A 72,089-nucleotide genomic window follows, 5' to 3' on the forward strand; every position below is an offset into this window, starting at 1 on the left:
TAACCTCGCACCTAAAGGAACTGGAGAAAGAAGAGCAAATAAAACCTACACCAAGCAGAAGAAGAGAGATAATAAGATTTGAGCAGAACTCAATGAAATAGAGACCAGAAGAACCTGTAGAACTGTAGAACAGACCAACAAAATCAGGAGTTGGTTCTTTGAAAGAATTTCGATAAACCATTAACCAGCCTTATTAAAAAGAAAAAAAGACTCAAATTAATAAAATCATGAATGAAAGAGGAGAGATCACAGCCAATACCAAGTAAATACAATTATTTTAAAAACATATGATAAGTGGGGATCACTGGGTGGCTCAGAGGTTTGGCGCCTGCCTTTGGCCCAGGGCGTAGTCCTGGAGTCCCGGGATTGAGTCCCACATCGGGTTTCTTGCATGGAGCCTGACTCTCCCTCTACCTGTGTCTCTGCCTCTCTCTCTCTCTCTTTCTCTCTCCTTCTCTCTGTCTGTCTCTCATGAATACATGAGTAAAATCTTTAAAAAAAGATTGACCAACTATATGCCAATAGATTAGGCAATTTAGAAGAAATGTATGCATTTCTGGAAAACCACAAACTACTAAAACTGGAACAGGAAGAAATAGAAAACCTGAACAGGCCAATAACCAGGGAGGAAATTGAAGCAGTCATCAAAACCTCCCAAGATACAAAAGTTCAGGACCAACAGCTTCCCAGGGGAGTTCAATCAAATGTTTAAAGAAGAAACAATACCTATTCTACTAAAGCTATTCCGAAAGAAAGGAATGGAATACTTCCAAACTCATTCTATGAGGACAGCATCACCTTCATTCCAAAACCAGACAAAGACCCCACCAAAAAGGAGAATTATAGACCAATATCCCTGATGAACACAGATCCAAAAATTCTCAACAAGATACTAGCCAATAGGATCCAACAGTACATTAGGAAGATTATTCACCATGACCAAGTGGGATTTATCCTCAGGATGCAAGGCTGGTTCAACACTCGTAAAGCAATCAATGTGATAGATCATATCTACAAGAAAAAAAACAAGAACTACATGATCCTCTCAATAGATGCAGAGAAAAGCATTTGACAAGAGAAAAAGAGAAAGCATTTGACAAAATACAGCATCCATTCCTGATCAAAACTCTTCAGAGTGTAGGCATAGAAGGAACATTCCTCAAATCTTAAAAGCCATCTATCAAAAGCCCACAGCAATATCATTCTCTGTGTGGAAAAACTGAAAGCCTTTCCCCTAAGATCAGGAACACGACAGGGAGGTCCACTCTCACCACTGCTATTCAACATAGTACTAAAACCCCTAGCTTCAACAATTAGGCAACAACAACAACAACAACAAAAGGCATTCAAATTGGCAAAGAAGTCAAATTCTCCCTCTTTGCAGATGACATGATACTGTACCTAGAAAATCCAAAATACTCCACCCCAAGATTGCTAGAACTCATACAGCAATTCGGCAGTGTGGCAGGATATAAAATCAATGCCCAGAAATCAGTGGCATTTCTATACACTAACCATGAAACTGAAGAAAGAGAAATTAAGGAATCAATCCCATTTACAATTGCACCCAAAAGCATAAGATACCTAGTAATAAACCTAACCAAAGAGGGAAAGGATCTATACCCTAAAAAGTACAGAACACTTCTGAAAGAAATTGAGGAAGACACAAAGAGATGGAAAAATATTCCATGCTCATGGATTGGAAAAATTAACATTGTGAAAATGTCAGTGCTACCCAGGGCAATTTACACATTTAATGCAATCCCTATCAAAATAGCATGGACTTTCTTCAGAGAGTTGGAACAAATAATCCTAAAATTTGTGTGGAATTAGAAAAGACCCTGAATAGCCAGGGGAATATTAAAAAAGAAAACCAGGGCAGTGCTGGGGGCATCACAATGCCAGATTTCAAGTTGTACTACAAAGCTGTGATCATCAAGACAGTGTGGTACTGGCACAAAAACAGATACCCAGATCAATAGAACAGAATAGAGAACCCAGAAATGGGCTCTCAACTCTATGGTCAACTCATCTTCGACAAAGCAGGAAGGACTATCCAATGGAAAAAGGTCAGTCTCTTCAATAAATGGTGCTGGGAAAATTGGACATCCACATGCAGAAGAATGAAACTAGACCATTCTCTTACACCATAAACAAAGATAAACTCAAAATGGATGAAAGATCTAAATGTGAGACAGGAATCCATCAAAATCCTAGAGGAGAACACAGGCAACACCCTTTTTGAACTTGGCCACAGCAACTTCTTGTAAGATACATCTATGAAGGCAAGGGAAACGAAAGCAAAAATGAACTATTAGGACTTAATCAAGATAAAAGCTTCTGCACAGCAAAAGTAACAGTCAACAACCTAAAAGACAACCTACCAAATGGGAGAAGATATTTGCAAATGACCGTATCAGATAAAGGGCTAGTATCCAAGATCTCTAAAGAACTTATTAAACTCAATACCCAAGAAACAAGCAATCCAATCATGAAATAGGCAAAAGACGTGAACAGAAATCTCACAGAGGAAGACATAGACATGGCCAACAAGCACATGAGAAAATGCTCCCCATCACTGGCCATCAGGGAAATACACATCAAAACCACAATGAGATACCACCTCACACAGTGAGAATGGGGAAAATTAACAAGACAGGAAACAGCAAATGTTGGAGAGGACGTGGAGAAAGGGGAACCCTCTTGACTGTTGATGGGAATGTGAACTGGTGCAGCCACTCTGGAAAACTGTGTGGAGATTCCTCAGAGTGTAAATTGGGGCTACCCTAATCCAGCAATTGCGCTACTAGGGATTTACCCCAAAGATACAGATGCAGTGAAATGCCGCGACACCTGCATTCCGATGTTTCTAGCAGCAATGTCCACAATAGCCAAACTGTGGAAGGAGCCTCGGTGTCCATCGAAAGATGAATGGATAAAGAAGATGTGGTCTATGTATACAATGGAATATTCCTCAGCCATTAGAAAGGACAAATACCCACCATTTGCTTCAACATGGATGGAACTGGAGGGTATTATGCTGAGTGAAGTCAATCAGAGAAGGGCAATCATTATATGGTTTCACTCATATGGGGAATATAAAAAGTAGTGAAAGGAATTATAGGGGAAAGGATAGAAAATGAGTGGGAAAAATTAGAGAGGGTGACAAAACATGAGAGACTCCTAACTTGGGAAATGAACAAGGAGTAGTTGAAGGGGAGGTGGGTGGGGGGATGGGATGACTGGGTGATGGGCACTGAGGGGGGCCCCTGATGGGAAGAGCACTGGGTGTTATACTATATGTTGGCAAATTGAGCTCCAATAAAAAAATATGGAAAATATAAAAAAAAAAGAATACCAGATTCCATGGATTTTTTATTGAAGTGAATTTAATATATAATGTCATATTATTTTCAGTTATGTTATATTGATTAAACAGTGTTGTATATTACTCAGTACTCACTAGGGAAGTGTAGTCACCATATGCACAATGGAATATTACTCAACCATAAAAAAGAATGACATCTTGCCATTTGTGACAACTTGGACAACCTAAAAGGTATTATGCTAAATGAAATAAGTCAGATAGGAAAGATAAATAACATATGATTTCACTTATATGTGGAGTCCTCCAAAAAACTAGATGTTTAAAGGTGATGGATAAAGTTCTAAATGTTCCAGTATACAGGTTATGGATATTGAAACTCTTTATAAAATCCTACCTGACACTTAGATTCTTTTTTAAACTTTCTCCTTTAAAATGTGAGTGAGGGTAGCTTTTGTAGTGACACGGCCCTGCTGTTAGATCATTTTTCATGAGCTTCAAGCTATAATGCTTCCTCCATGGTTAAACATGGACATCCTCCCCTCTGAGGAAGACACCCCACCTTCTGGCCCTGATTCCACTTTATTGCAAAAGTCCTCTTTCCTTGGTTTGAGATTTGTCTCAAACAGGGATTGAGCCCAAAAGGAAACTGAAATGGGCCAATATTTAGTGACTTTGGTTAAGGTAGAAAGCAAGGCAAAGCAGGTAACTCAAGACAAACAATCCACTCCAGGATTGGTCAGTCCATCAGGCCTGTCCAACTAGAATCAAGCTCAGGGCTGCCCCTAGTCATAGAGCCCACGTGTGAAAGGACCACGCGGCATCTTTTAGCACAGCCCTGGACGGCTGGCACTTGGTTCACTGCCATGTAGCCACATGTCCTTCAGGTTGAGGTAGAGGATTGCTCATCTAATGCTAGAATTGACCACTTTAGAGTAATCAGGAGCACGCAGCATCTGCTTTTCTATCGGATATGATGGCTGACTATGGTTAAGTCCTCTCCTATCATTACTTTTGATTCTGTGTGAAATCACATTGAGAAATGAAACCAGATTCTGCTTTTGCTGCAAGATTCCCAAGAACTAGCAGTATCTGGGGAATACAGGAGTTTCAACTAATCATATCCTGACGTGTTTTTTTTCTGTACAAACAAGTCACAAAATAAATAGCAAAAATGTGTTTTAATGTTGCTACCTGATAATAGGGAAAGGACTTTGAGGGATTTTAATAGAAGCAGTGATTTCACTCATATGCAAACTGTTCTAAGAAAATGTATTTGAAGCAGGCCACAGCACATATGTCCTGAAAGGGCTGCTTTATTCAGATACCGCATGTCATTTCTCAAGATGGAAAGGTATTCATCTCTGATACTGGGTAAATACAAAAACTAAATGTGTTTTAGGTTTTTCTCTCAAGTGTAGGCACTTGTTATACCTTTTCTAATAGGTCATTATATTTGTATCTCTAGTGAAGAGATACAGAGGAAACATCTTTAAGATGTTAAACATCTTAAAGACATCTTAAAACATCTTAAAGACCTTAAACATCTTTAAGACAACTGTCCAGAGGAAGATGTTAAACATCTTAAAGACATCTTAAAAACATCTTAAAGACCTTAAACATCTTTAAGACAACTGTCCAGAGGAAGTAGGTGCTCAAATATGTGTGTTCAATGGTAAAGTAAGATTATCACTAACATTTATCAAGATCTTACAGTGCCAATTGATATGTCACATGGAGAATCTCTTCTATTCTCTATAAAGTAGGTGTTTTTGCTGCATACATTGTGCCAACTGAGGAAGACACTGGAGTTTGGAATGGTTACTGTACCACGTCATGTACTGCATAAAGCAGGACAAGTACACTCACACAAGTGGGCTGACATGGGAGCCCGCACCTAATGCTATTCTGCAATATCTTGTACTTACATGAAAGAAAGAAAATGCTTTGTCCACAAGTTATTTATTTCTAGGGTTACTTATTGCTATAATAACATTTCAGCCCTCAGAAATCCTTCGGGCAACATGAGCAGGTAGTTCTGAGTTGGAATTCCAGCTTGGTCATTCACAAGTTATAAAATATAGCTTCTCTGAACCTCAGTTTATTTTTAAAAAGGACAATAAGTACTATGCAAAATTATTGAGAGGATTAACATTAACATATGACAATCTTGTCACAAAACATGTGTTCATTAAATGCCGCTTTTACTTTTTTTTAGATAAACTGAGTCTGTAATGACAGCACTTTATATTTTATTTTATTATATTTATTTTATTCTAGAAGTGGAAACATTTCTAAAAGAATTCCATATGCTTTTGTCTTTTTAAATAGGCTGTGGTGTAGATAAATTTTTTTTTTCTTCATGGACTGAGAATCAATATTCCTAGCAGCTTCAATTCAATGATGTCTTCAGGCCCTAATTGTTTCAGTTTTTTGTTCTTATACTAAATAACCTGAAATTGTTCTACTTTGAAGTTTCACGGTTTTGCTTTTTCCCACCAGTTCTATTTAAGTCTTATTTTAGTCGTCCAGCTCACTGTTTTTGTAGGCTATCTGCTGGAGAAGTCCATGTACCCAATTTAAATTTGTTACATGCTTTATTTAATACAGGGTAATAATGATTTTTTTGACTTGTATATAGAATCTGAGATCATAGACCTGAAGCTCTCCTAAAAACAAAATATCTGTTTTACTATGTGAAATTTTAAGTAACCATTTGGACTTCCACCAGGCTACCTCACCTCCCCTGGCCCCCCCCTTCCCTGTGTTCCTGACGCATTGTAAATACTTGCCTTTGTCAGATGCAGTGACAGCTTGTCTCCTCCTTCTCAAAGTTGATACACAGTGTGTCAGTCATTTGCATGCGTTGTGCATTCCTTCCACCCTCCACATTCCACATTTTCAGACTGCTATCCCCCCTATTTCTGTATTTCAAAATCTAAATTTGGCAATCCTAGTTATCATTCAATGGACCATTTTATTATTACTTTCTTATCAGCTGTCAAAACAGCTGAATGCTAAACAATTGGTCAGTTGCCAAAAACAGCATTAGGAGACAGGGTAGGAGAGGTGATTAGACCAGCTCTGAGTTATTCACTCTGAGAAATCATCTTGGGACAAGAAAATGATTGCATTCCAAATAGTGCCTATAAAAACAATTCATTGATCTTAATTTCCACTTCTTCCTCATATAAATGATGAGGGAGCAGTTAACACACCATTGCATTTATCAGGGAGATAAGAAGCCAGATTCATCACCTGATGACAGGAACAGCTTTAGCAGTTCCTTAAGCTTCTGTTTATGGAACAGGCCAGATGGGAATGTCAACGAAAGTGCAAACTGGAGTCTTTAGAGGCTTTGCCATGAAAGCAGGCGCCAAGCAGTGGGTCATACAACTAACACTCGTGCACAGCAAGGCTCAAGTCTCCAGTCTGACCTTGAGGTCGGTGAAGAATTTATGTTATCTTGGCCTTTTCCAGTTAGCTACATCTCCCTTTTCTCAGTGTCCAGGAGCACCTAGCAGAATCCATAGTCCTAAATCAGTCTCTCAATATTCAAGCACATGAAGCTAGGTAAAAATGCAAAAGGAACATTTTTTATAGACTTTAGTTTTTAGGAAAGCTTTAGGTCCACAGCAAAACTGAGCTGAAGGTACAGGTATTACTCCTTGACTCCTCACATAGATATCTTCCTCTGCTACCAACCACCTCCACCAGAGTGATACGTTTGTTACAGCTATGAACCTACATGGACACTCATTCTTACCCAAAGTCAATAGTTTACTGTTGTAAATAGGCCTTGGTAATGTGGTGGTAAAATGTAGGTGATGGGAGGCATTCTAGAGTCCTATGATTAGGATTAGTCTCCTAGGGAGACTTTGGCTCTGGACTGAACTTCACACAAGCTTCTGAGTACCCCTCATCCCCATAGGTGGCACATGATGGCTAATGTGGGTGAGGTTGGGTATCTCCCTTAGGTTAGTCAGGCTTGGTTAATCTCAACAAATTAGGCTTGGTTAAATATTTTTTCCCTTAAGGATATACTTTGTAAAGAATGACAGAATGCTTTGGAATATTTCAAAATGGTTCCTTCCTCCCTCACCATCCTACTTCGAGAAGCTTCCAGAAATTCATTATTTACTGTTTAGGTTTCCCTACTTTGTTACTGGTCCCTATGGAAGTTTCTGATATAGTAAATTGTGATTCTATGATTTTGGAGGCAGTGATTTGCTCTAGAACCTCTCTTCCCTTACAGATCTAAGAAAAGTTGTGGATTTTCCAGTTTGTTCAGCTTTTTAATAGTTGTTAGGCTGGAGTAGTAATTTCCAAGCTTCTTACATACTGGACTGGAAACTAGCAGTCCCTTTTAAAAAAAAAATCATCCTTTTATTTTTGACAACTAAATATGCCAGTTATAAACATACTCTATGCATCAATGAATATATATTCAACTATTACTAAGCAGTACATAATAAAGGGTAAATTTTTTCCCACACTCATGCCTCTTCTCTTTGGAGGCAACTTCTGTTAGTGGTTTCTTGTGTCTCTTTCCAAAAATATCTTCATCCTGCATAAGGGTGTATATTTTTAATAATTTTAATTATACAAATAATACACTAATTCTCTGGGGGTACTGGTGTCATAAAATTAATTGGGAAGTATTATTTCTCTATATTCTGGAAGAGTTTGGGCAAGATTGTGCTCTTTCTTCCGTAAATATTTAGTAGAGTCTACCAGTAAAGTCATCTGGGCTTGAGGTTTGTTAGATTTTCACAAATTCTTTGACTAATTCTTTAAATTTTCTTCAAGTATATAGGACTATTCAATATGCTGTTTCCTCCTGTCTCCATTTTATCCACAATTTCAAATATAGTATCACATAGTGTCTGAGTGTCCTCTCACTGTTATCATTCCTGAATTGGATATATGTTTTTTCTTTGTTGTCAAACTTTCCAGAAGTTTATCAATTTTACTAGTATTTTATTTCTGACCATTTATATTTCATAGATGTTGAAACCATGCCATTAAATGCAAAAAGATTAAAATTGTTCTATCTTCTTGATATATTATGAAATACCGATTTTTATCACTAATATTACTTGTCACTTTACTTACTTATGTAAACTTGAAAAGTAATCCCTACATCCAATGTGAGGCTAGAACTCACAAGAGTCACACACTCTTCTGACTGAGCCAGTCAGGTGCCCCCATTTATCACTTTAAATTAGTCAAATCAGTCTAGGCATAGTCACTTTTCTGGCTAATTTTTACAAATTTTTCAGTTACGTTTAACCTTTGAGTATTCATATGTTGAAATTAGATCTCTTGAAGAAGCATATATTTCCTTTTATCTCATTTGACAATTGTTATTTTTAAAATGGAACATTTATTCCATATTTGTTGTATTAGAGTTTACATTTATCATCTTAAGATTTATTTTCTATTTCTCTCTCCTTTATGATCCCTTTTCTTCTTTATGGCTTTTTTATTTTTGTGTGTTTCTATTATGCTACTTTTCTTAGTTTACTGATTATATATTCTTTTAGTGGTTATGGTGGAGATTAGGACATATGCCCTTGATTTATCCAAGTTTTGTAAAAATTAGCAATATACCACCTTTCAGAAATAGTTTAATTCATTTCACTTAGCTACTCACCAGATTTTGTGCTATTACAGCATGCAATTTAATTTATATATTAAGTCTCACAAGATTTTTTATTATTATTGTAATATAAAGTCTACATACATCTTGTTTTTTACCTCCCTCTCTGTTCTTTATTCCCTTTTGCAGAACTCTGCATTCCCTGGGGATAAGTTGTCTTGTGTTTAAAGCACACATCTAATATTTTCTTTAGTATGAGTCTGATTATAAAAACTGAGTACCTTGAGGTACCTGGGGAGCTCGGTCAGTCAAACATCCAATTCTAAATCTTGGCTCAGATCTTGATCTCAGGGTCATGAGTTCAAGCCCCACTTTAGGCTCCATGCTGGGTGTGGAGCCTGATTAAACAAACAAACAAACAAACAAACAAACAAACAAACTCTGGATTTCTTCTTGTCTGAACATTTCTTTATATCTCTTTCACTTTTAAAGGCTATACTTGCTGAATTCTAGGTTGAAGATAGAGATATTTGATATTCCATTGATATTTTTGGGTGGATATCTTTGATATTGCATTGTTTTCTGGCTCCCATTATTTCTATTGAGAAATTATTGTTTATCTTATTGTTGCTCTTGTTCAGATGATATGTTTTGCTTCCTGGAAGCTTTTAAAAGACTTCATAGATCTTTAACTTTTAGCAGTTTTCCTATGATGCAGTTATGTATGCATTTTTTTGGTTATTGTCCTACTTAGAGACCTACTTAGAGACCTACTTGAGGTTACTAGCACTTACTGAGTCTGCAAATTGGTATCTTTTGTCAATTTTGAAAAGTTATTAGTCACTATCTCTTCAAATATTTATTATGCCTTATTCCTTTTCTGTTATCTTTCTCGAGTACCAACTGACTCACTATGACAACTTTCCTCTGTGTATCCTATGCCTCTTAGACTCATTTCAATATTTTCCAGTCTTTGTCTCTCTGTACCCAAGACTAGATTTTCATCAGTCCTATCTTCCAACTTATCATTTTTGCAAGTACAATATGCTATTAAACTCATTTGATGAGTTAGTTTCAGTTTTTGTATTTTTCTTAGTTATATGTTCTTTTAAATTTTTGTTTTATTTTTAAATTCTCCACTTGTAATTTGATTCCTCAAACATATTAACACACTTTTTGTGTTTTTATTAAGTATGTGCCATATAATTTCATTATCTGTATTTCCACTAGGTCCAGTTCTAACATTTACTGTTCCTTGGCTTTTGATCAATTTTGGGTACTTGTAAGTCTCTCACTAGTTTTGGTTAAGGGCTGAACATTGCATGTCAAAAATTGTAGAGATCATTTGAAGTCCTGTATGATGTTATTTTCCTCCAGAAATAATTTATTTTGCTTCTTGTAGGGAGTTAAGCTAGAGCAAGTCATCTGAACTAAACTTCATTTAGATGATTTAAAGATGGGCATCAGTCCTTCTGAGAGCTATTCTATTTGCTATTCATTATAAATTGCAGGGTGTACCCCATCCTGAAACTCATTTTGAAATATTGAATATTAACCAGTGACTTTTTCCCTCATTTCTGATTTTCTTTTATTCCTTCTAGTTCCACAGACTAATGAAAACTATACTCTGCTTTCACCTTTTATTCATTATCTTTTCTTTAATAACCTGTAATCATCTAGTAGATAAGTGATACTTTAAGTGCCTACTTTTCTTAACTTCCCTGTTTTTTTTTACAGACTATGACCTGAATATTCTTACTTCCTTAATAGTTTTCCAATAACTTAGGTCAGATGTTTTATACATTTTGAACAGATTCTATGGAAAAGTTGATCCTAATCAACCCAGTTATCCACTGCTGGCAGCAGAACATATATAAAATCTGAAGTAAAATAAAAAAGTAAAAACCTATGAATCCACACCTTATCTAAAATATTACAGATATAATTAAACCTACCTCTATCCTATGTTGGCCTGCCAATCACCCAGAAGTAACCACCACCCTGAACTCCCTTATTTAAAAATTACTTTACTGCATATACTTATACTCTAAGCAATGCATTGTTTGGTTTTGCTTGCTTTTAAAATTTATAAAAATATATACTTTGCATAGTCTTACAAGATTTGTCTTTTTCCTTCAATATGGTGGTTCTAAGATTTATCTATGTTATTGTGAGTAGCTGTAATTATTTTATTCTTCCTACCACATATATATATTTGTTGTTTTTCCCAGTGGACATTTGTAGTTTGTATCATTGCCATTCAAAAAGAAAAAAAAAACAGAAACAAGTTTTTACAAATATTATTATACATATCTCATATTGTCAATAGTCGATAGATTCTGTAAGGTGTACAACTAAGAGCAGAAAGTTTGTGTAAGAGTGTATGCACATTTTCAACTTTTTAAAATAGTATCTAGCTGTTTTATATAGTTGGTGTATCATTTTACTTACAATTGCTTACGGGTTCCCTTTGATTAACATATTCACTAACATTTGGTAAATATACTTCCAAATTTTTGCTAATATATTTGCCAATATATTGTGTGCAAAAGTGTAATTACTAGATGGTCTCAATTTACACTTGTCTGGTTAATAATGAGGTTCAGCAGCTATTTAGGTACTGGTTTACCATTCATGTTTCCTTCTATATGAAGTGGCTGCTCTTCATGGATCTTTTTGCCCATTTTACCTAAAGAAATTGATTCCTAAGAATTATATGTATTTGGGAAACTAATCCTTTATTAGTTACATGTGATATAAATATCTTTTTACATACTATGACTTTCCCCCCTCTTTTAGTGTATTATAAGAAAGGAAAATTAATAGTTGAAATCAGTTACCAGTCGGGCAAAATTAAACTTCAGTAGTTGTTGCAGTAGGAAACAAATGCTTTCTTTACCAAAGTGTATTTAAAGTAATATTTAAAATGAAGGTTAATTTTAAATTCATATTAATCATCAAAAAATAAAAATAATTTCATGTGTTTTTGCATAGTCTTACCCACTTTGCAGCGCCCCACAGGTGCCAGCCCGGGGACTTCCCTTCCCCACGACGGACACTCGCCCACCTGCCGCCCTGGCATCTGCTCCGAAGGGCGTCTGTTTCCTCTCATGGGAGGTGAGCCTTTCGGAGGAGTGGGGAGTGGATTTTCATGTTTGTGGCCACGACCCATGGTGGCTGCTTTGATCCAAGTTTGGTTCAAGAGGTTATATGTGGGCTTTTTATTTGTTTGGTTCGGGTTTTGGTGGGGGGGGGGGGGCACCCTCTCTGGCCCGCCCGGCTGTAGGAGGCGTCAGGTTACTTCCATATTTTGAAATCGCCAACAAAGTATGTGTATAATTTCAAAAACTTACTAATTACAGTTATACCCAGAATTTGGACATTAAACCAGCTTGTAATTGAAACAGAAAAATAATGTACAGAATGAAATCTTATAGTTACCTGAAACAATCCTGACATTATATTGTTCAAAAGTTTATCAATACGAGCCCACTTCCTATGGCTTAAAAATTCTACTTTCTGACACATTTTTTCTATTGAGGATATCAGTCCAGAAGTATTTTGTCAATTTCCTTGCAAAATGAAATTTTATCCAGTTGCAAATAAGAAACACCAAAAGATTTGTTTCTCTGCAATATGATGAAATTTTAATACATTTTATGGCACTGTGAACAATATGAAACCAAACTTTTCAAACTATAAAACTCAAATCACTATTAGCTGAAATTCATATTTCTGTTGTGAAAGGCTAATAAGATTTAAAAATAAATCACATTAATTTTTTATGTTTCTATTCACGTGAAATTGTTCAAAAAGTTATTGTCTTCTTCTCTTCCCTTGTAAGTTGAAACTTGCCATCCTTGGATTGATTAGAGCAATTTCAGCCCCCCTCAGTACTAGGAGAGCCTTCCTTTCCACGGAGAAGTCAGTAGTATATATGTGGATCTCAAGGATCCTTTTCATGGGAGAGAGTCAGCCTTAAATTGGATGAATCCTTCACACACTCATTCAAAAAATATTTATTGAGAGCTTAGTGCTAAGCTTCCTTTAGGCCCTGATGATTCAGGAGTGGGAAGACAGACAAGATCCCTGCTCTCAACAGGACTTAAAGTCCAGAAGAGGAAGTGAGATAAAAACAAAGACAAAAGAAAAATAGATAATTAAATACCAGGTAGTTCTAATATACAGTGGGTGATTTGATGGAAAATAACTAGGTGGCCTCTGGAGGACATATGCAAAGATCAAGAATAAGAGTACTCCTGATAGAGAAAGCAGGTAGTGCATGGTCCCTGAAGGACAGGCATCCAAGAAATGGAAGAGTATTAATGCTGAAGAGGGAGAAAGAAATGTATAAGTGAAATCAGAGAAGTAGGCAGAAGCAATTTAGGTAGATATTTCAAGGAAAAATAATTTGGGGAACATTCCAACTGTAATGGGGAAACACTGGAGGATATATTGACAGATGGGCATCATATGATGAGTTTTTCTGGGATCACACCGACTGCAGTGTAGTGAATGTATTCTAAGAAGTAAAATTGTAATGGGGTAAATAATTTGAAGTATATTTCATGGACTCACACCCATCAAACATGCAAATATATAATGACAATAAAAGCAAAATCAAACAGTTCCAAAATTTTCTTCTTGTCTTAAATTTCCAAAACACTGGTTCATTATTCTGAAAATTGGTAAACAAAGAGCAAAGATCAAACATTCATCCTGTCTTTCCTATATAAAGTGGGTTTCAGGATAAGATAGTTGCTGAGGGAAAGTCCTTTATAGAGGAGTTTCAGCCGATACATGCAGATGGAAGGACAAAAAAATTTTTTTTAAATCACCTTTGGTAGCCAATATTGAAATAATAGACCTAGGCAGTGAGCATTGTTGGTTCCTAGAACATTTAAGCACAAGGTTATTTGATAGGGGGAAAAAAGAATATTGCTTTATAGGTTGTTTCTTCTCAAATAAAAATTAAATCAAATTATAGTCATTTCAAGCTAAAAGGAGAAAAAAGAAAAAGTGGGTGACTTCTAAAAAAAGCAAAATAAACTTATTTGGGAATTGCATAATATGTGGAACAATCTGACATCATTGGAACCCCACAGACTAATCTCATTATCAATTAAAGTAGGACAATCAGACATTAAATAATCCTGATAAGATGCAACAGAAAGTTCAAAGCACATCATCTATAGTTATTTTTGCCAAAATAAAACTGGACCTGAATATCAACAAGTCTCTACAACTAACTAACAAGGTAAGGAAAAATGTGGAGAGATAAATATGTATAAAGAACTATGAATATACAATCAGCCAATCCAGCATGTGGGTAACATTATGGGACAAGTTAACTGATTTCTTTAACAAATTGATGATATAAAATAAAAAAGGCTACTGTTGATTAAAGTGTCTCAAGAAGCATATGCAATGTGTGGACCTTATCTTCAGGTTTATTCAAACAGAAAAACCATAGGCGACATTTTGGATACAATCTGGGAAATTTAAAGAGGGTGGAATATCGAAGGATGTAACAAAGTATTAGTGTTTTTGTTAGTTGTATAGTGCTGTTATTGTTATGCCAAAAACATAAGTCATTTTATGCTAATACATATTTGAATATTATAATGAAAGTAAAAATGTCTGTGCTTTGTTTTATTAACACTTTATTGATTGGAGAGGAGAAAACGAAGGTGACAGATGAAACAAGATGAAACTAGATGAAGTTTTCATATGGATTCTACAATTTTCTTTTTTTTAAGATTTTATTTATTTATTCATGAGAGACACACAGAGAGAGATGCAGAGACATAGGCAGAGGGAGAAGCAGGCTCCATACAGGAAGCCTGATGTGGGGACTCAATCCCAGGACTCCAGGATCGCGCCCTGAACCGAGGCTCAACTGCTGACCCACCCAGGCATCCCTCATTATAATTTTATTAGTTTTATGTATGTTTAAACATTTCTCTAGTGATAAGACACAAACAACAAAAAAATAATACCTAATCATGGAATGGGGTCAATGAAGTAGTAGCTGAGGCAAGGGATAAGAGTAGACTGGATCTGGTAGACTCTGAAATGGAAAGAGTGAATGGATTCAGAAAACATGGTGGAGATATAGTAAGTAAAGTTTGTAATTGGATTAAGATGGGAAAAAATAAAGAATGGTACTTGGATTTTTTGTTTGAGTAAACTAGGAGAATGGTGATGCTATTCTTAATTGGGAGAGCAAAAAGGAAAAGGTTGGAGTCAAAGTCTTTTTTTTTCATGTCTGAAAATGTATTTTTTCTCTCTCATTTTTAAAAAAAATTTTATTGGAGTTCAACTTGCCAACATATAGCATAACACCCAATCGTCACCCCACCAAGTGCCCCCCTCAGTGTCCATCACTCAGTCACCTCAACCCCCCGCCCACCTCCCCTTCCACTACCCCTTGTTCATTTCCCAGAGTTAGGTGTCTCTCATGTTTTGTCACCCTCACTGTTATTTTCACTCATTTTCTCTCCTTTCCCTTTATTCCCATTCACTAATTTTTATATTCTCCAAATGAATGAGACCATATAATGTTTATACTTTTCTGATTGACTTATTTCACTCAGCATAATACCCTTCAGGCCCATGCACATTGAAGCAAACGGTGGGTATTTGTTGTCGATCTTTTTAAAATTAAATTTAATTTCATTGGAGTTCAATTTGCCAACATATGGCATAATACCCAGTGCTCATCCCATCAAGTGCTCCCCTCAGTGCCCATCACCCAGTCACCCCGTCCTCCCACCCATCTCCCTTTCCACCACCCCTTGTTCCTTTCCCAGAGTTAGGAGTCTCATGTTCTGTCACCCTCACTGATACTTACCACTCATTTTTTCTCCTTTCTCCTTTATTCTCTTTCACTATTTTATATTCCCCAAATGAATGAGACCATATAATGTTTGTCCTTCTCCGATTGACTTACTTCACTCAGCATAATACCCTCCAATTCCATCCACGTCAAAGCAAATGGTGGGTATTTGTCATTTCTAATGGCTGAGTAATATTCCATTGTATACATACACCACATCCTCTTTATCCATTCATCTTTCGATGGACACCGAGGCTCCTTCCACAGTTTGGCTATTGTGGACATTGCTGCTATAAACATTGGAGTGCAGGGGTCCCAAGATTTCACTGCATCTGTACCTTTGGGGTAAATCCCCAGCAGTGCAATTGCTGGGTCATAGGGCAGGTCTATTTTTAACTCTTTGAGGAACACCCCCCCCCCCACAGTTTTCCAGAGTAGCTGTACCAGTTCACATTCTCATCAACAGTCAAGAGTGTTCCCTTTTCTCCACATCTTCTCCAACATTCGTTGTTTCCTGTCTTGTTCATTTTCCCCATTCTCACTGGTGCGAGGTGGGATCTCATTGTGGTTTTGATGTGTATTTCCCTGATGGCAAGGGATGCGGAGCATTTTCTCTGTGCATGTTGGCCATGTCTATGGCTGCCTCTATGAAATTTCTGTTCATGTTCTTTGCCCATTTCATGATTGGATTGTTTGTTTCCTGGGTGTTGAGTTTAATAAGTTCTTTATAGATCTTGGATACTAGCCCTTTATCTGATAGGTCATTTGCAAATATCTTCTCCCATTCTGTAGGTGTCTTTTAGTTTTGTTGACTGTTTCGTTTGCTGTGCAGAAGATTCTTACCTTGATTAAGTCCTAATAATTCATTTTTGCTTTTGTTTCCTTTGCCTTCATAGGTGTATCTTGCAAGAAGTTGCTGTGGCCAAGTTCAAAAAGGGTGTTGCCTGTGTTCTCCTCTAGGATTTTGATGGAATCTTGTCTCACATTTAGATCATTCATCCATTTTGAGTTTATCTTTGTGTATCGTGCAAGAGAGTGGTCTAGTTTCATTCTTCTGCACGTGGCTGTCCAATTTTCCCAGCACCATTTATTGAAGAGACTGACCTTTTTCCAGTGGATAGTCTTTCCTACTTTGTCGAATATTAGTTGACCATAGAGTTGAGTGTACCCTTCTGGGTTCTCTATTCTGTTCAATGATCTATGTGTCTGTTTTTGTGCCAGTACCACACTGTCTTGACAGCTTTGTAGTACAACCTGAAATCTGGCATTGTGATGCCCTCAGCTCTGGTTTTCTTTTTCAATATTCTCCTGGCTATTCAGGGTCTTTTCTGATTCCACACAAATTTTAGGATTATTTGTTCCAACTCTCTCAAGAAAGTCCATGGTATTTTGATAAGGATTGCATTAAATGTGTAAATTGCTCTGGGTAGCATTGACATTTTCACAATGTTAATTTTTCCAATCCATGAGCATGGGATATTTTTCCATCTCTTTGTGTCTTCCTCAATTTCTTTCAGAAATGTTCTGTATTTTTTAGGGTATAGATCCTTTACCTCTTTGGTTAGGTTGATTCATAGGTATCTTATGCTTCTGGGTGCAATTGTAAATGGGATTGACTCCTGAATTTCTCTTTCTTCAGTTTCGTGGTTAGTGTATAGAAATGCCATTGATTTCTGGGCATTGATTTTGTATCCTGCCACACTGCCTAATTGTATGAGTTCTAGCAATCTTGGGATGGAGTCTTTTGGATTTTCTAGGTACAGTATCCTGTCATCTGTGAAGAGGGAGAGTTTGACTCCTTCTTTGCCAATTTAAATGCCTTTTATTTCTTTCTGTTGTCTGACTGCTGAGGCTGGGACTTCTAGTACTATGTTGAATAGCAGTGGTGAGAGTGGACATCCCTGTCGTGTTCCTGATCTTAGGGGAAAGGCTTTCAGTTTTTCCACACAGAGAATGATATTTGCTGTGGGCTTTTGATAGATGGCTTTTAAGATGCTGAGGAATGTTCCTTCTATGCCTACACTCTGAAGAGTTTTGATCAGGAATGGATGCTGTATTTTGTCAAATGCTTTCTCTGCATCTATTGAGAGGATCATATGGTTCTTGTTTTTTCTCTTGTGGATATGATCAATCATATTGATTGCTTTACGAATGTTGAACCAGCCTTGCATCACAGGGATAAACCCCACTTGGTCATGGTAAATAATCTTCCTAATGTCCTGTTGGATCCTATTGGCTAGTAAATGTTGACAATTTTTGCATCTGTGTTCATCAGGATATTGGTCTATAATTCTCCTTTTCGGTGGGGTGTTTGGTTTGGGAATTTAAGTGATGCTGTCCTCATAGAATGAGTTAGGAAGTATTCCATCCCTTTCTATCTTTTGGAATAGCTTTAGTAGAATAGGTATTGTTTCTTCTTTAAACATTTGATAGAATTCCCCTGGGAAGCCATCTGGCCCTGGACTTTTGTCTTGGGAGGTTTTGATGACTTCTTCAATTTCCTCCCTGGTTATTGGCCTGTTCAGATTTTCTATTTCTTCCTGTTCCAGTTTTGGTAGTTTATGGTTTTCCAGAAATGCATCCATATCTTCTAGATTGTCTTATCTATTGGCGTATAGCTGCTCATAATATGTTTTTAAAATCGTTTGTATTTCCTTGGTATTGGTTGTGAGCTCTCCTTTTTCATTCGTGATTTTATTAATTTGAGTCTTTTCTGTTTTGTTTTTAATAAGGCTGGCTAATGGTTTATCTATCTTATTACTTCTTTCAAAGAACTAACTCCTGATTTTGTTGATCTGTTCTACAGTTCTTATGGTCTCTATTTCATTGAGTTCCACTTGGATCTTTATTAACTCTCTTCTACTTCTAGGTGTAGGTTTTATTTGTTATTCTTTCTCCAGTTCTGTTAGGTGCAAGATTAGCTTGTGTATTTGAGTTTTCCAGTTTTTTGAGGGATGCTTCCATTGAGATGTATTTCCCTCTTAGGACTGCTTTTGCTTCCATTGAGATGTATTTCCCTCTTAGGACTGCTTTTGCAAAATCCCAAAGATTTTGAACGTTTGTATCTTCATTAGTTTCCATGAATCTTTTTAATTCTTCTGTAATTTCCTGGTTGACTCTTTCATCTTTTAGCAGGCTCCTCTTTAACCTCCACGTGTTTGAGTTTCTTCCAAATTTCTTCTTGTGATCGAGTTCTAGTTTCAAAGCATTATGGTCTGAAAATAGGCACGAGATAATCCCAATCTTTGGTATCAGTTGAGACCTGATTTGTGACCCAGTATGTGGTCTATTCTGGAGAAAGTTCCATTCAGTTGCCTTTGGATGCAAGTTTCTGTAAATATCTGTGAAATCCACGTGGTCCAGTGTATCTTTTAAAGCTCTTATTTCTCTGCATATGTTGTGCTTAGAATATCTGTCCTTTGCAGAAAGCATTGTGTTGAAGTCTCCCAATATCAATGCATTATAATCTAAGTATATCTTAACTTTGGTTATTGATTGTTATACTTGGCAGCCTCACATTAGGGGCATAAATATTCATGATTGTTAGGTCCTCTTGTTGGATAGATCCTTTAAGTATGATATAGTGTCCCTCTTCTTCTCTTACTACAGTCTTTGGGATAAACTTCAATTTATCTGATATGAGGATTGCTATCCCTGCTTTCTTTTGAGGACCATTTGAATGGTAAGTTGTTCTCTAACCTTCTATTTTCAGGCTGTAGGTGTCCTTAGGTCTAAAATGAGTGTCTTGTAGACAGCAAATAGATGGCTCTTGCTTTTTTATCCAGTCTGAAACTCTGCATCTTTTGATGGGATCATTAAGCCCATTCACATTCAGAGTTACTATTGAAAGATATGAACTTAGTGTCATCATAATACCTATTCAGTCCCTGTTTTGTGGATTATTTCTTTGGGCTTCCTCTTTCTATTACAGAGTCCCCCTTAACATTTCTTGCAGACCTGGTTTGGTGGTCACGTATTCTTTCAGTTTGTGCCTATATTGGAAGTTCTTTATCTCTCCTTCTAGTCTGAATGAGAGCCTTGTTGGATAGAGTATTCTTGGCTGCATGTTCTTCTCATTTAGGACCCTGAATATATCCTGGATCCCTTTCTGGCCTGCCAGGTCTCTGTGGAGAGGTCTGCTGTTAATCTAATAGTTCTCCCCATAACGTTAGGGATCTGTCTCTTGCTGCTTTAAGGATTTTCTCTTTATCTTTGGAATTTGCAAGTTTCACTCTTAAATGTCGAGGTGTTGAATGGTTTTTATTGATTTTAGGGGGTAATCTCTCTATCTTCTGGATCTGAATGCCTGTTTCCTTCCCCAGATTAGGGATGTTCTCAGCTATGATTTGTTCAAATATACTTTCTGGTCCTCTGTCCCTTTTGGTGCCCTCTGGAACCCCAATTAAACCTAGATTTTTCCTTTTGAGGTTGTCATTAATTTCCCTTAACCTTTCCTCATGGTCTTTTATTTCTTTTTCTCTTTTTTCCTCAGCTTCCTTCCTTGCCATAATCTTGTCTTCTATGTCACTCACTCATTCTTCTACCTCATTAACCCTTGTCGTTAGGACCTCTAGTTTGGATTGCATCTCATTTAATTGATTTTTAATTTCTGCCTGATTAGATCTAAATTCTGCAGACATGAAATCTCTTGATTCCTTTATGCCTTTTTCCAGAGCCACCAGTAGCTTTATAATTGTGCTTCTAAATTGGCTTTCTGACATCGAATTATAATCCAAATTCTGTAACTCTGTGGGAGAGAGTACTGTTTCTGATTCTTTTGTGGTGAGTTCTTTTTTATAGTCATTTTACTCAGTGTAGAGTGGCTAAAAATAAGCAAAACAAGGTGGACTTGTTAGAAGTGCAAACTCTTCTTTCTGTAGCATTCCAGCTGTTCTCTCTTTAAATCTCAGGCCGAATTTGTAGGTTTTCAGGATGATTTGAATGTTATCTAGGTAAGTTGGTGGGGACAGGTGACTTGGGTACCCTACTCTTCCACAGTCTTGCCCTTTTGATCTTGTTTGTTTAAGATACCCATTATATATGTTAATGAAAATTATAAGTAGACAGTTGGCTATTCTCATCTACTTCCAGGATTATAACAAGGCAAGTGGTAAAACTTTGAAAGTCAGGCATATGACATCATGAAAGTGGATAAGACTATGCAGGGAGAGAGTGAAACTAGAAAAGAAAGGAATTCCAGGATGGAATTGGGGAAATACCAACATTCAGAGTTCAGGCAGAGGTATCGAGTTAGCAGGGAAACACAGTCCAGGAAAGACTGCAACACAGAATCCAAAAGAAACTTCAGAATGGAGAATGACCAGTAGAACAGGAACTGGAAGAAAAGGCAGATTTGGAATAGAACAGGAGAATCAAAGATTCCTTGTGTAATGATTATCATGGTCAAGCTAATTACCATATCCATCATTTCATATAGTTACCATTTTTGGTATGTGTGGTGAAGACACTCAAAATTTACTCTTTTAGCAAAATTCAAGTATAAAATATTGTTAACAATATTTACCATGCTATACATTGGATCTCTTGAACTTGTTAATCTTTTTGTTTTTTAAAGATTTTACTTATTTATTCATAAGTGGCACAGAGAGAGAGAGAGGCAGAGACACAGGCAGAGGGAGAGCAGGCTCTCTGCAAGGAACCTGATGTGGAACTCGATCCCAAGACCCCGGGATCACCACCTGAGCCAAAGGCAGATGCTCAACCACTGAGCCACTCAGGTGTCCCTGAACTTTTTCATCTTTTTTTTTTTTTTAACTTTTCATCTTTAATTGAAAGTTTGTATCCCATAACCCACATCACCTGAAATACCACAGCATATATCTTAAATACACATAATTTATAGTCAATAATACCACAGTAAAGCTAGGAGAAAAAAAAAAGTTTATAAGAAAGAAAATGTAATCATAAAGGATTCAGCTTTAAGTTACAGCGACATAGCCATAGCAATGTAAAAATTAAATTGATCAAGTTAAGCAGGTGAATGTGTGTGACATCCTTCATAGCAGGAATAAATATGTAAAGAATAAATTTAAAATAAGGGGAAAATTTCATATAAGATATACTTAATCTCACTAATATTTGTTGTAATACTTTTAGAATGAAACTAAAAAGACAAACTTTTTAAGGCTTCTCTTCAAGAGACGATATTTATGAAATGATTAATATCTCAGAATTATGAAAGATTTACACTTGTGATAAAGAGTCTTTTAAGTATATAATGTCTAATAAATCACAGAAACTTCATTAGACACTATCTTATTTAGCAGTACACATTAGAGAAACAGATACTTCTAGTGGCAGCAAGAACTCACTTCCCTTGAACTCGTGGTTTCTATCAAATGGGCTAAGTGGTGTAAAAAAAAAAATCAAATTTTATCAAATGCAATCAAGTAGAAAAATCTTGCCTAGATTTTAATTGAGATATGACTTGCAAATGATACATTACATGTTTATTGTAAGTTTTCCTTCTTGCAAGAAGGACGAGCAGTTTAAAATAGATGGTCAGGGGGATCCCTGGGTGGGGCAGCGGTTTAGCGCCTGCCTTTGGCCCAGGGCGTGATCCTGGAGACCCGGGATCGAATCCCACGTCGGGCTCCCAGTGCATGGAGCCTGCTTCTCCCTCTGCCTGTGTCTCTGCCTCTCTCTCTCTGTGTGACTATCATAAATAAATAAATAATTAATTTAAAAAAAATAGATGGTCAGGGACGCCTGGGTGGCTCAGCGTCTGCCTTCGGCTCAGGGTGTGGTCCCAGAGTTCTGGGATGGAGTCTCACATTGGGTCCCTGCATGGAGCCTGCTTCTCCCTCTGCCTATGTCTCTGCCTCTCACTCTGTGTCTCTCATGAATAAATAAAATCTTTAAAAATAAAAAAAATAAAATAGATGGTCATGTTGATTTCCTATATAATCCAACTCAAGTCAAAGGAGTTAATATTAATTTTTCTATATCTTTTGTTAAAATTTGTTTATTGTGCCAGAATGCTGAAATAGAAATGAGCAAAAAAAGGAGGGGTGCATGGAGATTTATCTGAAAACAAACAGAATGAAACATTCCTTGAACACTAGATTATAATTACAAATTTGGCATTATGGGGAATAGAAGCTGTCACATCTTTATTTTTTTTGTATATTTTTTATTGGAGTTCTATTTGCCAACATATAGCATAACACCCAGTGCTCATCCCATCAAGTGCACCCCTCAGTGCCCGTCACCCAGTCACCCCAACCCCCAGCCACCTCCCTTTCCACCACCCCTTGTTCGTTTCCCAGAGTTAGGAGTCTCTCATGTTCTGTCACCCTCTCTGATTTTTCTCACTCATTTTCTCTCCTTTCCCCTATAATCCTTTTCACCATTTTTTATATTCCCTGAATGACACATCTTTAATCAGAACTCGTACCCCCAAAGCATTGCATTTTCGAAAGCACAAAAACAGAGAAGACTGTAGTACAAGACTAGACTCTGAAGGGACAAAGACCCTTTGCTATTTAGAGGCTGCTCCTTTACTGTCTTATGACATGCTCTGTTCCCATCATACCCACTATCTCCATTGTTTGGAAGGTGAGACTCAAAACATTTATTTGATCCTCTTCAAAATTGCTGACTCTAGGGCCCAGAATACATTGAGTCTCTGAAGATCTTTTTTTACAGGCATGGCCACGTTATGTGACTTGCGGAGCTAGATCTCGAGGCACCTCGGTCAACTTCTCAGAACATAAGTATAGCTGTTACATTCCTTCAGCACCATGACCAGAAGCTTACCACAAGAAATCAATGGCTCTTATAAATGTTCTCATTACGAACACCAATAAAATAGTCCCATAAACATTTTTTCCTGTTAGCCTAAAAAATGGAAATAAGATGTTCAACCAGAAAAAAAATAGCTTTTGAGGCCTTATTAGGAAATGGTAGGAAACATAAATCTGTGTCCCAAGGGATGCAAGATAAACACATCCTTTAAAAAAGTCAATATTTGGAAACTGTGTAAAGCAAATATCTTAGCACATCTGCTCAAACAATTTAAAATAAAAACTTTAGAAGATATATAATGAATTTCCTGGTGATTATAGTTCTTCTAAAGAGTGCCACTAGAGACCATTTATTGGAAAAGACAGATCACATATCATGAAATATTCTAAAAACTATCATAAAGTCTAGCTTGGTTCACTTTTCCTAAAATGGAATAATCAGCAACCTAAGATCTCAGTTCTCATGGGCCTACTTTATAATTGGAACATGAACTCTCCCACTGTGATTTTTCTGCAAATAAAAAAAATCTCATTGGAGTAAGGAGAAGGGAGGGGAACAAAACACTTCAAATAGAAAGTCACTTAAAACCTTTTGTGCTATTTCTAAGTCTTTATGGCAGTTAGAAAGCGGCTCTTTGGAGCAGGCCTCATGGAGAAGTGGGGCTATTTTTCCATTCTGAGATTCTAGCAGCTTTGTAACTTGCTTTGGTAAACAGAATGTGATGGGAGTGAGAAAGTCACATTATGTGCATTCCAAGCCTTGGCCATGGGCAGCTTTGAAGCTACCACTTTTGCCTTCTTAGAATTGCTGTTGTCATGTGAATGAGTCTAAGCTAGCCTGATGGAGAGGTCATGCGGAGGAGAACTGAAGTACCCAGCTGAAAGACCATATAGTGCAAAACATGTTAAGCAAGGCCTCCTTATACCAGGAAGCCCCTATTTAAATCACTGCCTCAAATGTGAGTCTGGGCAAAATCAGTATATATAAACCAGAGCTCATCCCAAATTGCTGACTCACAGAATCATCAGAAAATGAAGGATTGTTGTTGTTTTAAGGCACTATATTGTAGGGTGGTCAGGAAAGATTAACCAATACAGTCATCCTGATGTTGCCCTGTGCCCCCAGGCTCTTACTGGCACATGCTGTAATTAGCCAACCAGAGGAAAATGTCCATTTCACATTTTAGACCTTCCATGTAAAAGCTAGAATAAAATTTAATTTAAACAACCATCAGGCATCAATGGTGGGTAGGCCTCAATCTACAAGAATTCATCCCTGTTGTCCCTATCATCAAACTCATTTCCATTATAAACACACACACACACACACACATACACGTGGGCATGCATTTTCACCCTCATTTGGATTGCTGTGTGAGAACCATTGTTATTTACCTTGGTATGTTGAGGAATTTGTGAGACCAGAATGAACCATAGTTGGGAATCAGATGGAGGACAAAATTCAGTTTAATTTCTTCTATTAATCCTTAAATCTCTTTCCCTGTGAAAGCCCCCTTCTTCTCTTGGATATTTCATCTCAATATTTCACTGCTGATCTAGTTGAGGAGGAAACAGCTTCTTAACATCTGGGGTAGGGCAGGCTGTGAAAGATCAGTCATTCAAATCTCTCTGTGAATTGGTTTAAGCAGCTTGTTTCCATTATATCCACCTGAACCATCTGTATAGAAAACAAAGAGGTTTTGAGTGGAAGCAAGAGGTAGGAAATTAGGAATTTGTGATCTTTTGAGATGTACGTATGGCAGGCCAGGTTGGGAAATATTTGTGTCATAGTATCTTAGGGCATTCTGATAGCATGGGCTTCCTGAGAACCTCAGGTAAAGGAGGTAGAAAGGACATAGAACAGAATGTCCTGAGAATATACAAGGCGGAATTTTACTTAAAATATGTCCTAGGGCCAATCCTTCCCAGGACTGGGAACAAATTCATCATTTGATTCTTTCACTTTTTCTCACATGATACTCCAATTCCAGGGTCCTGGATTCAAATTTATGGTATTATGCCATTTTCTCATCCATGTTTAAGGTAAAACTAGTATTTGTGAGTGAAGACAGTAGATCTGAGTGCTTACCCTAAAAGTTGGCCTGCTATAGGATGATAAGATATGTAGGACACAGGTCCCAAATGATGCATACTCTTTATTATCAATGTAGGACTTCATCCTCAGACTCCTATTCAGAACCCTTAAATATAGGTGGCTTTGGTTTCAAACTCTCAAAAAAACCAGCCCTCCATCTCGTGACTTAATTTCTCCTTTCTGTCAAAGCCTAGGCCATAGACATTCCCAGAGACCTCTTCTTCATCTCTACCCTTAGTCTACTCCTTAATCTTGAGGCCAAGGGCCAACTATGGTTACTTAAAAAGGAATGGGCTTTTTCCCCACTAAATATTAGAATGGAGCTAGCTCAGGCATACCATCTTTTAATGTGATCCTGTGAGACATGTTCCTGATATGTCAACTCACTGGCAGCATGAGAAGAAATTATCCAAAAAAGGATCAAGAATAAAAGACTACAGACCATAGAGAAGAAGTCCAGAGAAACTCTCCAGATAGGAAGCTTTACAAAAGCAGCCTCGTGTGGTTACTCACAGGGGATTCATGGTCCATATATTGGCATCTCACCTAATTTCGCATCTTCTTTCCTTCTTTCTTCTTTTCTGCTCAAAGATTTTAATGACCTTGGCACACTACATCCATCATAATCCATTATCACTGTATGTTAGAAGTAGGACACTGCTCATTTTACTGATGAAAGCAAGGCTCAGACAGATGGGGTGAGATGCCTAATTTCATCTGCCCTTCTGCGGTATACCATGCTGCCACTATGTGATCACCACCTCTTCGCTTCCTACAGCATTGACCTGTGTTCAAGTTCTGTGTAACCATTCTCTAATATATTATTTAAAACAAAGGAAAAAATCCCAAACAAACAAAACTTTTTCAACTCTGAAGCATTTCTCCCTTGCTATAGTACTATTCTTCTCAGATTTACAAAACCCATGTCTAAGATAAAAATCACTTGTGTTTAAGTTTTGAGGGTCTTTGGAGAAACTCAGATTGTGATTTAACTAGATTATTCTGTCCATATGTTCCGTAGAAATTCAAAAATTCCAGTTTAATTCACTAACTTAAAAAAAATTTTATAAACCCTTTTAAGGAAACAGGTTTTTAGACTCTTGATTTTCTCTGATTTCCTACTTTCCATTTCATTAATTTCTGCTCTAATTTTTATTATTTCTTTCCTCCTGCTTACTTTGGATTTAATTTGCTCTTCTTTTTCTAATTTTCTAATGTGGAAGCTTAGAATATTGATTTTAGCTCTTTTTTTTCCTAATACATATATTACATGCTATCAATTTCCCTCTAAGCATGTTTTTGCTGAATTCCACAAATTTTGAGGTTATATTTTCATTTTTAGTTAGTTTACAATATATTTTAATTGCCCTCGAAATTTCTTTTTAAACCCATGTATTATTTAAAATGTGTTGTTTAATTTCCAGGTATTCTGGGATTTTCCACCTACCCTTCTATAATTGATTTCTAGCTTAATGACATTTTTATCTGAAGACAGACACTGTATTACTTTTATTCTTTTAAATAAGTATTTAAATAGAAATAATGTTAAGGTATGTCTTGTGGCCCAGAGTGTTCCATCTAAGGTTGAGAATAATGTTTTGCTGTTGTTGGAATATATAGTCTATAAATGTCAATTATATCCAGTTGACTGATGGTGTTATTTCCAACAAACTGACCTCACTGCCTATTATTCTACTTACTCAACTTTCTGGTTTTCTGCCTGCTAGATCACTCCACTTCTGATACAAGGATGCTAAAGTCAACAACAAGGATACTGGATTCATCTGTTTCTCCTTGCAATTTTATTAGTTTTTGCCTGATATAAATTGACACTGTTTTATTAGTCATATACATGTGAAGAATTATTATGTCTTCTTGAAGGACTAACCCCTTTATAATTATGTTATACTCTTCTTTATCCTCGGTAGTTTTCCTTGCTCTGAGGTCTGCTCTTTCTGAAATTAATATAATCTGTTTTTTTGTAAAATTAGTGTTAGCATGGTATAGTTTCCTCCATCCATGTACTTAAATGTTTTTGAAAACAGATTTTGAATAGAACTAGTTTATAAGTTTATCAATGCATTATGACAAATTGGCTGGTCCATATTTTAAAAATCACATAATGTAAATTATTTTTTCATATTCTTTCACTCTCAAAATTGACCCCATTGGGATGATAAATCACATCCTTGCTCTAGCCCCTCATCAAGGAAAGATTCCTCTTACTGTGACCAACTCGCCCTTATAGAAGAGCCAATTATTTTTAGTTGGAATGAGAACTAGTAGCAGTGACCACCACTTAGAAATACATGTAACTGACACTAACCTCCTTGTTTCTATGTAGAAATAGCACTAGGCACTGCTGGTACTTGTCTTGGAGTTAGAGTTAAGGGCAGCTATGCAGAGTAGACATTAAATTAAGCTATGATATATGACATGACACTATATATAGAAAATCCTAAAGACTTCACCAAAAACAACTGGAACTGATATATGAATTCAATAAAGTCAGAGGATACAAAATCAACGTACAGAAATCTGTTGCATTCTCGTACACTAATAAATAAAGCAGCACAAAGTGAAGTTAGGAAAACAATCTTCTTCACAATTGCATGCACAATAAATACCTAGGAATAAACTTAATGAAAGAGGGAAAAGACCTATCCTCTGAAAAATATAAAACACTGATGAAAGAAATTCAAGATCACACAACAAAATGAAAGACATTCTATGCTCATGAGTTGGAAAAACAAATAATGTTAAAAACGTCTATACTACCCAAAGCAATCTATACATTTAATGCAATCACTATCAAAATACCAACAGCATTTTCCACAAACTAGATAGAACAAGCAATTCTAGAATTTGTATGGAACCACAAAAGAACTTGACAAGCCAAAGCAATCTTAAAAAGAAAAACAAAAGTGGCAGTATCACAATTCTAAATTCCAATTTATATTACAAAGTAATAGTAATTAAAACAGTATGGTACTGGCATTAGAACAGACACATAGATCAATGGAATAGAACAGAAACCAAGAAGTAATCCCACAATTATATGGTAAATTAATTTTTGACAAAGGAGGAATGGTCTTTTCAAAATCTGGCATTGGGAAAACTGGACGGCCACATGTAGAGAAATGAAACTGGACTACTTTCTTTCACCATACACAAAAATAAACTCAAAATGGTTTAAAGACCTAAATGTGAGACTTGAAACCACATCTTTGAAGAAAGCACAGGCAATAATGTCTTTGACATCAGCTGTAGCACCATTCTTCTAGATAAGCCTCCTCAGGCAAGGGAAGAAAAAGCAAAAGTAAACTATTGGGACTACATTAAAATAAAAAGCTTCCACACAATGAAGGAAGCAATCAACATAACTAAAAGGCAACCTACTGAATGGGAGAAAATATTTTCAAATGACATATCTGATAAAGGGTTAAAATCCAAAATATATAAAGAACTGGTACAACTCAACACTCAAAAAAAAAATTCAATTTAAAAATGGGCAAAAGACATGAACAGACATTTCTCTAAAGACAACATACAGATGGCCAACAAACATATGAAAATATAGATGTTCAACATCACCCATCATCAAGGAAATACACATTAAAACCACAATGAGGGGGGATCCCTGGGTGGCGCAGCGGTTTGGCGCCTGCCTTTGGCCCAGGGCGCGATCCTGGAGACCCGGGATCGAATCCCACGTCGAGCTCCCGGTGCATGGAGCCTGCTTCTCCCTCTGCCTGTGTCTCTGCCTCTCTCTCTCTCTCTCTCTCTGTGACTATCCTAAATAAAAAAAAAAAAAAAAAAAAAAAAAAAACCACAATGAGGGGCACCTGGCTGGGTCAGTCGGTGGAGCAAGTGACTCTTTATTATTATTATTATTATCATTTATTATTATTATTTTTTTAATTGGAGTTCAATTTGCCAACATATAGCATAACACCCAGTGGGAGCAAGTGACTCTTGATCCCAGGGTTGTAAGTTTGAGCCCCACTCTGGGTGTGGAGATTACTTAAAAATCTTTAAAATATGAAAAAAAAAAAACCCACAATGAGATACCTCACACCTGTCGGAACGGCTAAAATAAAAAACACAAGAAAGAAGTGTTGGTGAGGATTTAGAGAAGAGGAACCCTTTTGCATTGTTGGTGGGAATTCAAATTTGTGCAGGCACTGTGGAAGACATTATGGAGGTTCTTTAAAAAATTAAACAGAACTACCCTACAATCCAGTAATTGCACTACTGGGTATTCACCTCAAAGGTGTAAAAACATTATTTCAAAGGGATACACACACCCCTGTTTACTGCAGCATTATTTACAATAGCCAAACTGTGGAAGCAGTCCCAGTGTCCATCAATAGAGGAGAGGATAAAGAAGTGGCATATGTGTACAATGGGATATTATTCAGCCACAAAAATGTATGAAATATTGCCATTTGCACATAGAAAGAGCTCGAGGGTATAATGCTAGGCAAAGTAAGTCACAGAAAGACAAATACCAGATGGTTTCATTCATATACGGGATTTAAGAAACAAATGAACAGGGATCCCTGGGTGGCGCAGCGGTTTGGCGCCTGCCTTTGGCCCAGGGCGCGATCCTGGAGACCCGGGATCGAATCCCACGTCGGGCTGCCGGTGCATGGAGCCTGCTTCTCCCTCTGCCTATGTCTCTGCCTCTCTCTCTCTCTCTCTCTGTGACTATCATAAATAAATAAATTAATTAATTAAAAAAAAAAACAAAGGAAAAAGAGAAATGAGACAAACCAAGAAAAAACTCTTAACCATAGAGAACACACTGATGGCTACCAAAGGGGAGGTAGGTGGGAGGATGAGAGAAACAGGGGGTGGGGATTAAAAAATACACTTATCATGATGAAAAAGTAATAGAATGATAAAAATATATAATGGTGCATATGTACATAGCACTTAATTTTAATATACTTTTCATTCTCGTTTTCAGTTGTACTCTTTGCATTAGACAACTTAAACAGTTGTCTGAATTAGACAAAACACATTCACAAAAATATTCCATCATAACACATTACTGCTTTTATACACTAGGGATAGCCATAGTACATGAGGAGAAGACTGTAAGCCCTCAACATCAGATATGTTCTTCAAGGAAAGATTTTTTAAAAATCCTAAAATTTGTATGGAACCACAAAAAAACCCAAACAGCCAAAGCAATCTTGAGAAAGTAAACAAATGGAGACATTATGTTCCTGATTTCAAACTACACTATAAAGTTACTGTAATTAAAACAGTATGGTACTGGCATAAAAAAAGACCTGTACACACCAATACATGGAACAGAATAAAGAGCCTAGAATAAACCCACATATACATATTTAACTAAGGGATGAGGGAGCCAGGAATATTCAAAAGGTAAAAAATAGTTTCTTCAATAAATGATATTGGGAAAACTGGAAAATCACATGCCAAAAAATGAAATTGAATCTGTATCTTACATAACTCATAAAAATTAACTCAAAATGGGTTAAAATTTAGAGTATGGTACCTGGGTGGCTCAGTTGATTAAGCATCTGCCTTCCACTCAGGTCATGATCCCAGGGTCCTAGGATCGAGCCCCACTTCTCTCTCTCTCTTCTGCTTGTGCTCTTTCTCACTATCTTTCTCTCTCTAAAATAAATAAATAAAATCTTAAATACAAATAGGGATGCCTGGGTGGCTCAGTGGTTGAGCATCTGCCTTTGGGTCAGTTTGTGATACTGGGGTCCTGGAATTGAGTCCCCCAACAGGCTCACTGCTGAGAGCCTGCTTCTCCCTCTGCCTAAGTCTCTGCCTTGTTCTCTGTGTCTCTCATGAATAAATAAAAATCTTAAAAAATTTTAGACATAAGACCAGAAACTGTAAAGTTTCTTGAAGAAAACACAGGGAAAATCTCCTTCACATTGGTCTTGGCAATTTTTTTTGATATAACATCAAAAGCACAAGCAACAAAATAAAAAATAAACAAGTAGGACTTATTAAACTAAAAAGCTTCTATACAACAAAATAAATCATCGACAAGATCAAAAGGCAACCTATGGAAATGGAGAAAATATTGGCAAACCTTAGATAAGGAGTTAGTATTCACAATATACAAAGCACTCATACAACTCAATGATAAAACAATAATTAATTTTAAAAAATGGACAGAGAAACTGAATAAACATTTGTCCAAAGGTGATATACAGTGGGCCAACAGATACATAAAAATATGTTCAACTTCACTAATCCTCAGGGAAATACCAATCAAAATAACGAGATGCAATCTTCTATCTGTTAGACGAGCTATCAAGAAGGTAAGGGATTACAAGTGATGATGGGGAAGTAGAAAAAAAGGAACCTTTGTGCACTATTCAGTATGTAAACATAAACTGGTCCAGTCACTATGGAATACAGAATAAAGTTTCCTCAGAAAATTAAAAAAGAACTACCATTTGATTTACCAAACCCACTTCTGGATATATATCCAAAAGAAATCAAAAGAGGATTTCAACAAGATATCTGTACTCTCGTGTTCACTGCATCATTACTCAAGATAACCACAATATGTAAACAACCTAACATGAATGGGTAAAGAAGATGCGGTATATACACACAATAGAATATTATTCAGTCGTGAGAAAAAAGGATATCTTCTTATTTGCAACAATGTGAATGTACCTTGAGGACATTGTACTAAGTGAAAGTAGTCAGAGAATGACAAATACTGTAAGATATCATGTATATGTGGAATCTACAAAAGCCAAACTCATAGAAGCAGAGAGTAGAATAGTGGTTGCCAAAGGCTGAGGACTGGGGAAATGTTGGCCAAAGGATACAAACTTGCAGTTAGAAGTTCTGGAGGTCTAATGCAGAGCACAGTGATTATAGTTGACAGTACAGTATGGCATACTTCAAAGTTCCTGAGAGACTAGACCTTAAAAGTTCTCACCACGAAAAAGAAGTGATAATGATGTGACATAACAGGTGATTGCTAATGCTATGGTGGTAATCATATAGTATATAATGTATCAAATCAACATGCTGTACACCTTAAACTTACACATTATATGTCAATTATATCTCAATAAAATATAAAATAAATTTTTTAAGATGCTAAATTTTGTATACACAATAGTATTTCAGAGATTTGGTTGATATCTTTCAGAGATTTTCCCTCAAAACAAACAACTACATGAAGCCAATTTAAAATATTCTGTTGAAACATATGCATGCTAATATTTATAAACAAGAAATGCCTGTGTAGCACTTTCTGCTTTATGAAAAGATATAAAACATCTGGCCGCACATTAGGGACATAACTCAACCCCCAGTGATACCAAATCTGTGATATAAACATATGCTTTTAAAACAACATACAGTCTTATGATCAGTATCTTTCAAGATTTCCATTTAGAAGAATGGTCTCCATGGTAACAACATGAACATGCTGATTTGTATGTGCTTTCCTATATAAGGCTGAATGACCAAGGTAGACCACTTGGCAGCTGATGTTTTCAGTTATATAACATACGCTCCCCACAGAGCTCATAAAATTACTCCTCAGTCAATCTGAATCACTTGATGTGGTAGCTAAAATGGCTAGTTGATCTTGCTGAGGCTCTGGATATTTTGGGCATCTTACAGACCAGCATGGGCCGATTTTACTTACCATATGGTTTCCAAAGGGGCAGTGCACTCACTAGCTATGCCTACAGACCCTACATGGTAATTGGCTGCAAGAAAGAGAATTGGGGGGTATTATGCTGAGTGAAATAAGTCAATCGGAGAAGGACAAACATTATATGCTCTCATTCATTTGGGGAATATAAAAAATTGTGAAAGGGAATAAAGGGGAAAGGAGAAAAAATGAATGGGAAATATCAGAAAGGGAGACAGAACATGAGAGACTCTTAACTCTGGCCAAAGGATACAAACTTGCAGTTAGAAGTTCTGGAGGTCATTGAAAATGAGCGGGGTGGTGGTGGAAAGGGAGGTGGGCGGGGGGTGGGGGTGACTGGGTGATGGGCAGTGAGGGGGGCACTTGATGGGATGAGCACTGGGTGTTATGCTATATGTTGGCAAATTGAACTCCAATAAAAAAAAAGAAAGAGAATTGGGTAAAATCATGTGGATAATCATGTAGACTATCTGGGGAGAAACTAAAAACATTGAAAATATATGGATAAGGAACTAATGTTTTTATATTTATTCAGATACTTAAGCTCATAGAGACACAAAACAAATTTTTCACATGTAGTAATTCTGAAGTACAATGATGACTGTTGAATTTCTTATCTTCACCTAATCTGGCTCTAAAATTTACTTGCAGTAAGTGAGTAGAAATTTTTATGAGTGAAATTGACATATGAGAGCTGATCAATAAGTATTAGTTCAGTGAATGAACGAAAAACAAACACTGGTCAGTATTTTTAACAGTGAATCCCTGAATAGAAATTCAACAAAGAATATTAATTAATAAAGAATATTAATTAAAACATGTTTGTGGCTTTACAGTTCATCATATAAAACGACAAGAATTATAAATATGGCTAGAAAGCTTCTAGTTAGAAATGAATAAATATGAAGCTAATCGAGACTATGCAACTCAAAGACACAAAACAGCTAAGTCGTAGATTATAACCAAGTCTAAGGTTTTCTTTTTTTCGTTTTTAAAGATTTTATTTATTTTTTTCATGAAAGACAGAGAGGGAGAGGCAGAGACACAGGAGGAGGGAGAAGCAGGCTCCACACAGGGAGCCCGACACAGGACTCGATTTCGAGACCCCAGGATCGCCCCCTGGGCCAAAGACAGGCGCCAAACCGCTGAGCCACCCAGGGATCCCCAAGTCTAAGGTTTTCTAATGCTAAGTCTTATGTCTTAAAATTTAATATGGTGGGCAGCCCCGGTGGCTCAGCGGTTTAGCATCACCTTCAACCCAGGGCGTGATCCTGGAGACCCCGAATCGAGTCCCACGTCGGGCTCCCGACATGGAGCCTGCTTCTCCCTCTGCCTGTGTCTGTGTCGTCTCTGCCTCTCTCTCATTCTCTCTCTCTCTCATGAATAAATAATAAAATCTTTTAAAAAATTCAATACTTCCCCCAATATAGTAGATGAATTTGAAATAGTACTAATAAAAACAATGAGGGAAGATTTTAAAGTCATAAATGCTAAAAACAAAATTTTAATAATTTAAGAAGAAAATGTAGAAAAATACTTAAAAGTAAAACACACTTAAAGGGACAAACCTTAAGGAAAAGATTGGTATTGAATTAAAAGTAAAATTTTATTACAAAGGATTCATAAATGAACTTAAAAGGCAAGCAAAGACTGAAAGAAGTTATGTGCAATGCATACAACCCCCAAAGAATGTTATTCTGAATTTTTAGGGAAACTCCACAATTGAATGACCTAACAGAAAAATGGACAAAGGAACAGCAATGTGAAACAATGGTTGGCTTTGCCATGATTACAAATTAAACAATACTAGGAAATGCAGATTTAACCAATAAAATTCATTTTCACCTAAGCTATTTCGGTAGCGTTAGTAGCCTAGAAAGGAACACTGACTGAGAAACAGTAGTTTTAATTGGAGACAGCCAGCTCAGGACAATCTTTCAGGGAGAGAGCCAAGGGAAATATACATTCACATCATTCCCCTACCTCATTCTAATTTCCTAGGGTTCCTTATTAGAGAAACCTAACTAGAAACTAGAGAGATATAAACCTGTTAATAAAGTCCATACAGCTATACTGTTAGCACAGATAACAGGTGAAGAAGGGTAAAGAGTTTATCTGGAGGAATGAATTAAAGATATTTGGTACAGAGGTTCTGATGCTTGGTGACTAAAAAATTGACAAATGTCTGTGATTATTAAGTTTTTGTTAAAAAATGTATAACATGCTTTAATGTGGAAAAACAAACTATTTAAAAATCTTTACTGGGGAGGGACATGCCTGGGTGGCTCAGTCTGTTAAGTGTCCAACTCTTTGTTTCAGCTCAGGTCATGATCTCATGGGTAATGAGATGGAGCCCCATGTCTGGCTCCACACTCAGCACAAAGTCTGCTTAAGAGTCTCTCTCTTGCTCTCTCTCTGCCCCTCCTCCTCCTCGCACATGTGCACTCACGCTTTCACTCTCTCAGGTAAATAAAATATTTAAAAAACTCTAATGGGGAATTTAAAACTTGTTTTAGATTATTACAAAAAGTCTAGTTTAAACACTATATGATAGACCTGTCTTTTGACTTAAGTGCATACATTTTCTCCTGGGAACATACTTTACAAAACAACATATTCTAAAACTAAATTGCAAAAACAGAGCATTTTAGCAAACCATTTTCAAATTTTTTTTTACTACTTTACAAAAAGAGTCCTTGAGGAATAAGTATTTTTATTTTTTTTAAGATTTTATTTATTTATTTATAGAACCGGGGGGGAGGCCACAGGCAGAGGGAGAAGCAGGCTCCACGCAGGGAGCCCAACATGGGACTCGATCCCAGGTCTCCAGGATCACACCCAGGCTGCAGGCAGCTCCAAACCGCTGCGCCACCGGGGCTGCCGGGGTAAGTATTTTTAAAATCATTTCTAGAAACAGTATAGAGAAGTATATTTATTCTCACTGTTCTACAAGATTCTTTTATCTTCTATAATTTGTTTTAATTTTACATAGTTTGCTTTTGGTCTTTACAAGTAGTAATCTAAAATGTGAGAATTCATTTTACTCACTTGACTACTCTTTTAATTATGCTTTTAATGGTACTGAAGGAGCATCCTTGCAGCCTGGTTCTCTCTGGATTTAGATGGAAGTGCATAAACTGAAGTCCAATGAAAATATTTCCAACAACATTCCAATGAGTTTGGAAATGGCTTTCTTTACTATATGAGCCAGATGGCATCCATATTAGTTAAGATAACCCAAACTACTACTAAAACTTTAAGTTATTAGCTCAACTCATCCAACACTTATATTTTGAATGCCTTCTAAGTGTTCTAGATGTCTGGGTTATATCATTGAATTATAGAAAAAGATTCCTGTGGTCCTGAAGCGACCTGTGGTCCTAGCTCATCTTCTAGCAATGGAGACAAACAATAAATAATAAAAATAATAAATATATAAACTGTATAGTATGTTAGAAGTGGATACATGTTATGGAGGAAAGAAAAAGTAGAGAAGAATAAGAAGGACTAGGATATGGGGCATGTTGCGGAGTTAGTATAAATTTCATTGAGAGGTTAATATTTGTACTAAGATTTGAAATGTTGGAGTTAGCCAAGCAGTTAGCTGGGGGAAGAATTTTCAAAAGACAGTGCTTTTTCACATCTAATGGGCTGCTTATCAAGGTTTTATTTTCAAGTTCCTCACAATCATGTAAGAGATGAGATTTTGATGTTATTTTAATATTATAAATATAGCTTTTTAAAGATAATCAATGAATCATAATAGTCATTTATTCACTTTTATATTATCCCCCTCACCATTTTTACTCATGCTGTCATTATTTGAAGCCAATCAGTCCCAGAGACTACCTTGTCTAAGATATAGACTATCTTACTAATGAGTCATTGCCTAATACCCTGCATGATTCAAGAATATCTTGAAAAACAGTTATCTGGATCACCAAATCCAGGAAGAAGATTAAAGGACATTCTTTAAATAGATATAGTCAGTACTACAGCATCTAATTAAACAGATGTCTATTAGAGGGTGAAAATGTCATTAAATTGGCTGTGGTGATGCTGTGATTAGTCATTCAAATAAACCTAAGCCAAATGAAAGTCCAAACAGTCATAACCTTTCTAATAATGCATCTACTCTAGAATTCTTCCCCCAAAATCAAAGTCAAGCTCATTGTGCAGTGGTTTTCAGAATCCATCACATTCTTCTAATTTTTGAAAACTCAGACAATACCAACACCATTATTTTATCCATTATTCTACCACATTTCTGGCCAATTAGAATTTGTCAGAGATTACCAGAAGTGTTTCCTTTGGAACTGATATGGTTCAAATTATCAATCCTTTCTGAAATGAGGGAAAACATGGCACCTTCACACACTGTTGGTGTGATATAAGTTGTTACAAGTACCCTGGAGGATAATTTGGAATTAGGTACAAAAAGTCTAAAAACGTATATTCTCTTTAATCCAGAAATCCCATTTCTAGCAATAAAGGTATTCTAAAGAAGCAATGAGAACTAACTATATATAAAATTTTATTTGAAAAATGTGTTCATTGCAGCACTTCTATAATAGCAGAATATTAGGAACAAACACATTTTGCCACCATTAGGAGCATGCCAATCATTAGGAGAATTGGTAATAAAGTATGCAACAGCTACACAGATGGTGGAGAGCCATCCAATCATGAAATAGTATATTTGGGAGTACTTGGAAACAAGTATTTTATTTTTAAAAAGTTAAAAATGGTATATAAATTATAAATTTAAGGGTGCTTGGATGGCTCAATTGGTTAAGTACCTGACTTCTGCTCAGGTCATGAGCCCAGGGTCCTGAGACCAAGCCCCACATCAGGCTTCCTGCTCAGTGGGGAGCCTGCTTCTCCTTCTCCCACTCCCCCTGCTTGTGTTCTCTCTCTCTGTCTCTCAAATAATAAAGTCTTTAAAAGATAAAGTATAAGTCAAAATTCATTTTACGTATATGTATATGTATGTGTGTGTGTGTGTGTGTGTGTGAGAGAGAGAGAGAGAGCATGTAGATATATATAAAAAGAGAATGAGAGAAAAGACAGACATGCAGATAGAGACAATGAATTTTAGTTACCGACATCAGGCTATAAGAAATATTATATTCTCATATATAATTCTAATTTAATATCCTCCAAGATTCCACTCATTGATTCATTAGACAATTTAATCTGTCATAATTAGGGCCTCCTGCTACCTCAAGGGAACTTAAACATAATATTGGACTTAAGAGGTACCAGAAAATATAGGTAGGGACCTGGTTATTAATCCACAATAGTTAGCATCTTTACTTTACTCTTAAGCTACATCATATTCTTATCAAGTATGGCCCCTACCATTTGTCTCTCAAGCACTACTGCTTCTGGAAGTTTCAGTGATATTTCTCATAGTGCCTGCCCCTCATCATTGGCACACATTTGGCACCCTAAAACTATTTCCCAATTTGGAGATCCCCTCACTCCAGGGATAAGAACTAAATTTCCACTGGCTCTTTGCTTCTTACTCATTCTCTCAAGCTCCTGACTATAGAGACACACTGAATTCTCAGAAAGGAAATTGAGCCCCAAAGCTCTTGATTTTCCAATACGTTTAGAAGATGTAACAGGAAAACCAATTCTTTTTCCTGTTGGTGGAAAGAGATCTTAGCACCTATTTATTTCTTAATTGCACATCCTATTAAATAAACAAAGTAGAAAAAAATTAAGACTAGAGAGGCAGACAAGAAAACAATGTTATCATTGGGTGCAAGAGTAGTGTTGTTTTAGTTAGTAAGGTTTAAGTTTTTTGTTTATTCATTTAAGTAATCTCTACCCCCAACATGGGGTCTGAAGAAAGAGAAATTAAGGAGTCAATCGCATTTACAATTGCACCCAAAAGCATAAGATACCTAGGAATAAACCTAACCAAAGAAGTAAAGGATCTATACCCTAAAAAGTACGGAACACTTCTGAAAGAAATTGAGGAAGACACAAAGAGTTGGAAAAATATTCCATGCTCATGGATTGGCAGAATTAATATTGTGAAAATGTCAATGTTACCCAGGGCAATGTACACGTTTAATGCAATCTCTATCAAAATACCATGGACTTTCTTCAGAGAGTTAGAACAAATTATTTTAAGATTTGTGTGGAATCAGAAAAGACCCCGAATAACCAGAGGAATTTTACAAAAGAAAACCATATCTGGGGGCATCACAATGCCAGATTTCAGGTTGTCCTACAAAGCTGTGGTCATCAAGACAGTGTGGAACTGGCACAAAACAGATATATAGATCAATGGAACAGAATAAAGAACCCAGAAGTGGACCCTGAACTTTATGGTCAACTAATATTCTATGAGGAGGAAAGACTATCCACTGGAAGAAAGACAGTCTCTTCAATAGATGGTGCTGGGAAAATTGGACATCCACATGCAGAAGAATGAAACTAGACCACTCTCTTGCACCAGACACAAAGATAAACTCAAAATGGATGAAAGATCTAAATGTGAGACAAGATTCCATCAAAATCCTAGAGGAGAACACAGGCAACACCCTTTTTGAACTCAGCCACAGTAACTTCTTGCAAGATACATCCACGAAGGCAAAAGAAACAAAAGCAAAAATGAACTATTGGGACAGCAAAGGATACAGTCAACAAAACTAAAAGACAACCTACAGAATGGGAGAAGATATTTGCAAATGACGTATCCGATAAAGGGCTAGTATCCAAGATCTATAAAGAAATTATTAAACTCAACACCAAAGAAACAAACAATCCAATCATGAAATGGGAAAAAGACATGAAGAGAAATCTCACAGAGGAAGACCTAGACATGGCCAACAGGCACATGAGAAAATGCTCTGCATCACTTGCCATCAGGGAAATACTAATCAAAACCACAATGAGATCCCACCTCACACCAGTGAGAATGGGGAAAATTAACAAGGCAGGAAACCACAAATGTTGGAGAGGATGCGGAGAAAAGGGAACCCTCTTACACTGTTGGTGGGAATGTGAACTGGTGCAGCCACTCTGGAAAACTGTGTGGAGGTTCTTCAAAGAGTTAAAAATAGACCTGCCCTACGACCCAGCAATTGCACTGTTGGGGATTTACCCCAAAGATACAGATGCAATGAAATGCCGGGACACCTGCACCCCGATGTTTCTAGCAGCAATGTCCACAATAGCCAAACTGTGGAAGGAGCCTCGGTGTCCATCAAAAGATGAATGGATAAAGAAGGTGTGGTTTATGTATACAATGGAATATTCCTCAGCCATTAGAAACGACAAATACCCACCATTTGCTTCAACGTGGATGGAACTGGAGGGTATTATGCTGAGTGAAGTAAGTCAATCGGAGAAGGACAAACATATGGTCTCATTCATTTGGGGAATATAAATAATAGTGAAAGGGAATAGAAGGGAAGGGAGAAGAAATGGGTGGAAATATCAGAAAGGGAGACAGAACGTAAAGACTGCTAACTCTGGGAAACGAACTAGGGGTGGTGGAAAGGGAGGAGGGAGGGGGTGGGGGTGAATGGGTGACGGGCACTGAGGGCGGCACTTGATGGGATGAGCACTGGGTGTTATTCTGTATGTTGGCAAATTGAACACCAATAAAAAATAAATTTATTATTTAAAAAAAAATGAACTCATGACCCTAAGATCAAGAGTTGCAGGCTTTTCGAACTAAGCCAGCCATGCACCCTAATGAAGTTGTTTTTATTTTAGATATTTCCTAATTCTCTACATCAAATATATATAAATAGATAAAAATCATAAACAGAAAAAAAATAAACATTTCATGTTTAATGGAAAAAAATCACCATAAAGTAAATTGATAGTTGCACCCCCACCCTACCTCCAAGAAGAATTATCAGGTATATTGGCATAAGAATATGCTAAATGCTTATTAGCCAAGAATTACGGACAGTTAATGTGACAAGTCTAACTGGATCAAAAGCAGAAATCCCAGAGATTGTACTGGGAGAGAGAAAGTATGTGGGACCATGGAATACATGAAGCTGAGATTGAGATAAAAAAAAAAAAATGTAGGAGTGAGGATGGAAAGACAAGTTCCTTGGAACTGAACAAACCAGTCTTTGCTCTTTATGGAAAGTTTACCTGTGAACCTTAAGAGAAAGCCAGCAACAAAGGGAAATAGTAGTTTGGTAGGAGGGAAGAATCTGTTGGCATTTTGTCCAGGGTTATGACCTAGAAAAGGAAAAAAATAAAAATAAATACTGGATAACAGATTCTGTGCTACCATAGATTTTCCTATCATATGCAATCAGCAACATACTAATCTCTGTAGAGTTTTCCTCCAAAGTAATTCCTAGTGAATCATTTTAATTAAGATCTTTATTACTACCTTTTTTGACCATTTACTCATTCATAGAGCCAAGAATTTTGAGTGTCTACTATGTGCATTGCACAGTTCTAAAGAAAGATTAGCAGGATCAGAGAATAGAGAGGAAAACCAATATAGTTGCGGTGGATTGACTTCAGAAATATTTCAGAAGATCTAAAAATACAAATAAGAAACATTTTTTTCTTATTCGTCTGGATAGTAAGAGGCCATGATAGGTTTTTAACAAGGGAATAGCAATGTCAAAATATGGTTTCCAGTAACATGAATTTAGCAGCAGGAGAGATTGGATGGGGAAAACTCGGGGGGCAAAAAAAAACCCACAAAAAACCCTAAAAGATAAATAGTTAAGTGGATATAATGGTGCTGCTTTCCATGTAGATGTAGGGACAGGGGCTTTCATTCCAACCAACTATGCCTACTCTCATTTGATGTCTTTAGCATTCCATTTAATACCCTGATTTTTCAGTGTATAATTTCCTCACTTCTTACTAGTCCCTATTCCATCTTTTTTCTCCCACCCACTCACATAGTCACATTCCAGCTTTTGTCAATACAAAAAGTAGCACCATTCTATAAGAGCCATCTGTCACCTCATGGTTCACCAGGATGGATTTAGTTTCTTTAAACTTCTGAATAGGTGGGATTGCCTCTATCGTTCTCCATTCCAAGTGTACCTCTGCTGAATGGTAGGAGAGTTATTTGTCCTTGGTAAGGGAAGACTATACTCCTATCAAGTATCATGATAGATTAGCATTATGCCATAGTAGGGAAAAAATGTTAGATCAAGAACTCAATTCTGGTTGAGTTTCTTCTTAAATGAACTCATAATAAAAAAAATGCACTTCCAGCTCTTACTTTCCATGACTCGATTATTACTTGGGTTTATAACTAATTCTGTTGATTTTGGATTATAAGTTCCAAGATAAGGAGTTCATGACCACACTAAACTCTCTGGTCATCTGTTTTTACATTCAGCCCCTAGAGATGTGGGATGCCTGTTTGTGAGAAGTCAAAAGCCCCTGTCTTTAATCATAGTAGATTTAAGAAAGGAAGTTCTTTCTTTCATAATAAATTTATTTTTTATTGGTGTTCAATTTGCCAACATACAGAATAACACCCAGTGCTCATCCCGTCAAGTGCCCCCCTCAGTGCCCATCACCCATTCACCCCTACCCCCCGCCTTCCTCCCCTTCCACCACCCCTAGTTCGTTTCCCAGAGTTAGCAGTCTTTATGTTCTGTCTCCCTTTTTGATATTTTCCATATTTCTTCTCCCTTCCCTTCTATTCCCTTTCACTATTATTTATATTCCCCAAATGAATGAGACCATATAATGCTTGTCCTTCTCCGATTGACTTACTTCACTCAGCATAATACCCTCCAGTTCCATCCACATTGAAGCAAATGGTGGGTATTTGTCGTTTCTAATGGCTGAGGAATATTCCATTGTATACATAAACCACATCTTCTTTATCCATTCATCTTTCGATGGACACCGAGGCTCCTTCCACAGTTTGGCTATTGTGGACATTGCTGCTAGAAACATCGGGGTGCAGGTGTCCCGGCATTTCATTGCATCTGTATCTTTGGGGTAAATCCCCAACAGTGCAATTGCTGGGTCGTAGGGCAGGTCTATTTTTAACTCTTTGAGGAACCTCCACACAGTTTTCCAGAGTGGCTGCACCAGTTCACATTCCCACCAACAGTGTAAGAGGGTTCCCTTTTCTCCGCATCCTCTCCAACATTTGTGGTTTCCTGCCTTGTTAATGTTCCCCATTCTCACTGGTGTGAGATGGTATCTCATTGTGGTTTTGATGTGTATTTCCCTGATGGCCAGTGATGTGGAGCATTTTCTCATGTGCTTGTTGGCCATGTCTATGTCTTCCTCTGTGAGATTTCTCTTCATGTCTTTTTTCCCATTTCATGATTGGATTGTTTGTTTCTTTGGTGTTGAGTTTAATAATTTCTTTATAGATCTTGGATATTAGCCCTTTATCAGATACGTCATTTGCAAATATCTTCTCCCATTCTGTAGGTTGTCTTTTAGTTTTGTTGACTGTATCCTTTGCTGTGCAAAAGCTTTTTATCTTGATGAAGTCCCAATAGTTCATTTTTGCTTTTGTTTCTTTTGCCTTCGTGGATGTATCTTGCAAGAAGTTACTGTGGCTGAGTTCAAAAAGGGTGTTGCCTGTGTTCTCCTCTAGGATTTTGATGGAATCTTGTCTCACATTTAGATCTTTCATCCATTTTGAGTTTATCTTTGTGTCTGGTGCAAGAGAGTGGTCTAGTTTCATTCTTCTGCATGTGGATGTCCAATTTTCCCAGCACCGTTTATTGAAGAGACTGTCTTTCTTCCAATGGATAGTCTTTCCTCCTTTATAGAATATTTGTTGACCATAAAGTTCAGGGTCAACTTCTGGGTTCTCCATTCTGTTCCATTGATCTATGTGTCTGTTTTTGTGCCAGTTCCACACTGTCTTGATGACCACAGCTTTGTAGTACAACCTGAAATCTGGCATTGTGATGCCCCCGGATATGGTTTTCTTTTGTAAAATTCCCCTGGCTATTCGGGGTCTTTTCTGATTCCACACAAACTTAAAATAATTTGTTCTAACTCTCTGAAGAAATTCCATGGTATTTTGATAGGGATTGCATTAAACGTGTAAATTGCCCTGGGTAGCATTGACATTTTCACAATATTAATTCTGCCAATCCATGAGCACGGAATATTTTTCCAACTCTTTGTGTCTTCCTCAATTTCTTTCAGAAGTGTTCTATAGTTTTTACGGTATAGATCCTTTACCTCTTTGGTTAGGTTTATTCCTAGGTATCTTATGCTTTTGGGTGCAATTGTAAATGGGATTGACTCCTTGATTTCTCTTTCTTCAGTCTCATTGTTAGTGTATAGAAATGCCACTGACTTCTGGGCATTGATTTTGTATCCTGCCACGCTACAGAATTGCTGTATGAGTTCTAGCAATCTTGGGGTGGAGGCTTTCGGGTTTTCTATGTAGAGTATCATGTCATTGGCGAAGAGAGAGAGTTTGACTTCTTCTTTGCCAATTGAATGCCTTTTGTTTCTTTTTGTTGCCTGATTGCTGAGGCTAGGAATTCTAGTACCATATTGAATAGCAGTGGTGAGAGTGTACATCCCTGTCTTGTTCCTGATCTTAGGGGAAAGGCTCCCAGTGCTTCCCCATCAAGAATGATATTTGCTGTGGGCTTTTCGTAGATGGCTTTTAAGATGTCGAGGAAAGTTCCCTCTAACCCTACACTCTGAAGAGTTTTGATCAGGAATGGATTCTGCATTTTGTCAAATGCTTTCTTTGCATCTAATGAGAGGATCATATGGTTCTTGGTTTTTCTCTTGCTGATATGATGAATCACATTGATTGTTTTACGAGTGTTGAACCAGCCTTGTGTCCTGGGGATAAATCCTACTTGGTCATAGTGAATAATTTTCTTAATGTACTCTTGGATCCTATTGGCTAGTATCTTGTTGAGAATTTTTGCATCCATGTTCATCAGGGATATTGGTCTGTAATTCTTCTTTTGGGTGGGGTCTTTGTCTGGTTTTGGAATTAAGGTGATGCTGGCCTCATAGAACGAATTTGGAAGTACTCCATCTCTTTCTATCTTTCCAAACAGCTTTAGTAGAATAGGTATGGTTTCTTTTTTAAATGTTTGATAGAATTCCCCTGGGAAGCCATCTGGCCCTGGACATTTGTGTCTTGGGAGGTTTTTGATGACTGCTTCAATTTCCTCTCTGGTTATTGGCCTTTTCAGGTTTTCTTCCTGTTCCAGTTTTGGTAGTTTGTGGCTTTCCAGGAATGCCTCCATTTCTTCTAGATTGCCTAATTTTTTTGGCGTATAGCTGTTCATAATATGTTTTTAAAATTATTTGTATTTCCTTGGTGTTGGTAGTGATCTCTCCTTTCTCATTCATGATTTTATTAATCTGAGTCTTCTCTCTCTTCTTTTTAATAAGGCTGGCTAATGGTTTATCTATCTTATTAATTCTTTCAAAGAACCAACTCCTGGTTCTGTTGATCTGTTCCACAGTTCTTCTGGTCTCGATTTCGTTGAGTTCTGCTCGAATCTTAATTAACTCTCTTCTTCTGCTGGGTGTAGGATCTATCTGCTATTTTTTCTCCAGCTCCTTTATGTGTAAGGTGAGCTTTTGTATTTGAGTTCTTTCCAGTTTTTGAATGGATGCTTGTATTGCAATGTATTTCCCCCTTAGGACTGCTTTTGCTGCATCCCAAAGATTTTGAAAGGTTTTTATCTTCATTCGCATTAGTTTCCATGAATCTTTTTAATTCTTCCTTAATTTCCTGGTTGACTCTTTCCTCTTTTAGCAGGATGGTCCTTAACCTCCACGTGTTTGAGGTCCTTCCAAACTTCTTGTTGTGATTTAGTTCTAATTTCAAGGCATTATGGTCTGAGAATATGCAGGGGACGATCCTAATCTTTTGGTATTGGTTCAGACCCGATTTGTGACCCAGTATGTGGTCTATTCTGGAGAAAGTTCCATGTGCACTTGAGAAGAATGTGTATTCAGTTGAGTTTGGATGTAAAGTTCTGTAGATATCTGTGAAATCCATCTGGTCCAGTGTATCATTTAAAGCTTTCGTTTCTTTGGAGATGTTGTGCTTAGAAGACCTATCGAGTATAGAAAGTGCTAGATTGAAGTCACCAAGTATAATTGTATTATTATCTAAGTACCTCTTCACTTTGGTTATTAATTGATTTAAATATTTGGGAGCTCCCACATTCAGGGCATATTTTTGAGGATTGTTAAGTCCTCTTGTTGAATAGATCCTTTAAGTATGAGATAGTGTCCCTCTTCATCTCTCACTACAGTCTTCGGGGTAAATTTTAGTTTATCTGATATAAGGATGGCTACCCCTGCTTTCTTTTGAGGACCATTTGAATGGTAAATGGTTCTCTAACCTTTTATTTTCAGGCTGTAGGTGTCCTTCTGTCTAAAATGAGTCTCTTGTAGACAGCAAATAGATGGGTCCTGCTTTTTTATCCAGTCTGAAACCCTGTGCCTTTTGATGGGGTCATTAAGCCCGTTCACATTCAGAGTTACTATTGAAAGATATGAGTTTAGTGTCACCATGATATCTATTCAGTTCTTGTTTTAGTGAATTGTTCCACTGAACTTCTTCTTAAAAGGGGAATTTTAACAGTCCCCCTTAAAATTTCTTGCAGAGCTGGTTTGGAGGTCACCTATTATTTCAGTTCCTGCCTGTCTTGGAAGCTCTTTATCTCTCCTTCCATTTTGAATGAGAGCCTTGCTGGATAAAGTATTCTTGGTTGCATGTTCTTCTCATTTAGGACCCTGAGTATATCCTGCCAGCCCTTTCTGGCCTGCCAGGTCTCTGTGGAGAGGTCTGCTGTTACTCTAATACTCCTCCCCATAAAGGTCAGGGATTTCTTGTCTCTTGCTGCTTTAAGGATCTTCTCTTTATCTTTGGAATTTGCAAGCTTCACTATTAGATGTCGAGGTGTTGAACGGTTTTTATTTATTTTAGGGGGGGACCTCTCTATTTCTTGGATCTGAATTCCTGTTTCTCTTCCCAGAGTAGGAAAGTTTTCAGCTATGATTTGTTCAAATACATATTCTGGCCCTCTGTTGCTATCGGCGCCCTCGGGAACCCCAATTAAACGTAGGTTTTTCTTCCTCAGGCTGTCGTTTATTTCCCTTAATCTATCCTCATGGTCTTTTCATTGTTTGTCTCTTTTTTCCTCAGTTTACCTCTTTGCCATCAACTTGTCTTCTATGTCACTCACTCATTCTTCCACCTCATTAACCCTCGTCGTTAGGACTTCTAGTTTGGATTGCATCTCATTCAATTGATTTTTAATTTCTGCCTGATTGGATCTAAATTCTGCAGTCATGAAGTCTCTTGAGTCCTTTATGCTTTTTTCTAGAGCCACCAGTAGCTGTGTGATAGTGCTTCTGAATTGGCTTTCTGACATTGAATTGTAATCCAGATTTTGTAACTCTGTGGGAGAGAGGACTGTTTCTGATTCTTTCTTTTGAGGTGAGGTTTTCCTTCTAGTCATTTTGCTCAGTGCTGAGTGGCCAAAAACAAGTTGTATTGGGAAAAGGAGAAAAAGAGAGGAGAGAAAGAAGGAAAGAAAAGAGAAAAAGAAAAAGAAGAAAAAAGAAAAAAAGAAGAAAAAGAGAAAAAAAAGAAAGAAAGGAAAAAAAGGGTGGTGGAAGCAAACAGAAATCAAAAAGCAAAAACAAAAAACAAACAAAAACAAACAAGAAACAAAACACGGGGGAGTATCTTCTGATTCTGTCTGCTTTAAGTCCTTGACTTCCCCTGGAACTTGTCCGTCTAGCTGGTCTTCTGGGGGAGGGGCCTGTTGTGCTGAGTTTCAGGTGTTAGCACTTGGGGGAGCTGCTCTGCCCCTGCCTGGTGCAGGGCTCAGTGGGGGTTGTTTACCCCGTGAGGCCCCAGGAGGAACAGCCCCAGTGGTGGGGCAGCTCTGGAGCCCTGGAGTCAGCCCCCGCAGTAGCTCCAGAGCTCTCCGTCTGCAGGGCCTGGAGGCTCCGGGCGGGGCCGCTGATCTGCTCAGCTCGGGGCAGGAGCGTCCTCGCTGTCCTGGGCCCTCCCGGCCTCTGCCCGTCCCGCGGGAGGCCGGATACTGGGCTGTGTCCTGGCGCCCTGTGCTCGGGGGCCTGCGCTGTTCGATTCGCGCTCCCGCCCCGCAGCCCCCTCCGCGGAGCCGCCCCCGAAGCCCCCCCCAGCTGCTCCCGCCCCACAGCCCCCTCCGCGGAGCCGCCCCGAGCCCCCCGAGCTGCTCCCGCCCCGCAGCCCCCTCCGCGGAGCCGCCCCCGAAGGCCCCCGAGTCTGCTCCCGCCCCGCATGCCCCTCCGCGGAGCCGCCCCCGAGCCCTCCCCAGCATGCCCTCCCCCCCCGCAAGCCCCCTCGCGGAGAGCCGCCCCCGAGCCCCCCAGCTGCTCCCGCCACCGCAGCCCCCTCCGAGGAGCCGCCCACCGGAGCCCCCCAGCTGCTCCCGCCCCGCAGCCCCCTCCGCGGAGCCGCCCCCGAGCCCCCCGAGCTGCTCCCGCCCCGCAGCCCCCTCCGTGGAGCCGCCCTCGAGCCCCCCCCCGAGCTGCTCCGGGCCCCGCCGTGGGCGCTGCAGCCCTTAGGGAGCTCGGCGCACTCTCCCGGGGCGCAGGTGTCTGTTAGTGTCCCCGGAGCCCGAGGGCATCCCCGCCCTCCTGGGTCCTGCTCCAACTCTCTGCGAGCCCCTTTCTGCCCGGGAAGGTTGGTGCAGCTCCTGCTCCTCCGGGTCGGGGCTCTCCTGTCCTGGGGACACTCGCCCCGGCCTCAGCCCGGCTCCTCGCGGGGCCCCTCCCCTTGGAGGCCTTTTGTTTCTTTATTTCTTCCCCCCGCCCCGTCTTCCTACCTTGATAGAAGCCGAACTCTTCTCACTGTAGCATTCCAGCTGGTCTCTCTTTAAATCTCAGGCCGAATTCGTAGATTTTCAGGATGATTTGAAGGTTATCTAGGTAATTTGGTGGGGACAGGTGACTTGGGGACCCTACTCTTCTGCCATCTTGCCCCTCCCTCAAGAAAGGAATTTCTTTTCTCAAGTTGTACTGAGTTCTGGTCACTCAGATAAAGGTTAGTGACATAAATATTTCCATTCATAGAACTTAAAATTCTATGTTTCTCTGTTCATAAGATGTTTTTCTTTATCAAGTAAATTATAAAAGGCATTTTGTCACATATCAAGAAAAACTGAGTCTATATGTTGGCAAATTGAACACCAATAAAAAATAAATTTATTAAAAAAATAAATAAAAATAAAGAACAACAAAAAAATAACTCATCAAAAAAGAAAAGAAAAACTGAGTCAAATCCAATTCCTCTTTATAATAGTATAAATCAATAAAATATATTGATAAGGACTTGTAATGAATATGAAATGTTAAAACATTTCTTAGTTATAAATGACTATTGCAATCCTCTTTGAGAAATGGTTGAAGTTCCTTGGGTATATCTCTTTATTCATATGTGAGATGAAAATAAATATATTTTAAATTAGAATGAATTTTCTATGGGAAATCACTATTCATGGGGAATGAGAGAATCTTTTTTAAAAAAATGTCTAAGCCATTCCTTTTCTAAAACCATAAGAGATTCAGATTACAAATTTTAGAGTTAAAAAAAAAAACAATGAGCAATTTCAGGGCAAGTCCAGGAGGTGACTCCAATTTATTTTTAATTTGCATATACCTTAGTCTGACAAACAAATTTTAATCAATCTCTGTGGAATTTAATGTCTGACCTCTACAATGCACAAATCACCTTATTACCTTCTTTTGCTAAGTAACTTCTCTTTTAAATTTTGTATTTAAATTCCAGTTGACATACAGTGTAATATTAGTTTCAGTGTAGAATTTAGTGACTCAACACAAATACAACACCTGGTGCTCATCACACATGCTCTCTTTAATCCCCACAATCTATTTAACCCATTCCTCCTCCCCATTCCCCTCCACTACCCATCAGTTTGTTCTCTATAGTTGAGTTTATTTCTTAGTTTTCCTCCATTTCCCCCATATGCTCATCTGTTTTGTTTCTTAAATTCCACATGTATGAAACCATCTTTTTGTCTTTCTCTGACTTATTTTGCTTAGCATTTTACTCTCTAGCTTCTTCCATGTCATTGCAAATGGCAAAATTTCATTCTTTTTTATGACTGAGTAACCTTCCATTGTCTATACACCACTTCTTTTACACATTCATCAATAGATAGACATTTGAGCTCTCTTCATAATTTGGCTATTCTTGATAATGCTGCTATAAACATCCAGGTGCACATATCTCTTTGAATCAATATTTATGTATCCTTTGGGTAGATACCTATTAGTATAATTATTGGGTTGTAGGGTAGTCCTTTTTTTTTTTTTTTTTTTTTTTTTTTACTTTTTGAAGAACCTCCATACTGTCTTCCAGAGTGGTTGCACCATTTTGCATTCCCACCAACAGTGTGAGGGTTCCCCTTTATCTGCATCCTCCCCAACACCTGTTGTTTCCTGTGTTGTTAAATAAGCACCTTTTAAGGGGTACCTGCATGGCTCAGTTGGTTAAGTGTCTGACTTCGGCTCAGGTCATGATCTCTGGGTCCTGGGAGTCTGCTTTTCCCTCTCCCTCTGCTCTGCCCCCAACTTGTGTTCTGTCTCTAAAATAAATTAATAAAATCTTTTTAGAAAAGTAATTATATTTTAAGGAAAACACCATTTCTCTTTGTTTTTAGAATTTTCTTTAGCACTTAACACTATCTTTGAAACATAGTAGGTCTGAATATAATCATCGCTAATTGTCCTAATATAGTTTTTAGTGTATTAGGTGAGTTGTTCTCAAACCTGTACATATCAGAATCATCTGGGTAACTTAAAATCCAGGTTTCTCCTGCATCTCTGAATACATATGGGGCAAAGGAATCAGTAGATACTAATGTAGCCTACCCATCACATTGGGCATTGCTCAGTACTCTCAACACTTAACATACAACACCCAGTGCTTATCATAAACCAATAACTGGAATCACAATCACCATCCAGCCTTCTCTGCCTGCTTCTCAAATACCCTGCCACAAAAACCATATTCAGAGGTTCTTGCTGAAGTTGAATTCATTTACATGTTAAAGAATAAGGTGCTTTAATGCCATGGCCAAAACTAGCACTTAGCTTTGTATTTTCCAGGATACCACATACAAAATGAAATGTCCAAATAAAACATAAGACAGAAAAGACACAGAAATTTGGAGTGGGAAGCCTTGGGTTATGGAACTGCTTTTGGATTTCAACAATTTGTACAAGAAACTTCACCGTACCGAGCCTCAATTTTCTCATTTGCAAAATTGGAATAATGAGAGTACATGGTAAATTGTGAAGATATATGCATAATTATATGCATATATAACCAACCACAGGTACTAGCCCACAGGTACTGGTCTCAGGGCAACATTTCCTCCCAGTCCACAGACATGCCTTTCCTCTGTTAGGAAAGTGAGGGCAGCATCTGAAGCTGCACTTAAACTTGTGTCCACCCTATCTCTCCAATGGGCAGCCTCTGCCACTTATGCCCCCTGACACATGCTGCATAGGATACCTATCACGTTAACTCAGAGTTCTAAGACATCAGACACAAACTAGAAATTCTGTAAATGAAACATAATGCAACAGCAAGGGGAAAGAGAAAAGAAATAAGATTTATGTAATAAATGCATGTGGGCAGAGGTGAGGCTGGCATCATCTTAAAGGAATTAAGTCTTAAGGATATGGTTTTTGCAGCTAATATCCTTCATTAATTATGTAAATATCAGCCTATTTAAGTAAATAAGAATGAGGAAAGCATAATTTGCCCATGTGAAATGTCTCAAGTATCCTATTTACATTGAAAGACTGGTGCATAGGGATTAAAAAAAAACATGGATATCTCTAGATCTTGGAATAGCATATAATTAAAGTTCCAACAATAATGTGAATAGCATAGTAAACCTTTGTGATACTTTCCACATGTATATTTTTCATTTGCTCCTCTCCATTACTGAGAGAGACAAGGAATATATTATTATTGTCCCCAGTGTGTGTATGAGAAACTACGACCCTCCTCCAAAGCCACTAAGTCGTGCTTCAGAATGAACCCAAATTTCAGTGGATTATAATAACAAGTGTTTATTTCTCACCTATACAACCATTGTCTCTTATCTCCTTCATTCCAGGACCAGAGATGAAGCAGCAGCCCTGTCTCATTTGCAAGACAGAGGTAAGATGGCAATAGGAGAAGCCCATGTAGCTCTTAAAGCTTTTTTTTTTTTAATTTATTTTTTTATTGGAGTTCAATTTGCCAACATATAGCATAACACCCAGTGCTCATCCCATCAAGTGCCTGCCTCAGTGCCCATCACCGAGTCACCCCATCCCCTTGCCCACCTCCCTTTCCACTACCCCTTGTTCGTTTCCCAGAGTTAGGAGTCTGTCATGTTCTGTCACCCTCACTGATATTTTCACTCATTTTCTCTCCTTTCCCCTTTATACCCTTTCACTATTTTTATATTCCCCAAATGAATGAGACCATATAATGTTTGTCCTTCTCTGATTGACTTACTTAACTCAGCATAATACCCTCTAGTTCTATCCATGTCGAAGCAAATGGTGGGTATTTGTCATTTCTAATGGCTGAGGAATATTCCATTGTGCTTTTGCTGGAGTTTAGCATACTACGATCTGCTGACATTTCATTGACTAAAGCAAATCACATGTCCATGACTGTCTTTAGGAGTAGGGGGTATATAATCCTTTAATAGGGAACAGAAAATAAAGCTGGGAACAGCAGCATGTACAGAGAGAAAGTATCAGAGTTGGAATTAACTGGGGTTTTCTGATCCTTAAATGTAGTGCTATAGAACCCAGTGGTGAATGAGTATAGCAGGCAGTGAAAACTAATCTACCCAATGTGTGAGTGAATGAAAGAAAAAAATGAATGTTGCCCATTCGTTTTCTCCTTCCTTGAGCGAGGATTATTTTAGATAATCATCAAAATTTATGATTGCCAGACCTCAACCACACGGTATTTGAGATGCCTACACACAACTTGTCACTTTGACAGATTGAGCCAAGGAGAGGAGGTCAACGACCAGAAATGTACCATCAAGATTTAAAAGAAATGCCACAACAGAAATATTTGTTCACATGATACAAAGTTATCCTTTAAGAAGAGAGCTTGAATGAAGAATAAAGATTACTAATTCTTACCAACAGGGACACTGAGAACGATTGACAAGAGGGCTAAAATTTCTGATTCTTATTCCTATACAAATATGCTCATACGAATGAAGTAAAAGATCGATCGAGTATGTCAAGTGTACTGTTGAGAATGTTGCACCTATGCAATAGAACGAAAAACTAATTATTTTAATTTTTCCTTTTCCCCCAAATAGACTGCCAACCTTTTGCTTAGTCATTCAACAAGTATTTACTGTATACCCATTATATGCCAAGAACCATTAAGGTATGAGGGACATATATTTAAAAAGAAAAGCTCTTGCTCACATAAACCTTCTTTTCTAGTGCAGTAAACATAATTATTCCTCTGTTTGCATATACAGGAAAATAAAATATATAATCAAATGGTAATAAATTCTATAGAAAAAATGGAAGGGAATAAGAAATCCCAGAGGAATCAGTTGGTTGTAGGAAAATTAATATTAAAAGGACTATAAGATATCCAAATGATATTTCAAATAGGTAGATTCAATTTTTGAGTTCAGAAAAGAGGTGCAGTTGAAGATTAAATTTGAGAGCCATCAGAGTATAAATTCTTTAAAGTCCTGAAACTGAATGCAATTGTCAATAAAGTAATAAAGGCAAAGACCAATATTTACAGATCGAGGAGAAAAGAAGGAATCAGAAAAGGAGACTTGCAAGACCAGTCAGCAAGGTAGGAGGAAAACCAAAACACTGTGGCAAAATGAGGGGAAAAAAATGGATTAAAGACCTAAATGTGAGACCTGAAACCACAAAAATCCTAGAGGTGAACACAAGCAGTCATTTATCTGACATAAGCCATAGCAGTATTTTTCTATATAGGTCTCCTCAGACAAGGGAAAGAAAAACACAATATAAACTATTGGGACCACATCAAAATAAAAAGCTTCTGGACAGCAAAGGAATCAAGAAAACTAAAAGACAACCTGCAGAGTGGGAGATAATATGTGCAAATAATACATCCAATAGAGGGTCTCTTTCCAAAAATATACAAAGAACTGATACTGCTCAATACCCCAAAAAACAAATAATCCAATTAAAAATGGGCAGAAGATATGAGCAGACATTTCTCCAAAGATGATATACAATGGCCAACAGTTACATGAAAAGATGTTCAATATCACTCATCATCAGGGAAATGCAAATCAAAACCACAATGAGGGACACCTGGGTGGCTGAGTGGTTCACTGCATTGGCCTTCAGCTCAGGGTGTGATCCTGGAGTACTGAGGTGGAGTCCCACATCAGTTCCCTGAGGGGAGCCTGCTTCTCCCCCTGCCTATGTCTCTGCCTCTCGCTTTCTGTGTCCCTCATGAATAAATACATAAAATCTTAAAAAAAAAAAAACACACAGAATGAGATATCACCTCACTCCTGTCAGAATGGCTAAAATAAAAAACACAAGAAACAACAAGTGTTGGTAAGGATGTGGAGAAAAAGGAACTAAAGCACTATTTGTGGGAATGCAAAATGGCGTGACCATGAAGAAAATAGTATGGAGGTTTCTTTTTTTTTCTTTTTATATCTTTTTTAAATAGTTCGATTTGCCAACATATAGTATAACACCCAGTGCTCATCCCGTCAAGTGCCCCCCTCAGTGCCTGTCACCCAGTCACCCCCACCCCCCGCCCACCTCCCCTTCCACTACCCCTTGTTCATTTCCCAGAGTTAGGTGTCTCTCATGTTCTGTCACCCTCTATGATAGTTCCCACTCATTTCCTCTCCTTTCCCCTTTATTCCTTTTCACTATTTTTATATTCTCCAAATGAATGAGGCCATATAATGTTTGTCCTTCTCTGATTGACTTATTTCACTCAGCATAATACCCTCCAGTTCTATCCATGTTGAAGCAAATGTGGGGTATTCGTCGTTTCTAATGGCTGAGGAATATTCCATTGTATACATAAACCACATCTTCCTTATCCATTCATCTTTCGATGGACACCGAGGCTCCTTCCACAGAGTGGCTAGTGTGGACATTGGTGCTATAAACATTGAGGTGCAGGTGTCTCGGCATTTCACTGCATCTGTATCTTTGGGGTAAATCCCCAGCAGTGCAATTGCTGGGTCATAGGGCAGGTCTATTTTTAACTCTTTGAGGAACCTCCACACAGTTTTCCAGAGTGGCTGCACCAGTTCACATTCCCACCAACAGTGCAAGAGGGTTCCCCTTTCTACACATCCTCTCCAACATTTGTTGTTTCCTGTCTTGTTAATTTTCCCCATTCTCACTGGTGTGAGGTGGTATCTCATTGTGGTTTTGATGTGTATTTCCCTGATGGCAAGGGATGCGGAACATTTTCTCTGTGCTTGTTGGCCATGTCTATGTCTTCCTCTGTGAGATTTCTTTTCATGTCTTTTGCCCATTTCATGATTGGATTGTTTGTTTCTTGGGTGTTGAGCTTAAAAAGTTCTTTATAAAAAAAAAGTTCTTTATAGATCTTGGATACTAGCCCTTTATCAGATACGTCATTTGCAAATATCTTCTCCCATTCTGTAGGTTGTCTTTGAGTTTTGTTGACTGTATCCTTTGCTGTGCAAAAGCTTCTTATCTTGATGAAGTCCCAATAGTTCCTTTTTTCTTTTGTTTCTTTTGCCTTCGTGGATGTATCTTGCAAGAAGTTACTATGGCTGAGTTCAAAAAGGGTGTTGCCTGTGTTCTCCTCTAGGATTTTGATGGAATCTTGTCTCACATTTAGATCTTTCATCCATTTTGAGTTTATCTTTGTGTATGGTGTAAGAGAATGGTCTAGTTTCATTCTTCTGCATGTGGATGTCCCATTTTCCCAGCACCATTTATTGAAGATACTGTCCTTTTTCCACTGGATAGTCCTTCCTGCTTTGTCAAAGATGAGTTGACCATAAGAGTTGAGGGCCCATTTCTGGATTCTCCCTTCTGTTCTATTGATCTATGTGTCTGTTTTTGTGCCAGTACCACACTGTCTTGATGACCACAGCTTTGTAGTACAACCTGAAATCTGGCATTGTGATGCTCCCGGCTTTGGGATTATTTCAATAATCTTTTTCAATATTTTCAATATTTCCTTTTTCAATATTCTCCTGACTATTCAGGGTCTTTTCTGATTCCACACAAATCTTAAGATGATTTGTTCCAACTCTCTGAAGAAAGTCCATGGTATTTTGATTGGGATTGCATTAAATGTGTAAATTGCCCTGGGTAGCATTGACATTTTCACAATGTTAATTCTTCTAATCCATGAGCACGGAATATTTTTTCCATCTCTTTGTGTCTTCCTCAATCTCTTTCAGAAGTGTTCTGTACTTTTTAGGGTATAGATCCTTTACCTCTTTGGTTAGGCTTATTCCTAGGTATCTTATGCTTTTGGGTGCAATTGTAAAAGGGATTGACTCCTGAATTTCTCTTTCTTCAGTTTCGTGGTTAGTGTATAGAAATGCCATTGATTTCTGGGCATTGATTTTGTATCCTGCCACACTGCTGAATTGCTGTATGAGTTCTGACAATCTTGGGGTGGAGTCTTTTGGGTTTTCTAGGTACAGTATCATGTCATCTGTGAAGAGGGAAAGTTTGACTTCTTCTTTGCCAATTTTCTTTTATTTCTTTTTGTTGCCTGATTGCTGAGGCTAGGGTTTCTAGTACTATGTTGGATAGCAGTGGTGAGAGTGGACATCCTTGTCATGTTCTTGATCTTAGAGGAAAGGCTCTCAGTTTTTCCCCACTGAGAATGATATTTGCTGTGGGCTTTTGACAGATGGCTTTAAGATGCTGAGGAATGTTCCTTCTGTGCCTACACTCTGAAGAGTTTTGATCAGGAATGGATGCTGTATTTTGTCAAATGCTTTTTCTGCATCTTGAGGGGACATATCGTTCTTGTTTTTTCTCTTGTGGATATGATCAATCACATTGATTGCTTTATGAGTGTTGAAGCAGCCTTGCATTCTGGGGACAAATCCCACTTGGTCATGGTGAATAATCTTCTTAATGTACTGTTGGATCCTATGGTCTAGTATCTTGTTGAGAATTTTTGCATCTGTGTTCATCAGGGATATTGATGAATTATTGATATAATTCTCCTTTTTGGTGGGGTCTTTGTCTGGGTTTGGAATTAAGTGATCCTGGCCTCATAAAACGAGTTTGGAAGTATTCTGTCCCTTTCTACCTTTCGGAACAGCTTTAGTAGAATCGATATTGTTTCTTCTTTAAACGTTTGATAGAATTCCCCTGGGAAGCCATCTGGCCCTGGACTTTTGTGTCGTGGGAGGTTTGGTGACTGCTTCAGTTTCCTCCCTGGTTATTGGCCTGTTCAGGTTTTCTATTTCTTCCTGTTCCAATTTTGGTAGTTTTTGGCTTTCCAGAAATGTGTCCATTTCTTCTAGATTGCTTAATTTATTGGTGTATAGCTGCTCATAGTATTTTAAAAATTGTTTGTACTCCTTGGTATTGGTTGTGATCTCTCCTTTTTCATTCGTTATTTTGATTAGAGTCTTTTTTCTTTTGTTTTTAATAAGGCTGACTAATGGTTTATCAATTATTAATTCTTTCAAAGAACCAACTCCTGGTTTTGTTGATCTGTTCTATGGTTCTTCTGGTCTCTATTTCATTGGGTTCTGCTTGAATCTTTAACTCTCTTCTTCTGCTTGGTGTAGTTTTATTTGCTGTTCTTTCTTAGTATGGAGGTTTCTTAAAAAACTAAAAATAGAAATATTTTTAGGATCAACTCTCCACGTACAGTAAAGGCTTCTTGAATTCCTCTGAGCTCTCTGAACTTCCAGCTGGGCCTGAGAAAGAAGGCTGCCTCAAGGATCAGCTAGCCTTAGCAATAGGGAAACTGGGAGAAAACATGACTTGTAAACGAGCTGCATGGGTGAAGGTGCCAGCTGGGTTCTATGTTGGCTCCTATGTCCATGGAGCAATGCACAGCCCCTCCCTCCACAACCTGGAGCTCGGGAAGTACGGGGCCCTGGTGGTCTGCGAGACATCTGAGCGCAAAGCAAGCCTGGAAGACCTTGGCCGCCGCCTTGGGCAGCATGTGGTGGGCATGGCCCCTCTCTCTGTTGGCTCTTTGGATGATGAGCCTGGGGGAGAGGCAGAAACCAAGATGCTGTCCCAGCCATACTTTCTGGATCCCTCCATCACATTGGGAAAGTATGTGCAGCCTCAAGGGGTGTCCGTAGTAGATTTTGTGTGGTTTGAATGTGGAGAAGGTGAAGAGGCAGCAGAAACCGAATAGGTTCCGGAGACTTGGCCCAGGAGATGTTTATTCTTGGCTCTGGACATCATTCCGAGAAGTTATTTCCTCAGCCTCTACAAACCCAGAATTTGTTTTTCATTGGAGTTTATAATGCAATGATATCCTCAGTGGGAAGAGTCATTAAATAAAATTGCTATATAATAAAAAGAGAAGAGAAGAAATGGGTAGGAAATATCAGAAAGGGAGACAGAACATGAAAGACTCCTAACTCTGGGAAACGAACTAGGGGTGGTGGAAGGGGAGGTGGGCAGGGGGTTGGGGGTGACTGGGTGACGGGCACTGAGGTGGGCACTTGACGGGATGAGCACTGGGTGTTATTCTATATGTTGACAAATTGAACACCAATAAAAATAAATTTATTAAAAAAAGACAAAAAACATTTAACATATTTGGTATATCTATTATACTGTATTCTTACAATAAAGTAAGCTACAGAAAAAATATGATTAAAAATCAGAGAAAATACATTTACAGTACTGTACTGTATTTATTGGAAAAAAAGTAATCCATGTATTATAAGGATATTTGTGTAGTTCAAACCCCTTTAATTTTGTTTTTGCTCTGCACCCTTCTACAAGGCTCTCTTATCCATGGCTCTCCCTTGTAGTATTCAGTGCCTCCTTGTATTTTACTCTTCCCAACAGAATTAAAACAGATTTCAGTCATACAAAATCCTGTATTTCAGGCAAGATCTGATACATTAATTCAGTCTAAGATATTAATGATGAATCTAACTTAATATGCTATATACAACCAAGTCTATTATTAACAAATAAAAACTTCTAAGGCCAAGTAAATTCATCTCAGGTGCTTGAATTAGTGGCCCTGTGGCAGGCCTTTTAAGATATCTTCTTTTGATAGCCTAAGTCATTTCCTATTTTGGCCATATTTATTGGTAAGTTAGCTTTGTAATAGAAGTCAGATTCTTAGCTTCAGGATTAATCTCTGCCCATTAGATATTTCTCAAGCTGGGAGCTTTTCCCTACTAACACCAAAACCTCCTTTTTCAAACACGTCATCTTGTTTTGCCAAATGGTTCATCTAATATTTCCCCAGAACGGTTTTAAATCAGCAGTTCTACTGAACATTTTTTGACTCCTGGAAACTGACATTACTGCATTTCACTGCCTGTTAAATAGGCCTATTAGCTGAACATTAGCAACTTTTCTCCCTTACTTGCTTTGTCAGGGAAAATTAGACCGAGAAATGATCGAAATATAATGCCTATGGCCAACCGTGTCCTGGCTGAATTTTCCATGGTGATAACCAGTAACTCATGAATGTGGCATAGTTTAAAGACTTCCAAGGAAATTTCCTCATCTAATCTTCTGGAGGAGTGGGTTGTGCCTTGGAGAGAAAAGATTTAACAAATTATCATTTCTTATGTGGTTGCTCTGTTGATCTTCTTCCTTCCTTCAAAGGAATGAACCAGACATAGGTTCTGACATGGTGGGTTGGTTTAAGGAAGCTGATTTTGCTGGTAACAGAGTGGCTAGGTATGGAAAGCTTAGAAAATAATCAGCAGTGTCCTGGGAAGCACTGAAATTCAGAAATAGATAAGTGGACTCCTTATCACATGGGGAGCAAAGCCAAGAACGTTCAGAGCCAGTTTTACATTGTAAAATGTAACTTACATTGGGTAAGAAGTTTAAAAAAAAAAAAAGATAGGGAAAAGCCAAGAAAATTCATCTGACTGGAGGTGAAAGGACAAATACTTGTTTTCCACTAACTGTTGGTTTGTGATTTAACATCATTTAATTAGCCAGGACTAAATTGTGTATGACCTTAAATGTATTCTTGGAGAAATCCTCAAATTTCTCCAAATGTAACTGTATAACTGTGTGTGTGTGTGTGTGTGTGTATGCACATGCACGCATGTGCATGTGCAGTGTGCAGGCGCAAGCACATTAACATATGCGTGCTAAGGGGGGGTGCCATGATAGTAGTGGAGATATGAGACTGGGTGAAAATAAATAACCTCAAAGTTACTTTATTTCAACCAGACTTTTCTGCAGGATTCTAAAAAAAGAAATAGAGATTTTTTTTTTTACTTAGAAAAGGTCATATCAATTAATAAAATAATAGCTTTGGGGTGCCTGGGTGGCTCAGTCTATTAGGCATCCAATTCTTGATTTTGGCTCATGTCATTATCTCAGGGTTGTGAGGTCAAGCCCTTCATTGGGTTGAGCATTCAGTGGGGAGTCTACTTGAGATTCTGTCTCTCTCGAGACCTCTGCCCTTGCCTGCCATATGTGCGTGTTCTTTCTCTTTGTTTCCCTTTCCTGCTCCCAAATTAAAAAAAAAAAAAAAAACTTAAAAAAATTGCTTTAGACCAAAGTCTTGCTTATTTATGAAGAGATATAATGGTCAAATAGCCTATCTTTGCATCCTGATTAGTTGCATGAAAATAAGTGGGGAAAATGGCCAATTCTCAAAATCACAACCTCCAGTATGATAAAAACCAGAAAAGAAGCAATTAACCCAGAAAACAAACATTTAAAACTTACATAGAAATTGTCAGTGATAGCTTAGGTTGAAGTCATTCCAATGTCAATTCATTTAACAATTGTTCACAAATTAAGCAGTTTATAGTATGTAGCAAATGTCCAGGGAGAAATCTGGTCTTTTTGATTGATTGAGGCATTACAGAAATTTCTAATTTAGGATTTTAGAGATGCAGGGATTTGAATGGTTACCAATATAAGAATGATCTGTCCTACTTCTCAGCCACTTAGCTGTTAGTTTGACTCTTGAACTGAAGGGGATTATATTTTTTTGTGAAATGAATCATTCCACTGTTGAACAGTTCAAAAAAATCATGAAGTAGATGTTCCTCTTAATTTCTTTGCATCTGTAAATTTGGCCCCTGGAGAGGAATTGTGATAGCAGCAGCCAGGACACTGAATCAGCAGTCACAAGTTGGGGCTAATATTCTAGCTCTTCCATTCACTAGCTTTGCTCCCTTGTAACCCTTCATTACCTTTTATCTGTTTCCTCCTGAATGAAAATTGGAATAAAAACCCATTTTTAGCCTAGGGGACTGTTATGAGGTTTTAAGAAATACCACAAAAGTGGCTTGAAAATCAGCAAATGTTAAACACAGTGTTCTTGCTCATGCTAACAGACTTACATAAAATTAAACCTACAGTGCATTTCATACATCCACAATGAGACTGATTTTAGTAAGCTAGTGATCATAAGATTATGTTCTAAAGGCTCAGGAATTGCCCAATGCATGAACAGTTTAGGGTTTTGGTATGGTTTAATTACAAGCTCAAAAATCTATAATTTGCAGAATTTTGCCCTTTTTTCTCCCCTCTCTTTAATGTATTGGATGCCTGGGTAGCTCAGTTGGTTCAGCATCTGACTCTTGATTTTGGTTCAGGTCATGATCTCAGGTCTTGAGATTAAGCTCTGCATTGGACTCCATGCTCAGCAAGGAGTCTGCTTGAGATTCTCTCCCTTCCCCTCCCCTCATTCACTCTTTCTAAAATAAGTAAATCTTAAAAAAAATTAATGTATTATTTGCCAATTTCTACTTACCTGGCAGTACCTTTAATCTCCATGACCTCTGAAAGTTAAGGGTACAAACTTTTAATTATAAGATGAATAAGTTCTGGTAGTCTATTAACTAGCATGATGATTATAGTTAACAATATTGCATTGTGTCCCTGAAATTTACTTAGATAGTGGATCTTAGATGTTCTCACCACACATTCTCAAATAGCAACTATGTGAGTTGATAGAGGTGTTAATTAGCTTGATTGTGGTAATCATTTCACCATATGTATGATATATATATATATATAAACTCATCATGTCTAGATACCAAATATGTAGTTTTTATTTGTCAATTATACATTAATATGGCCAAGGAGGGGGAAGTAACTCTACTGTTAGATCTACTGTATAACAGATTCATCATTTTTAAAAGAATCGGACCTTTTATTTTGTAAGTTTGGGATTTCAGAATCATTTTAAAGCCAAAGTTCAATTAGGTGGGAAAGTACAAGAGAGGATCAAGTTTTAATAGCTAAAATAATTTCAATGTTCATCGGAAAATTTTTCTTCTAGATTAAAACGAATAAAATAGGGATTGTGCTGCTTTGCCTTCTCTGTGACTTCTGAAAACTTGGTACTAAGAGACCAATAGTTAAAGGGAATATTAAAAGAAAAAATGTTCACATAGTGTTTGCCTTATCCATATCACTTAACTGAAATCTTCAGTCTGATATTATCAGTCAGAGAAATGACTTAGTATCTCTCACTGGCCAGTGATGATACCTGACTGGATGTGGCTGCTTCTGTGACTCAGGTGCCTTCTCTCTGCCTGTTTTTAACACAGGTATTCTCTCCAAGGTGGGGAGAAGTGAATAGCGTTGGTCTAATATGGAGATGGACCAGGAAACTGATCACATAGGAAATTATAAGGTAAATGATTGTTTTGAAGGGTGTTATGGTCTATATCCATGGATACAGTATTTACAAATACTTAATCTCTTTAAATCCCATTAGTATTATAGAATTAGACTCAGAGGACTTGACAGACTTGGACTGAGCAAGGAAGTGGCAGATCTGGGTCCCAAACTCAGGTCTTGGGACCTCCAAATCTCCAACTCCGCTGACTCCACTGTTGACAAACACATACTGCATTATGATATAGCTCACATTGCTGTTAATAACAAATAATAAATAAAAATCTTTGGCATTATTTAGTTGTTCTTATTAATGGTCTCCCAAACTTGAGTGTAACAACCATGCTTGATATTTATTTTTTCCAAAGCACCTAACATGCTCCCTTATTAAAAAAAAAAAAAGTTAAAGAAAATGCTAAAATAGTTGTCATTAAATCATAGTTAATATTTAGCTTACTGTCATCAGTTGCTATTTAACAGATCATAATATATGCATTTTGACAGATAGCAGAGGTATAAATCCAAAGCAGGGAACGTGGAGGGAAATAAATACACAGTTCTGGGAATTATGAACTTAAATTCCTAAGGGGAGCTGAGATTGGGCTCCTGCAGGAACCCCTGAAGAAGAAAGACCAGGCTAATGGTATGAGGGTATGTAAGACAGGAGTTAAACTTTTACAGCATTTTACCATTTGGCCAGTAGACCTTAATTAAGCACAGAGAAGAATTTCAGGGGAACTGACGGACAGAGTCTTTTTGAGGATCTTGTCACGCTGATCTTGTTACTTGCTCTCCATGAGCACTTTTTGCTGCCACATCTTTGACTTAGGGGATGTCGCTCTGGTTTTACCAGATGAGACACCTCTCTTCTTCCTTTCATCTCCTCTTTCCTTCCCTCTCTTTCTCTCTAGAGTGAAAATGGCTATAGTCTGTAATGTGTATCTAATTATAAAAATAATATTTAGAAATCATGGAAAATAAAACCAAATTAAAAAATTAAAGAAAATAAAACACTCTCTTAAATGAATTTTAAGAAATAACCTCCTTTCATATACATGGCTTTTCAAACTTTTTATATGTATAAATGCACACAGTGTAAAATATAATACTGCTTTATCAACCTCTGTGTTAACTTATTAGCATTGCTTCTAATAGCTGTGGAAGACACCATGGCATGCTACAGCCCATATATGAAACTAATTAGTTGTTAGTGGGCATTTAGTTTTTGTAATGAACATCTTCATACATTTTTGTTAATTTGTTTGATTTTCAATGGATAAATTCATACAAATGTAATTTCTGGGTCAAGAGAAATGCAAATTTTGAAGGCTTTTCAAACGTATTTTTAAAAATCTTGAGAAGTCTGTTAACAGGAGCATCTTTCTATTATCTCCAATATAGTTTTTTATCAAATTTCTTAATCGTTTCGTATGAGTCCAAAAGAATAGTTCAATTAGCATTTACTTAATTACTAGTAAAGTTGATTATTTTGAAAGTAGAGATGGGACATATTTTATATTTTTATTTCTTTTGTGAATTTTCTATTCATGTTCTTGCTGTGGTATTTTTTTCCTGATTGGAAATATACTATATAAATACTTATGGCTGGATACTATTTTAAGATAGAAACTTCATTTTGTTTATCTTGCATTCTCTTGCCACTTCTCCACCTAAACACCCTCCATTCTGTCCTCTCTCCATTTAAGCAGGTGCATGACTGTGCTCTATTGCCTTAGTGGAGGGGGGAGATTTGAGGTATAGAAAACAGAAGTAACCTCTAAGAAATTCTAATTTACCTTCCATCTCCCCCACCTCAAACCCTTAGACTCATTGAGGAGTACAAGATTTGAAAAAACTGGCTAAGTGCCCAGAAGAAGTGGGAAGGAGTTTTCTCCTAGACCAAAAAGCGATTCTTCTGTCTGGGGGAATTAGCAGTATTTGATTTGACAATCAACTGTTTATATCATATTTATGAGTGAATGTAACTAATTTTGGTAGACAAGTTTACAAGAAGCAGGTCTTTTATTGAGAATCTTCCACATAAACACATCGCAGAAACATGTTATATTGTTCACAACCACTGCTATTATTTGTTTAACTTGCCCACCATGAAGTTAATTAAGGCAGGTGGTTGGTGGGAGATAGGGTGGTGTGTGGAAAGGACATTCTCAGGACATCAGAAAGGTGGATCCCTGGATGGCTCAGTGGTTTGGCGCCTGCCTTCGGCCCAGGGCGTGATCCTGGAGACCAGGGATCGAGTCCCGCGTCAGGCTCCCTCCATGGAGCCTGTTTCTCCCTCTGCCTGTGTCTCTGCCTCTCTCTCTCTCACTCTCTCTCTCTCTCTCTCTCTGTGTGTGTCTCTCTCTCGCGAATAAATAAATACAATCTTAAAAAAAAAAAAAAAGGTCATTTAAGATCTATTTCCATCTCTGTAACTGACTGACCTTGGACAATCATGGATCTTCTCAAAACTTTCCTGTGTGAGATAACCAGTAACACCATTAGGAGAATATCAATTCAGATTCCTGTCTCTTATCGGACATTGATTGAGTGCCTGCTATACCAGTCACTGTTGTAAGCACAGAAGCTTTAAGAAAGAAAGAAACCACTTCTTGGCTTTCAGAGAATGTAGACTTATACACTGGGGTTTAGAATACATTGTAAAACTCATATTTTTATAGAATCTATATTTATATGCTTTATATGAAATATTTAGCATAATTTCACAGCAATATTATTCAATGCTCTATTTGAGATGTGAACAAAAAATTGTGGAACAAGAAAACCAATAACTGATTGTTAATGGATTATATTATCTCTCTAAAACAAATGGTTTAGTACTACTTGATCTTCTTTTTTGAAAAATGATTCTTATTCAGTGCTTGGTGATCTAACCTGCAGACAGTTTCTGTTCAGAAAATCAGGACAGCAAAGGGAACCTCAAGTTGAGGACAAGTATCTGCCCATAATTTACTATTAGATAGCTCAAATGAGAGGGAAAAAGTAATTGTAAATGATAAAATGAGAGTTTTGTTGGACTTCCTCATATTTAACCTTATAATTTAGAATCTTTTTACTTTGAATGACCCATGGTGGGGGCACCAAAGGGCTTTACCCAGCCATGCTGACTTTAGGTACCCTGATTTAGGTGGCAGCTTGACTATTGAAGGGTTGGCTACTCTGAGGTACAGATCATTCCATGAGCTTCTCTTGTACTTATTGGGCATTTTGTTCATGCATTCCCACTATAAAACTAGCAAATGTGGACAAAGAAGAGAAAACCAAACAAGCCCAATTTGGAAATTGCTAGCAAGAGTTTTGTGGCAGAAGGCTGTTCAAATGAGGTCTTTCCTTGGCACCCCCTCTATATGCATACAAGTATTTAAGAGTTGGCCTTATATCTAAAGTTCATTTGGGAACCTTCATGCCATTAGAATTATGGTCAACGTCTCCAGTCTCCCCATTTTCAAATTGAGAGTCTAAATAAATTAAGATTTTTCAAAAGCCATCTCCTTTGTCAAGGTTCGCTAATCCTCTATTAGAAAAGTTGAAATCGGCAAGTTTGGTGACTTACATGCATTTGAAAAATCAATTAAAAAAAAGAAGTACCTACTGCCAGCCACGGCAACTGCAGACGAGTTGAAATCCTTTCAATTTCTCTTGCTATTCAAAATGGGTCTCTAGTGTTTTTGCACTTTAGCCAAAAGCTTTTAGGCTTAGTATAAAGCCTTCTGAGTGACAAAATAAAATGTATGTGCATTTTCCCATCACATATCTTCAAGCCAGATTTTCCATGTTTAAAAAGAAAATAATAAAAATAAAAGACTTAAGAAGGTCCTGGTCACATGCAGTCAAAATAGCATTTTACTCAGTTAACATTGTTTAAGCTGAATATATGACTGATGCTAGGTTACCCATGTAGTTTCTTATATTCAGCATCAAAAGTGATTCAACAGTCTGCATTAGCTTGAATACTCTTTTTAGCAAATGTAGAGTTTTAAGAAAATTTCTAGGGACTGTGGCATTTTTAAGATTTATGCTCATTGTATCATACAGTATTAGATTTTTATTCCTTGAAGGATGGTGCTTAACTCTGTTTTTTTACTACAAAAGGAAGACAGGCAGGCTTAGATCAAGTTTGTGCCTCTGCATCAGTGGGGTTGGGGCAGTGGGGTGATAGGTGACCGGAACAAGAAATAACTGCTGTGCCCAAGGTCATGTAGCACCAAGCACATATTGCATACCTTATTTAATCTTTATGATAGGCTTACAGATGGTGGCATTACTCTTCTTTCACAGACAGAACACTAAAGATTAAAACTGTTACGTTACTCACAAAGATCATATAGCAAACACACAACTACGTATATGATCCCAAGTTGAGTCTACTCAGAAGCCTAAGTGCTCCATGCTGCCCATAGTGGGAGCTCAGAAAAAAAGGAAATTCCTCTCCCTGCTGCATCCCTCACAGAATGGCCATCTGATTATTCTGGTAGCTTACTGGAATGTGTGCCAGATTTAGATCAGAGGAACTTGGTCTAGGTCTAGTAGGACTTCGCATCTGCTTGGTTCAGTGCTGGGGTTTGAGAAGGTGAGGTCAGTCATCATGTTGCCTTCAAGCATTAAGAGTGAGGTCAGCTCTTTCTCTTAAGCTTTAATATTAGGACTTGCCTGCTCAAAGATCATTTCAGGATCATTTCAGGACTTGTTTTCTCTGGGAAAGGACTTGGTAAATGGTAAAGCATTTTGTTGCTATAAGGATTGCTTTTTAAAAACTGATAGTCTCATATATTTTCCTCTGCTTTAAGGCATGGAAGACATTTAAGTTATAATGTTAAATGGAAGTGGTAAATCTACTGAGCCACCAATGACCTCAACGATCACGTACAATCCATTGTGAGATTAGTTTCCTGGTCATCTACTTCAGGCTCAATGAGAATTCATAGGGGATAGCATAGGTTTTCATTGCTTTTTTAGTATGTTTGCATTAAGAATACTCATGAAAAAAAATTTAGAAATAAATTTTGGAATTAAAAATAAATTGTCATTATATAAACAATTATCAATACTTATATTTGGATGATGTATTTCAGAGAAGCCTTCTATTTGTCTCTTCTCTCCCTGGCAAGTAGGCATTTGTGTGTGTGTGTGTGTGTGTGTGTGTGTGAGAGAGAGAGAATATTTAATAGGGGTTATTTAATATATACAGCTTTATATTCTGCTGATTTCACATAATGGTATATTGAATTTTTCTATGTTGAGATTCTTTTATCTTTCATAGCTGTATAACAGTCCCATAATTTTGGACTTAGATTATTTCCATTTTTTTTACAACTCTAAATGATGTTTAGTGAATATTTAATGTTTCTGATGACCAAAAATTCTGATGATCTCTTTAGGGTAGACTTCTTGGAATAGGTGAAAGGATAGCTTTTCAAAGGCTCTTGATGCGTAATGCCTAGGTTCACTCTAGAAAATTGATACTAGTTAATACTGTCACCAGTTGTCTCTGAAAATAGAAGTTTCACTTTATCCTTGCTTACACTAAATATTTTTGCAAGCTCAATATTTTTAATAGATTACATAGACATAAAATTACATTTCAACAAATTAATTAGCACAAACAACATAGGGTGACCAAATAATTACAAAAACTGCCCATAGTTCACTGAAAGTACACATATAGTGATTAATATGGAGAATCACTATTATATCTCCAACTTTTTGCCATTCCACTATAACAACTCAGCAAAAAGTTACCGATAAAGTCTGATGCCCTACATTAAAGGCTATACAAACACTGTCTTATTGAATTTTATCATTGTGTTAAATCATAGCTGAACTGGTGGCTAACATGTTGCTGCTTATTAGGTTTGATTTGTAATTCTTTGATTTTAGTGATAGGAGCATTTTTAATACACTTATTGGCCCTTTCTTCTCAAAAGACAGCATTGTGCAGTGGTCAAGAGGATCATCTTTGGAGTCAGTCAGCCAGGTTTGAATCTTGGTTACTTAGTGGGTATTTAACCTGTAACAAGTGATTTAAACTTTCTGTTCTTTATTATTCATTCTCACATAAAAAATGAAGGTGCTATTAATAGTGTGTATCTCATAAAATTGATTCATATGAGTATTTGGTATATCAACCCGAGTGCATATAAGAATGTTTGGCATGCATATCATATAATACACAAGAATAGTAGTTTTTAACAAAAGGTAACTTGATTTTGCAGTATTCTTTTCCCCTATTGTAAGTTAAAAAAAAACATTAATAAGAACATTAGCTTTATAGTTTGTGGTTTTCCTTCTTTTGGGGAGCAGACAGTAAAAGTGAGACTCAGAAATGGCACAGAAAAACTTGTCTTCTTTCTCTTTCTGCCCTGGTCAGCCTAGATATCACCTTTTATCACTGGTATACTAGATAGTGCAATGGAAAGAGTCTAGGACAACAAAGGTAATTGAGTATGTACATGTAATGAATTCAGCTATGTGTACATACATCCAGGGTATCTCAGGGCACCCAAAGTATTGGTGTGCTCTTCTGAAAGACCTCACCCTTTGTGTAGACGAAGGATGAAACTCCTTCACAGTTTACTTAAGGTGATGGGGTTAATGTAAGTCAGACTGCAAGACTTAATGATTTTGGCTTGTCAGTCCACTTCTGAGATTGGGATCTAATAATTCATCATGCTGTGCAATTCCCATATGGAATGGTTGCTGGGCAACCAGACTGTGATTTGGTAGAAATAGTAGGCAATTTTTCGAATCATGATCCCACTTGACCATTTTCACTAACATATTTACAGTTCATCACATTCTCTTCCATTTGGTTTTCTGGCAGTCTAAAGCCAATATTCTCCAACTAAAAATACTTTCAAGTCTAATGAAATTTCCATTTCTCACACTTGTTCATTTTCATCAGCACAATTCCTAATGGGTTGCCAAGACATGTTTTCTTCCTTTCACTGAAGTTATAACCATAACTTTACTTAAATTCTGAACTAGAATTAAAGCTTCATGAAGATCTAGAGGCCAGCCCTATAGATGGCTTATAAATGCCCTAAAGCATTCATTTCTAAGCTGCATGTAAGTTTTGTTGTGATGTTGATATAGGCAGTGGTACGATGAACTAGGAAATCAGTCATCCTTTGATTAATTCCACAGAAGTCACCTCCTTTGTTCAATCACCATTCCACAGATATTTTTTTAAAATTTTATCCATTTGTGGGGATCCCTGGGTGGCTCAGCGGTTTAGTGCCTGCCTTTGGCCCAGGGTGTGATCCTGGAGTCCCAGGATCGAGTCCCATGTCGGGCTACCTGCATGGAGCCTGCTTCTCCCTCTGCCTGTGTCTCTCCCTCTCTCTCTCTCTCTGTCTCTCATGAATGAATAAATAAAACCTTAATTTTTTTTTTTATCTATTTGAGAGGATGCATGCACACACACAGGAGAGGGGAGGAGGGGCAGAGGGAGAGGGAGAAGCAGACTCACCACTGAGCAGGGCTCAATCCCAGGACCCCAGAATCATGACCTCAGCTGAAAGCAGATGCTTAACTGACTGAGCCACCTAGGTGTGTCCTTCCACAAATATATTATTTCTTTTTCTTTGTAAAATTTTATTTATTCATTCAAGACCAAGAGAGAGAGTGTGTGTGTGAGCAGGGATAGAGGAAGAAGGAGGAGGAGCAGACTCCCCACTGAGCCGAGAGTGAGATGTGGGGCTTGATCCCAGGACCCTGAGATCATGACCTGAGCCAAAGGCAGATGCTTAACCATCTGAGCCACCCATGCACCCTCACAGATATTTTCTAAGTGTCTGCTATGTAGCTAGCACTGCGCTAGGCTCTGAGAATTCAACTGTAAATATGACAGAGCCTCTGCCTTCAATTTTCTTGTTGTCAAGTGGAAGAGACATATGAGGGGAGCAACATTTATCATACAGAGGGACAAGTGTGATATAGCCCAAAAGGGGGGATAGTTAACCAAGATGTAGGAGGTCAGAGAAGAGTCAGAGTCACAATACAAAATGTGAAAGGTGAATTAACACAGAGATTAGAGAATGGAAAAGGATTTCAGGCAAAGGGTACACAGTGTACAAGACTGAAAGAGAATTCACAGTAGGATTGAGAATGTGCAAGTGGTTGATTATGGCTAGAGAATGATGGGAGCATGAGAAAATTCAGATGGATGGTGTCTGCATTTGGAGAGGGTGGTATTAAGTCTCTTCACTAAGGTTCTGTCTCACAACTTTAGTTTTCCATCCCACACAAAAAGAGAATGTTTTATGCAACTTGGTTACTGCCCTAAAATGTTAGGAACCGTATCCCATGAATAATAGGGTGCCATCATCATATGATCCAACTTATCCATATATGTTTTTTTGTATTCAAGATGGTAACTTTCTCCTTAGGTTAAAACATGGATTTTCCACATTTCAATTTATACCAAATTGATAAGTAAACACTTTCTGTTCATTATCTCCTAGCAGCTTCTTTCCCAATTGTGTACCCAAGGCATTTGGTATATCCAAGGTCTTGATTTTCTTCTGTTGCGCGGTATGATCCTATAGGTAGGCAAAACACCATAGGTGGTCCTCAATGAAAGTAATTGCCCACAAGATATATTAATGATGTTACCAGAAACAAAAGACTACCCTTCAGGGTATCAACCTGTACTATAAAAGCAACTGAAATTGATCAGTCTTCCTGGATATTCTCAATTTTCTGACTTGGGAGAAAATGTGTTCAAATGAGCACTGTACTTTTGAATGGGATTATTGCAGGGCTGAGGAAAGCAACATTTATGCTGATTCTTCTACTTATGCTGTGGTCACCCATATAGATTCCTCTCCTTCAGGTACAAGTGTGTGGAGAAACTTGCTTTCTATTAGCATATATATTTACATATAAATATAAATACATATAATATAGTGATATTATTAGCATATATATTTACATA

The 72,089-nt window shown here is 37.6% G+C and overlaps 1 protein-coding gene across 1 annotated transcript; it reads left to right on the forward strand.

Annotated features, from left to right (window-relative positions):
• Window positions 1-14,088: 14,088 nt before the first annotated feature.
• On the forward strand, window positions 14,089-58,865 carry LOC119877705 (elongation factor Ts, mitochondrial-like). The gene is made up of 2 exons (XM_038579227.1): window positions 14,089-14,184; window positions 58,179-58,865. Exons 1-2 carry the CDS (start codon window positions 14,089-14,091, stop codon window positions 58,695-58,697), a joined length of 615 nt encoding a protein of 204 aa, XP_038435155.1. The 3' UTR covers window positions 58,698-58,865.
• Window positions 58,866-72,089: the final 13,224 nt, after the last annotated feature.

The sequence above is a fragment of the Canis lupus genome, chromosome 28 (assembly GCF_011100685.1).
Source record: "Canis lupus familiaris isolate Mischka breed German Shepherd chromosome 28, alternate assembly UU_Cfam_GSD_1.0, whole genome shotgun sequence".
NCBI classification, from domain to species: Eukaryota; Metazoa; Chordata; class Mammalia; order Carnivora; family Canidae; genus Canis; species Canis lupus.

What these genes read in the sequence shown, in the direction of transcription:
- LOC119877705 (XM_038579227.1), top strand. Translation starts at nt 14,089, where the DNA reads ATGCAACAGAAAGTTCAAAGCACATCATCTATAGTTATTTTTGCCAAA. An exon ending in CTCTACAACTAACTAACAAG is followed by an intron (nt 14,185 to 58,178) that starts GTAAGGAAAAAT and finishes AAATATTTTTAG; the next exon opens with GATCAACTCTCCACGTACAG.